Consider the following 71,834-nt stretch of genomic DNA (forward strand, 5'->3'; position numbering starts at 1 on the left):
TTGTTTCTAAAAGTTTAAATTCCTCAATGACTCTGAGCATTTGAATAGCAGAAAAGCCTCAGTGCAAACGCTAACCCTCTAGATAAATCATTGACATGCATTTTACCTATAGATGTTATTTATTAGTATGGGATATATGTTGAACCATGAGGTTGGACCTGTTTGCTCATGTTAAGCTTGGCTTATTTCTTCCTTTTTATTGGATTTATGAAAAAACTAGAAGTCCTTGGTGGTGTGTAAGCATGGAAAGGTCTTTTGTTTAGTATGTCATTTGGGATTTAGCTTTGTTTATTAGCATATGGTATTGTCCTGTCAACCATTTTCTGTTTGAATGACAAACTGTATATTGTTTAGATGGCCGTTCAAGATATGCCAGAAGTGCCTACCAAAGCAGGATCTGAAGAAGAAAAGTTGGATCTTCCTGATGTGCCAACCAAGAAACCAGTTGCTTCCGATGCAGCTACAGATGATGCTGAAATTTCCACAAAAAGAAGAGGTCTCTCTCTCTCTCTCTAGATATACACATACATACAATACATACCGACACAAGCGCTCGCACACACAGAGTCAAAATGCCCATGCTTGCTCACACATGACACATGCATGCATTCTCTGCATGATTGAGAAGTTCTAACTACTGACAATTTAAAAAAAAAAAACAGTTATGGAGGAACCCCTACCTGCATGATTGAGAAAAAGACGTGCTGATTCATGATAAGGAGCTTGCCATTATTAATGACCATTTCTGGGCTGCTTTGTCATATATTTAATCTGATCTGTTTATTTCCAGTTCCATGAAGATAGTTTGAGTTTGGTGGTCAAATATTTCCATGTCAGTGCGTACGGATCTGTATAAATACCCATAATTTACATAATGGTGATTATTGATATTTGCTTATTTTCTGCCCTTGTACATTAGCTTGTTGGATCATCTATCTGGGTAAGGTTTTAACTTTTAATTCATATATATGCATATATGTGTGTGTATATAACTGAACTGAAATGAATGCTTTTATTTCTCCTTAAACATTATGCATTAATGATTTTCTAAGTTGTGGAAGTTAATTGGGAGATTGTTTAATGGTTTGGATCATTTTGGGTTTTTACTCAAAATAATTCTAAATGGAGATTATTTTCTGGACAAATTCAATGAAAAATCTGATTGAATTTCTTGGTGAAAAGAAAAAAGAAGTAATCCCAGATCAGATTGGAGCAGTAGCTAAGGATTAATTGAGGGCTAATGATAATCAAGTGTTTTGATTGAATTTGAGTTTATTATTATTGTTACCAATATTTCTAACTATTTGTATTTAAGCAGAAAAAGAAAAGACAAGAAAATCAATGTCATTTTCAATTAAACCAAAAGCTGAATGCGTGGGAGCAATTGCATCCACCAACCTGCCTTGACCTAATCTTACCAATTCAACTCTGTTTTTCTTCCAAGTCAATATATATACATATTCAAACAATACTCTGGTTTTCTTCTTCTTTCCACACATACAGCCAAGCTATAGGCTGCTCTACTTTTAATCATAAGCACTAATTTTTACAATATAATAATCTTCAGAAATAAGATTTTCTAACCATTTCTTCTAATAGATATAATAGTATGAACGCATAGACCATTCAATTCTGAAAACAATTTCTTTTTATTTTTAAAAGATGAACAAATATGATGACATCCAAAGAATGTCATTTTTTTTCAAGCATCTGGGATAATTTCCGTATAAAAATTAATATAAATTCCACACGACAATAAGAGAGCAGGTAGAGTTCTGATCTTTCTAAAAATGATGAAATTTTAATAAATTTCATTTAAGTCATGTAATTATTGTAAATTAATACTTAACCCTTGAAAACAAATTAATTTAATTCTTAAATTATTTATGGATATACTTTGTAAGTTATAACTTAAAATTGGACGTCATAATCCACATAAAACATGTTTTTGCTACCTACTATGTCCACATACATGATTAGATGATGAATAGAAAAATTAAATAAATTAATTTTCTCTTTCTCATATAGAAAACCATATACTTACTATGAATAGCAGGGCGAAAAACATGGTCCACTCAATCGACTCAATGCTTATATTCCAAAGTCGACAATTATTGGACTCCCAAACAGTGCGAGAATATTAATGGGGTTGTTTCTAATTTTTCAATTTTGGTAGGCTGATGCTGGGCCAACGTCAATACCAATGTTTGAAGCACACACTCCCATTTTTTCCCCTCATTCAATTTCATTGCATAACTGATAAAAAAACCACTAGTGCAAAAAAAGCTGCTTTAGAGCTTTTCTTTTTATTTTATTTTCTGTGCCGACGACTTGAGAATTTACCCTTCTCTTACGTTATGTCCTAAGTCTATACATACTGTGGCCAACCAAGCTTTGTTTTTTGGTCTTTTGATATGTTTCTTGAGTTGTAGATGCAAAGCAAAATTCATGTTTTTATAAGGAAAAGGGTTCAGTTTTTGGGGGAAGTTGATGAAACCCCCACTTTGATTTTCATCTCCACCTTTGGAATCCATGTTTCTGGGTGGAAAATTGTAGAATAAAGGGGGAATCACAAACCCATTTGTATTCAAGGTTTGATTTGGGTAACATGATCTCTCTGAATTCTGTTTGTCTATTTATTTATTTATAGATTCAGAATTGTTTCTTCTTTTTCTTCTTGAATATTGATTTGTAGCTTAATTTGTTTGGGGGTGTGGTGGGGAATCTTAATAACCCCGAAGAACAAATAACTGACACTGCCATGTTACCTGAAACTTGTGGTTCTAGCTTGTTTCTTGCGTTACCTGATGATGTGTTTGCTATTATATCACGGTCCCTTTCACTAAAGGATATATGTAATCTTAGTAGATGTTGCAAAAGTCTATCTGCACTTGTAGCCTCTGAAAAGATTTGGCTCAGTCAATGTGATGTAGTTGGAATTGTGCCTACAAGGGACCTAGTGGAGTGGAGGGAAGGTGTAGTATCTTATAAGGCGCTTTGTCGCTTCCTTGTTAGAGTAAAGCCATTAATTGGGATTTGGGTTCACCAGAATCCTGAGCTTGGCAATGTAGTCTATGTAATGCCTGGTTTTGTTTCTGTTGTTGGATGTCGAATAATTCCGCAAGAGCTTGGTCCGTTAGGAATCGAGGATGGCCCCATTCTGTGGGCACCAGTGTTTGAAATTATTGGTGATTTTGATGGTTCTACCACGTTTCTTCTTCACGGTCGGGAGAAAGGATGTGACTTTTTATATCCTGGTTTGGTGGAATCCGTGGAGCAGAACTGCAATGTTCTATTGCTTGAGGTTGAGCCTAGAGAAAAAAGGAATGGATGTAAATTGTTGCCTAGTAAGAGCTTTACTCATCATTCTACTGAGGAGATTTCAAGAAAGGTTTGTAGATCAAATAGTGGTTTATCGAGATCACAACAGGTCGCAGGACGGAACGAGGCCGTGGTTCCTTTTAGTCGGTTAGCTTTTGGTGATAGAAGAACGTTGCTTGAGACTGTCACCGGCCAAGTTCGTCTAATGGTTACTGATTCTATACGTGAGCCTCTATTTCCTCGATTGAGGGAGGACGCAGAGAATTTCCAAAAAGATTTGATACTTCTGTTGCAGCGAAGATCGTTGCTTCTTCAGATGTATAAATTTGGTAGTGATGACAGTTGCACAGATTTGAATGAGAGTACTGCGATTTCTGCTGGTCCTATTCAGTTGGAACTTAGTGACATTAGAAAGAGCCTTGACCGTTCTAGTTCTAGTTCTACTTCTCTGAATGGAGATGATGGTCAGACACATGGCAACAATAGGAAAAGTATAGGTGGGTACTTCAGAGCCAGCATTAAGCAAATTCTTCGGAAATCTAGTTCTCTCAATGGTGGTCGAGCAATGTCAAGACTTAATTCTTCTAGCGGTGAGAATAGGCATGCTTTACTTCATGATTTTCTAAATTCAGGGGATACTATAGGGCTGACATTGCATGCAACGAAAATGAAGTTATCAGCTTATCGAGCTTGGCCTAATATGCATGATACACAGTTTGCTCTTTACAAGCTGCCCATGCGGGTTCCTAAGGAGGACCAAGAGTATGCTGGTTTATGGGGAGGAACATTTGGTTGGCCTCCAGGAAGGCCAACTGAAGACAAGCCTGGGAAAGCTCTGTTCTTTCTTTTGCTCTCTTACGAAGAGACAGATGGAAAACGGTCTCTCATTGCAACTAAAATATTGGAAGGCACCCACTACGTTCTGCACCCAAATGGTTCTGCAATGTTCATAGTGAATATTGATGAACCTTCACTTGACCCATTTCCTTGGGATAGTGATGCAGATTCGCATCCTGTCAGTGTGAAGCATGCTTTCATGGGAGAAGGTATTGCAAATGGATATGGTTTTAGATATCCTGGCTCAAAGCCTGGCTCACTTTTTGTTATTGAAAATGGTCTGCTTGCCTTCATATGGAAGGAATCCAGGGTTGTCTTGACCCTGCAAAGACTCAACTTGCAAGATCTTTTGAAGAAAGGTGAACAGGTGCCTGCTTTACCTCCAGTTGCCAACTTTTCATATTTGACCAAATCCTACTCAAATGTGTTTGCGGGGTTCTCAAACACCTCAACGTGTTCATCTTCCTTAAGGTTTGTGTTATATCTTATAGAAGAATGTTTTAATTGATCTTTTTTCCCCAAACTACCCCTTAGCTAATGAATATTGTCCTTCATTTGCTCTATTTATTGCACTCGTGCTGTACTTAATTCATGAACAAGGAAATTCTTTTTTGGTTATTTGGCATTAGAATAACAATGATATTGAGTTCTGTTTTTTTAGTAGCATGAGGGGTAGGGGAAGTGACAGCTAAACAAACAACTCAATTACTGTTGCGCTTTATATACTGCTATGAGTTCCCAGTTGCTATTTATTTTTCAATTGCATCCTGACAAGGCTACAAGCCTACAACTGCTATGAGTCTTGTTTATTGGAGAACTTCTGTCAATTGTTTGACGGCAGAGATTCTAAGGAACTGCTCAGTTCATGGTATCGTGAATTTGATCTTGCATTTTATTGGCTAAACAACTTTCTCTTGATTTATCATGTTCTCGCTTAGTTTCTTTCTATAGGTCAAGTGAATTAAGTATGGCTTGGTAGGTGGTTTATAAATTTAACCTGGCTTTTACTTTGGTAACTTTTGTACATAATTTTCAATTAACTGTTAAATTTCTGTTCACTCTTAGCATATGCACCATGTTAGGTTCAGCTTTGCAGTCTTTTTGTATTCGTTTCTCACTTCACTTGAAATGTATATAGGTAGTAGTTTTATATTTTCTGATTTTGTAGGTGCAGAATAAAATTATGCATTTTACATTCAACATTCTGTCATTGTTCATATAATTTTATGTTAACGTATCGTGTTGAAGGGGAAAAAAAACAAAGAAAATGACCTCTATATGTTCAGGCCAGATAAAGAATATTTTACTTATGGCAAGTTTTGTGAGCCTTTGAAATGAATGAATGTAACATCTTTGTTTTATGAAAGTTTGTTCACTTTTCTTTGAAGCTTGGGATGCATCTAGGATTAGTTCTTACAAACACTAGTTCTAATTCAATAACTGTTGCTTTCTTGTATAATGTTCTGCAAATAATCATCTGTGGCTGCCCCATGTTTCTTTGGCAGGCAAAGGCATATCTAGGTCACTGATGGGACTGGAATAGTTGCAAATACTCAACTATTGTTTCCATGCCAATACGTCATGTAGAGCCGGGGCTAGTTTGCTGCTACTTGTGACTCGAGAGTGTCAGGTTTCAGGTTGTTTCCGAGACGATAAATCCGTTTCTCCGACACAACGAGGGTTATCTCCTTATGTTCGTTACAAGAGATTATTAGGTCATTCCTGTACTTCAGGTAAAGATATATATATGTAGTCTACAAGGGAGAGACATCGTATTTCGAAGATATGGTACAAGTTTTTTCCCCATTAACTTTTGAGCAGTACTTTTTTTCTTTTTATTGCTTTGGGTCTTACATTGACATACTTTTACCAATGAAGAGTTGTAATAAGCATATCTTGTTTGGAACCCACCTTCCCTCTCTTCTATTCCTCTACTTTCTCCGAGAAAGGAAAGCCGGTTGAAGCTGTTGATATCCCATAAAATGAATGTTTTCATGTGTAAACTGGAGTGGGAGGGAACTAAATGATATTAGCAGTTTCCAATTATCCAAGGGTATACCAGGATCTTGGTTGAATATTTTTGCAGCGCAAGTGGTGTTGATATTGTACCGATGTGAAGTAGAGATAGAAGGCAAGGGGAAGAGAAAAGAGATGCTATGTTTGTGATTATTATACATGTATTATTAATAGTAGAACCCTTCAATTTATTAATTAAGTTACTTATCAGAACTATTGTTTTGCTTTACTATTCTACTTGTATGCTTATCATTCTATATGCCTATAAAACCATGATTACATGGCTTATTATGTTGATTCATGCAGGCTTCTTATTTGCCAAGTTTGAAAATCAACAATGAATAGAAATGGAGGGACATTAACATTTTATTTTCATGGTTAAATGCAAAATCCAGTTTTTTTAATGTAATGTATGTAGAGACCAAAGTTGTTTAAGGGGGCTGCATTTACATGCGTTACAACTGAGGGTCATATGAACCAACAATCACTTCTTCTCAATTAGACAATGGAGAATGACAACCCAAAATTCATTAACGAGTGGACTAGAAGTAGAGGATGACACCACAAATGGATAGATAAAAACTAATCTCCAAGTTGGCACAGAGTGGGACAATGTAGTTCTGGAATGCAAGGGACTGCTGTATTGAAGATCCAAAGGAGGATTGATTTGATCAACAAAACTTTTCTCATAATGTTTGATAATGCGCTTCAATGCACTTGAACTCCTGTCTTGTATTTACAATAATGCTCATACCAATCGAGTTATGACTCAATCGGCCGGATTGTGTTTTTCAAAAACAAAACAATAAAATTATAATTAAATCTTAAAAACTGTGAAATTGTAAATTAATACAATACTAAAATTTAATTTTTGCAACTTAAAATTTATAATACTAAAATTATATTTTAAGGTTAAAAATTTCTTTTGACTTCACCGTTGAAGAAGACCATATATTGCACAGTTATTACGTACCTGTTGGCTGTTAATTGCCTAGTTGGGCCTCAGCAAATGGGTAAACAACCCGACAATGAACCCAAACATTAGTAGAATACAAATAAGAAGACACACCAATGATTGTTAAGAAACATCTGCCTAAGGATGATAGCTATAGCCATAAAATGAAATTTCTTTGTGAGTCCCTCATGTTATCACATGTTGTATGTTCAAACCATTCTTTTATAGGTCAAAAGAAGAGATTTCGTAGAACTAATTTTAATATGATTGTGACACTTCTCAGTCGTCGAGTTCGAGTAAAGACCCTTCATTCATTGCCAAAATAACTTGAATTAATTTCCATTTCAATTGTCGTTAAGCATTTCAAACATTAACACATCATAACAACACTTTCACAATGGCTAAAAATAATTTCAAGTCATTTAAAATGATTTAGAAACATTTTAAAACAAGTTCTAGGTGTTTGGAGGTGATCAAGATGAAGTTCAAGTCTTTGAGAGTCAAAACAACTCAAAATAGGAGAGGGACCTCTGTCTGACTCAGTTGTATCAGTATAAGTCGGTACTTGTATCAATAAATCTAGTTGGTACCATTCATTTTTGGCTACTGACTTACTTGTTCGATGCATCTAACCACTTGTACTGAAACACGTTTGTTAGGACCCAAAATGACCCCTAAAGTCGCCTAGTTTGGCTAAAAAAATTACCATTTTATTTCTAAACATCATGAGACATTAAAAACATGTTCTAAACATCATTCAAGCATATTCAAACACATAGTTATTAACATGATCATAACATTTCCAATTTCCAACATCAACATCACTAACTTGGCATGCGAGCAACACTTGAATCATGTCATACACAATACATTAAGGTCATGCATTCCATCATATCTATATAATTACATATTTACACACCTTTATACGTATATAATCATGATTAGGTTACCAATTCATAACATTGTAAATACCAAAACAACAAAAGGGACTCTAAAACTAAGTTTTGACGCTAGGTACATGCCAACTTAAACAAAGCATACAAAAGGTTATACGAACTTGGATAAGGTGAGAAGTGAGTCCTAGATGTTGTTGAACTTCTCGAATCCTCGAGACTTAAATGTTATCTGTGCACAAAAACAAACAAATACGTATGTTGAGCAAAAGAATTAGTGGTGCTAACATGATTTGAAAGCAATGCATATACAAATCAAGTACATAATTTAGTTAACCAAATAATTTATAAGCAAAAGAGCTCAATGGTTCTAACATGATTTGAAAGCAATGCATATACAAATCAAGTGTCAAAATTAGTTATCCAAATGATTTATAAACATGCTCTTATTATTGTCTCATGGTCCATTTCATTACAACTTCATATAATTCATCATTCAATTTAAGTTCTAAATGTCAACTTATCATTATGCCTTCGAGACTTTACATTTTGATATTTAGTATCTATACATGGAAACAAATCATAATATCAATGCTATCTCAATAATTTTTATAAACATATGACATTCTCATATTACTATCTCTATCTCATTTTCATCGATTGAGTAGTTCAACTCATTTTCATAGTATCATCGACCTTTAGGGCTCGTATTAATTTTCATATAATCTTTCACATATTATATTTCAATGCTTTAACATTTGTATACAATTACCCAAATCAACATGAACTATTCAATATCTAGTATCAATTAACATAGCCAATTACATATTACACAATTTATAATCTCTATTAACCGAACGCGGACTCAAGACGAATACACAAATTTAAACCCTAAACACTCCACGTTAAGCACCAAAGTGTTAGTCAGGCAAAGATGCACTAATCCCTTTAACACTCCATAATAATAATCGCATCAAAGTGCTAGTATCAATCGCACCAAAGTGCCAATAACAATCGCACCGAGTGTCAATAAGCTCCCACCAACAATGTATATGGATCCTATGGCATACCAACTATATTCAACTCTATCTGAGATTGATTAATAGGGTATTCACCATTTCAATGTATACAAGTTTACATATCAATTAACAATCACATGAAATTTTTATATCATTTGCATTTCATTATTATGCTTTCATATATCAATCATCTAGTGTATCACATATCCATTTAACATGCTTGCTTTTAACTAATTCTTATATCAATTTCATTCAAACATATTTAGCATTTAATCACATACATTTCATCACTTTTCACTAATTCAACATGTTACAATATACTTACCATTCATGAGACAAAGTATCTTTTTATTACCTTAATTAAATTAATACTTATTAGGCTAAGTGTTGAAATCAAAATCATGAAAGCACAAGCTGAAATGGAGTTTCAAGATTACAACCTTTGTTTTTCCTTTCTCCCTTAATGCTCTAGCATCACCTTTAGCTACATATGATAAATTTGATTATGGAAAGAATATTATTTTCACACATAACACATGGGAACACATCAATAATTCATGAAATGCCATTTATTCATTTTAGTCCCTCTAAGCCTAATGTTTGAAATGTTGTATATTTCGATATTCTTTACCGAATAAAAATCTTACTTTATATTCATTCATTAGGGGCCTCATAATTTCAATCCATAGCATAATTTCCCAACAGCTTTCATTGTATTCAATTTGGTTCCTAATAACATAAAGCTAACTATAAAGCTTAACTTAATTGCAAGCCTAGTCCATTACTTTCCACTATGTTCTAACATGGTTATAACTTAATCTAAACATATCATTCAAGAGTTCATCACTTCCAAGCTTTAATTGTAACACCCTTAACCCGTATCCGACATTGGAACAGGGTTATGGAGCATTACCTGACTTACAACTTAAACAATCATACATTTCATAATCAATTATCAATCAAATCAAAAACCATTCAAATACATCATACAGTGTAATAGCCCGATTTTAAAAAATGTTGAAAACAGTGGTATGAGATCATCAAATTCGGAAAATAAGCTTGTAAATTTTACTATTAATAATTACGAGCCAAATATGATTTTTAAGAGATTTTTGAATTAGTCATTTGTGTTTTATAAAAAATTTATTAAGTCAAGAAATTGAGGAAAAGAGGTATCGAGACCTCGATGTTATAAACCGAGTCGTAAATATTTTTATAAATATTTACGAAGTGTCAATATGGTAGTGTTAAAGTTTCGTCAGAAAATTTTAATGTTTCGGCAGTTAATTAATTAAAAAGGACTGAATTGAAAAGATGCAAAACTTGCTAAAGTGATTAAATAGTTTAACAATTAAATAAGGAAGGGCTAAAAGAGAAAATGGACCAATTTAAGTGGCTGAGATGGCATACCGTTAAAAAATCTAAGATTTTTATGTATTTAAGGACAAAATTGGAATTACAAAAAAATTATGTGGCCAAATTTTATTTTAAGGATTTCAAGACCATTTCTTCTTGAAATTTCGGTGGGAAACAGCCATAGAAGAGGGTTTGGAGTTGGTATTCCATATTTTGGCTTCAAGTAAGTTTAATTCTTGCTTTTTCCTTGAAATTTTTATATTTTTATACTTTTACAATTAGGTCCAACTTAGTATTCTACTAGTTTCTCATTTTGTTGAAAGTTTTGGAAGATACCAATGATAAGTTCATATCATTTTTGTTATTTTATGATGAAACTGAGATGTTAATGGATGTTTAAAGGTGTTTTATTAAAGAATTTTGGATGAAAACATGTTTTAGGGATTCAATTGAAAAGTATTGAAATTATGGATAACTTATGAAATTTCATGGAATCCATGGGCTGTTATTGATATGTATGAGAATTATTAGTCTTGAATCAAGGATTATATTGCAAGAATTTCATTTTCCGAGCCTAGGGATGAAATTGTCATGTATTAAAAGTTTAGGGTCAATTTGGTAATCAATATGTTACACTAAAACAGTTTTGGGCAGCAGTGGTCTAATTTTGAAAAATCACCAAAAATTATGGGAATTGAATTAAAAGATGAATAAAATATGAAATTAAAGCTTATTGGGTCTAGTTTTTCATAGAAGAAATGGTGTAAGCAATGGAATTGAAAATCATTAAATATAATTAATTTTGTGAGACAAGGTCAGAATGATTTCGAGTTCCCCTATTTTGACTTTGGAAAATCATTAAAAATTTTAAAAAAAATTATGGGATAAACTTTATATGTTTAGAATCTTGAATGAGTCTATTTTCAAAAGAAACAAACGAGAATATTATCCAAATTCTGTACAATGAGATAATTAATTTTTAGTGAAGAGGGGTCAGAACTGTCAAACAGTGAAATAGGGGAAACTTTAAAGAATAAACTGTACTTATTGGCTAAACCAAAAATTCTAAAAATTTTATGGTAAGAAGATATGTGAGTCTTGTTTCAGGTAAAATTAACAGATCTTAATTTGGAGCTCTGTAGCTCGAGATATAAATAAATTAGTGACTCTGACTCAGACGGACAACTTGAATTTACATACAAGAAAATAGTGATAGTATGTATAATGTTGTTTGAATGTGTTATACACATTAAGGATGTGGAATGGAGAGGAGGAGGAGGAAAAATTGGGAAATATATGAATGATTTGTGTATAATTGGTCATATGTTTGATTATAAATGATAAACGATGAAATATGGATGATGCTTATATTTGTGCATTATTGGTCATGGTTTAAGCTCATGTGTGAAAATAAAGTTTCATAGTATGTGTGTATGGTATATTCGGTATATGATTTGGCATGAAATAATGTCATGAATGGTTTATCATGTGGTTAGTTCCAAAAAGAGTTATGTTTAAATACACTAGCTTGCAACTATGGTTGAATGATATGTTTATATCTTGTGTGATGTGCATAGGAACAAGTGTGGAAAGATAGTGAAATAGTAAGTTCATATGGCTGAAATTTAATGATTAAATGTTAATTTCATGAATTATATAATGTATGATGAAATATATATTTATTTTTGAAATGAGAATAAAATAAAAATGCGAAAACTGAATAAATGATCAAATTGAGCGGAACGCCGGATTTGAGTACTTTTGATCAAGTGACAAAGTGATAAGTGGTAGCTTTAGCTACAATTATCTGATCAAGTGACAAAGTGATAATTAGTAGCTTTAGCTACACTTATCTGATCAAGTGACAAAGTGATAAGTGGTAGCCTTAGCTACACTTATCTGATCAGGGACAAGTGATAAGTGATCATATGTAAGACCATAGTTATACTATGGCAAAGTGAAAGTGAAGTACTCAATTTTCCGTAACCGTTCCCTAATTTGATTAAGGATGGTAAGTGACAAATGGGCCCAAAAGAATTAAAGCAAATGGATAAGTGGTTGTGTATTTATACCGGGATGATGTTGTTATTTAAGCTAAAGTGATATTTTCATTGCAAAATTGAGAATTTCATAAATGTGTTAATGAATGGTATAATTGATAAACGTTGAATTAAATGGTAAATATGTATTAGTGTTAAACTTAGTGACATTGAATTGTACGTGAATTAAATGAAAATTGCTAGTGATATGTTTAAATTGTGAGCATGAGAAATTGCGAATTGAATGAAATGGAAATGAAGCATTGAATTGCATGAGTATGTATTGGGTCTCGTAGGCCCTATTTATTATGATTATAATATTTTGAGGATATATTGTGAAGAGTTATAAAAGTATGTTAATAATTTTAAAAGTTTTAATTTAGATGAAATTTTATAACTCAATTAAATACGTTTACAAGTGTATGTGTTCTAGTAATGCCTCGTACCTATTCTAGTGTCGGATACGGGTAAGGAGTGTTACATACAGTCCCTAATACGAGCCCTCAAGGCCCCAAATAGACATTAAAAGTGGTTCGGGACTAAACCGAGTACTCAAGAAATTTTTAGAAAAACATTAAAATTTTTCAAAGTGCAGGGGACACACACCCGTGTGGTTAGGCCATGTGTTTCACACGGCCAAGAGACACGCCCGTGTCTCAGGCCGTGTGGGCATTCAAAATGGGGACACACGGTCGTGTCCCAGCCCGTGTCTGACCCCGCGTAACTCACTGACTTGAGTCACATAGCCAACCACACGCCCATGTGCCAGGCCATGTACCCTTCGAAATGGCCTCACACACCCGTGTCCTAAGCCGTGTGCTAGGCCGTGTGAAAAATGGAGGGTATACTGACTTGTGCCACACGGCCAAGCCACACACCTGTGTGCTAGGCTGTGTGAAGCTACTGACTTGATTCCTATAGAAGTATCAGGGGACACACGGCTGTGTCACCTAGCCGTGTGTCACATGGCTAAGAGACACGCCCGTGTCTCTGCCTGTGTGGACAAAATAGGCCATTTTTCAAGCCATATTCCTCACCCACATTGGTACCAACCTATACATATCAATTTTCATATAACCATGGCATAAATAAGCATGATATCCATAAGCACATTCGTATGATCACTTTTAAACATACCAAATATACTTCCAAAGTCTACCTAAATGGTCAATCACATATATGAGACATTGTGCCTAAAACTTAGCATACATACATATCTAAAACACAACCATTTAGTGCCAACACATAATCTCACAAGCAAGACATTCATATAACAACTATACACCACATATCATAAGGTCATTTACACCTTTTTACATATAAACACATATACCATTTTCAAGCCAAATCAATTGGCTAAATACACAACAAAACATATAGGCCACATTAGCCAAAATACCTATACATGCCATTTAACCCAAAATATAAAGTCCAAAGTACCAAAATAAGAGTTTGATAGTGTGATGCGATCTCCGACAACTTCCAAATTGAGCGAGCTTTCGAATCACTATAAAACACGAAAATTAAAACGGAGTAAGCAATTAAGTTTAGTAAGTTTGTATGACTAATAAATACAACTTACCAAATCATCCATAATTTAGGTAAACAAAAATAAAAGCATAGATGCAACTTAATTTGGCCCAAAGCCTATCACACAATCACAATCATGTTAGCCATGTATTTATATTCAAATATAAATCACTTCTCATATTTCACAAATATAACTCATGTAACCTTAAATCATCACTGTAAACGTTGAACCATTTGAAATACTATCGGATACTAGGGTATCTCACACACTAAGTGCCAATACATTATCGAAACCACCTCTATCTCATATCTCATATAAATGCTCACTTTCGAGCCATCACTGGGTTTGCTCACACAAGCTGTCAATCAAGATGTAGCTACACGGTGCTACTCACACAAGCTGTAAAGTCACTGCAATACATGCCAAAAACTCAGCCACCGGTAGGATGTATGAGACCAGCACCCAAAACACGGTAACCCTTAATGACATGTCATTTGCATCCTATCTATTCCTAAGGTTCAATCGGGATCCAATCCATAAGTCGTCGAATCTTCATCAAGTATTTCTGTAGAGTCATATCATTATAATTATAATAATAAAGCATTTAAAACACGTATAATTTAATGCTTATTAACATACGAAATTACCTCGAATTAGTACGAAGAAAATCGACAAATCAATCCACTACTTTATCTTTGCCTCGATCTAATTCTGAATGTGGCTTTTCTTGATCTAAATAATTAAATTTAACTAATTTAATTCTCAATCCATTCAATTTAATCCAAAATTCATGTTATGGAAAAATTACCATTTTACCTCTATACTTTTAACTTTTTTACAATTTAGTCCCTAGGCTTGTAAAATGAATTTTATGCAATTTCGCCCCTAAACAAGCCTAGCAAAATTTCATATACATCCATATCAGCCCATAAATTTCACAATTTCACACATTTAACACAAAATTTTCACCTTTCTCAATTTAACCCATAATTGGCAATTTCATTAAAAATCCCTTAACAAAAGTTGTTTAATTAACAACAAGGACTCATATTCTTCCATTAAACTTCAAAAACAACTAGAATTATATCATGGAAAACCCTATACTTTCAACCATTTTACATATTAATCCCCTAATTAGCTAGGTTAAGCAACAACGATTCTAAAAACATAAAAATCAACAAAAATGAACACCAAAATCACTTACATGCAATGAATTTTCTTAAGAAAAACTTTCAAGCTTCCATGGCTCCTCTATGCTGAAATTTTCGGTTGGTATATGTGTGAGGAAGATGAGTATTTTGTTTTATTTTATTTTTATTTTTAATAGCCTAATTACCTAATTACCCTTACCTAACTTTAAAATTTTCAAAAATACCATGAAATGCACATCCACTATCTCAATTAGTGGTCTAATTACCAAATAAGGACCTCCACTTTAAAATTCTATAGCTATTTAACACATTTTGCTAGTAGAACCCAACTTTAGCACTTTACGCGATTTAGTCCTTTTTCACAAATTGAGCATACAAACGGTAAAATTTCTTAACAAAATTTTTATACCATAATTCTAACATGCTGTAGATATTAAAATAATATTAAAATAAAATTTACAACCTCGGATTTGTGGTCCCGAAACCACTGTTTCAATTTCACTGAAAACTGCCCGTTACATTAATTGCATCATATCTCAACAATGACAACTATAACTAAACTCAAACAACTTGAAATTTTAATGCATGGATACGACATGCTAAGCTTAGATGATAAAAAAGCTATAAAAATTATCAAATAATCCTTCTTAGGTTGGTAAAATTTTGGGATGGTTTGACTAAGAAACTAAAGAAAATTTTCTTCCTTTTTCACTTAGGTTGGAGAGCACAATGATGATACATTCTCTCTCCCACTCACATTATATATATAAATTATTAACAACCTAATTAACCTTAATTAGCTAGTTAATATATGACTATGATTAAAAATTAATTCTCTAATTGGAAATAGATGGATGAGATCATTTAATATATTTTATACATTTTTTTAATATATACAATTTATTATCTCCCTCAACTGTATATATTAATAATATTATTTATTGAGTTGGTGTCACAAATCAAACTAACACCAACTCATAATTGATGACAAAATGGTAATAAATAACAGTAGTGCATTTAGTATTATTTATTTAATATATTTATGTATTTAACATTCGTTTTACTCATAATTTAATCTAATTTTTATATTAATACCGTACATACTCCATATATTATTATAATTAATTAATTTTAAATTATACGTTTTATTATTTATTGTATATTATTTTTAATCGGATATCCGTAAAATTTAAAAGGAAACTAAAAGGATAAGCTTGAGAACACTTATCTTTCTTAAATGTTTGGATCAAATGGTTCCACCACTTCCTTTAATAGGTGGAGACTTGGTTGGATTTATTATTAATTATTATTATGTTTGACTTCTTTTATTCTTAAAAAGACTATATTTTATTTGTTTTTTTAAAATGTTTTATTTTGAAAATAAAAATATAAGTTTTAATAAAAGAATAAACATAATTAAAAATAACTATTTATTATAAAAGAAATAAAATATGGATAAACATTAATCATTTACAAGTATGATGAATTATAACAAACCTTTCGAGTGGAATTGAGTTTGAACGAGTATATAAAATATATTAATACCATATATGTATATATGCTGAGCACAAATTTGACTCAACCTTACAAAGTTTCATGTACTTCCACAAGTGTTTTCAGAATAGAGTTGATCGGCCGGTAAGTTGATTGGAGCAAGAAAATATTTTTATGAATATTTTAATAATTTATTTGATTTCAACTAAACAAATCGATATATCGGTTTCGATTCCAAAAATATTGGCTTACACCATTATCTTCCCTTTCCTTGGTAGTATCACAGTTTAATTTCTAGATTTGGATGCTTCTATAACTCATTGTTCTATTCCTTCTTTTACTATGTATACACTTTCTTCCTTCCATTTATTGTAGCTCCACACCTCTCCATCTAATGCCTAGTTATGGTCCTTATTTTGCCTCTGGCCAGATAAACCAAAGTACTTGACGACAAAGGGCATGCTATTAAGTTTCAGATACTAATAAATATGGGTTAAACCAAATACTACATACTTCTTTTTCATGGTCTTATTAAGTATAGCAGCAAACTAGAATGTCTGTATTTAGAGAGGGACATAACATAACCAAGTTTGAAGTTTGAACCTTGTTATAAAAAAATTGTACAAGTCACAGACAAGTTGGAAATATAACCCAGAGAAATTATGCATTTCACAAACCCCAAAAAGAAGCCTCATTTTATACCAAAAAAAAAGAAGAAAGAGAGGACAGCCCTTGGCATATCTAATTAATTTACAAGAAGCAGATAATCAAAGTGTAAGTTTATCAGTATGTGTTTGTTTTGATGATGAAATATTTCAACAAGAGTGGAAGGGTAAAGTAAGAGGAAGATGATGGTGATGGTGATGGTGGTGGTGATAGTTGGACTCTTTCTCTATTTGCCACTTGAGATTAAGAAAATCATCGACGGAACATGGCAGCTTCAAAGGTCCCTTGGTGTGGTAGCCGTAGACCTCATAAGCCTTGTCCAACAGCTGCTTGAAAAGTGGATGGTAAAGGTAAGATATAGGAATCACAAATCGCTGAAAACCTTGTTCTTCATCCTCCTCTTCTAATCCAACCTCCACTGCAAGCCACCCTTTCTTCACCTTCCCCTTTGCCTTCTCCATTTTCTCTGCTGTTTTTTTTTTCTAAACGACTCTGGACTTCGCTTATTTCTCCCGCAAAGCAAGAGGCTTGCAACTTGCAAGTGCGTGCTTATATGTATTTATACCACACAGACACAGCTAAATGGAACATTATGGTTGGGGTTTTACACATACCCTCTTTGAGTTGTAATAAAAAATTAAGAAATACGAGTTAGTACCACTTTATACGGAACAATCATGAATCTGGGTACTTTTTGGTTTCCTTTTTTCTTTCTCCAGAATCCTGCAAGTTGGTTGGAGGTGGGATTTTTGTTGTAAAAAGAAAAAAAGAAAAGCATATTGGTTGGAGAGGAGTATTTGACCCACCATACAAGTGGAAATGACGTCGACATAATAATCTTACTCCTTCCATATCTGTGTAAGTGGCTTCTTGTAGGTAATATTCATTATATTATAGAGTATCTGTTTTGGTATTTGGAAAACACAAAGCACCTTCTACCTCTGTTGCTTTATTGTGTTGTATATGGTGAGATGATGAGAAAGTAAAGTAGTGTAAAGCAAAGCATTAGGGCTTGACTTGTACGATAATGATAAATAAAGTAAAGAAGCAGGTCAAAGTTGAATTCTTAGTCATCTATCAGTACGGAGGTCCTTCTCAGAATGCAATTTGCTTTTTAGTATATCATTATAAATTCCAAGTGCTCCTATCCTGCCAAGCTAATCTTCTAATATATTACACACCAATGATAAAAGTTTGGGTAAACTATCAAAATTGTCACTTATGTTTGAAATGTTATGTTTTAGTCACTTACGTTATCACATCGTAACATTTTAGTTACTGCGTTGTTAACGGTATAACGATAAGCTAACGTGGCAAGTTAAATTATCATTTCAAACAAAAAATTTAGGTTAATTTATATAATCGGTCCCCATATTTCTTTTCATTTTCAGCAATTTAACTTTTTATTTATTTTCCATTCTCTCCTGCTTGTCCATCTGTTTTCCTCACTTCTCCATTTCTTTTAACATAGTTTGTTTAAAATATTTTCCATTTGTTAAAACTAGTCTCTATACTTTTATTTTTTTGAACAATTTACTTTTTTTCGAGTAAGGCGAACTTGTGGATTAGTTTTAACAAACGGAAAACATAAAAATAAAACATTGTTAAAGGAAATGAAGAATGGAGAAAGATAAGAAAAGTTAAAAAGAACATAAAAGAAAAAGAATTAAATTGTTCAAAACGAAAAAATATGGGGACTGATTGAATAAATTAACCTAAATTTTTTGTTTGAAATAATGATTTAACATGTCACCGTTACATCGTTAACAACAATTAACGGCTCAGTAACTAAAATATTACAACACGATAACATAAGTGACTAAAATGTAACCTGAGGCAAATAAAAGTGACTATTTTAATAGTTTACCCTAAAAAAAATTATTTAAAAAATTGAAATTAAAAATGATCACGTATGGATTAAAAAAGAATATCATGTATTTTATTTATTTAATTTTTAAATATTAATTAAAGACCTTATGAAAGGAATTGTAAAGAAAAGATAAATCTTCATGTCTAATACATAAAATTAAATACTAGAATTAGACGATTTGCAGTAAGTGAGGCTGACGTCCGTACAAATGGTACCCGTTCATGTAAAATTAGTTTTTCTAAAGATGTTTTTTTTTTAACCCAAAAGCATGATAATAACCTGTTATAAAATATAACACGACCCGGATCGATTCGATCTGACCTGTTCCCATTCGGAGCTTGACTTAGATAAGGAAATATGACAATAGCTCGTCACCTTTCAAAATAGCTCATGATCGGTATATCAAATACTAAATTTTTGTTTTAAAAATAGTTTTATGAAATTGAGAAAAGTAAAAAAAGACACGTGGCTAGTTTGCATTGGAAGTTGTAGTACTACTTATAAGTAGTTGCCAAGTCAGAGAAAACAAGCAGTTGTTTGGTCGTTATCAAAAAGGGATAAAAGGAATAAGCAATGATATGGTCGGCAGTGGGAAATATGGCGAGGCACCATTTAATGCATTATACTCTTTAGCTTTTCTATGCTATTTGACTGATAACAACCAGGATGGGATTTGGGCGGTGGTGCCGCACTCATTTCTACCATGCTTTTTTATCTTCTTCCCAAACTCTTTGCCCAAAAATAAATTGCGGCCCTGCTGTGCAACAGTGGGGCAGCTTTGCAAGCCGGTGGTTAAAGGGATCGATCGATTAAAGTCTCGGCCGGTTAGATATGCATGATTGATATGATTTGATGGCTTTTAAACTCTATTGGATTGCATGTTTTACTGGCCAACTCAAATGCATCATGACCTCTCCTTTTTATATTTTCCTTTATAGTTATTTCCACTTTTATCTCTCAATTCCTAATTTTCTAGCCATCATTTTCCTCTTTTTTTTTTATGAAAAATATATGTTTTAATTTTGAATTTCTAAGCTGTAATCAAGCTTCCTTTAATCTTCATTAAACCCCTGCATCATCAATAGTATTGTGTTTTAATTGTTAGACTTACATGTCTAAGTAGATTAACATTGCAACTCACATCAAAGAAATAGAAATAGGTGATTTTCACCTCATAAAACCAAGCTGGGGATTCATCTTCTCATGTGGTAAAGCAAAACCCAGCACCAAAGAGAACATCGGTATAGACAAAGCATTTGACAAACAAAAAGCCACAGCGCATCACCAAAGCTAAATGCATAGAACATGACACCCCATAAACCAGCCCCAAAGACAACACATAACAAGCCAACAGATTAAAGCCATAAAACACAAACCAAGCATAGGAACATCGCCATAAGAATCAAGTGCTGCAGCAGTCATGGCTTTTGTACTTTATGTTCTAAGATGATTAGTGCTAGCTTTGTAGAATTGGGGGTGGGATTAGATTAAGCTATGGCTTAATCCTCCTATGGTAATGCTTTACATCTTATCATGCATCGTAAGGTTTTGAACTTACCCATTAATCTGCATAGGATAATGCTCATTACATTTTGTAACGAACGCATTATAACTTGTTCATAAATTACCATGTAATCCGCGTAGCTTGATGCTACTGTTTGATCCAAATTGGGTAATGCTCATTGACAAGTCACAACTCTCAAATACCATCACAAGAACAAATGGAAAGTGATTGTTGCTGTTGAAAAAAAAAAGTGATGTTGCACTTTAAAAAAAAATTGCAGCAATAAACTTTGATCTCCACATAGTAAATTTCAATTCTCATCTCATTAGTCCAAAGACAAGAAAACACGAGAAATTATAATGACCAAAAAGTAAAAAAGAGACAAATCTACTAGATTTTACTGGCTAAAAACCCATTTAAAAGAAAAAATAGATACCCTATAATGAAATTGATCCTAGTCCTTCATAGTACTGGTGCCATTTGATTAAAAAAAGAAGAAGAGGGCATTAGACATTTCTTCTACTTCAATAGTTGAGAAGTCTATACTCCGTAAGACATTGTAGTAAATGTAGCTGACGGTAACAATTGCAACCACAGCTATGCACCCTGCTCTGTTATTTGCTATTTCAACTTAGGTACCCTAAGCTGCTTTTTTTTACTCATTAACCCTACCTTGACACGCCTTCTATTGGGTAATTTTACTCCACCTTGACGCTGAAACATCTGCCACCAATGTAATTGCTTCACCTTCCTGTTTTCTTTATGTTGGTTCTTTCCTAGCCATCCCATCCCACCTTTGGAAGCTTTTGATTTCTTTGAGTGCCGAAGGTGCTGCATGAGTCCGTCAACTAGTGCATGAAAATGCCCTACCTGATGCTTGACCGGCGCATTACTCGCCTTTGCTTTTCTTAATTTACCTTCATCAACTTCATTTCTGTTTGTGGGATGAATAATCTTGTGCAAAGGTGTCCACAAAGATTTGGTGTGCGCACCATGGGAGTGATCACCACTATCATGGTGATTGTAACGGTGATGGTGATGGTGATGATGGTGATGAAAAATTAGCCCTAACTTGTTTGTAATCTTCCTCAGCCGTCCGACCCTTTGACCCTCAGCTTTCTCAGGCTCAGAGTCTGTTAGATGGATTAATTTGTTTGTTCTGGGAGGATGCAATCTATCTGATTCACTAGCATCCCTGTAATCACTGCTAATTGATGAACTGCTTTCTTCACGTGCTCCGTGATCAAACCCACTGGATATTGAAGCTGAACTGTCCTCACTCAGTAAAGAATAATCCTCACTGTCACTGCTGCCACTACTGCCACTGCCAGAAGTAGAAGACTCCTCAGGTTCTTGCTGATGCAGTAGAATCTTATTCCGCAAAATCCCCATACCGCCTTTTTCCTGTTCGGGTAGAATCTCATGTGCTAGGCTTTTCTTATGACAAAGAGCCTTAGATTCTGTTGACTGATATGGTAGTGAAGATCTTAATTTTGATATGGTTGGTGATGATTCTTTCCCTCTATCTATTGAGATCGGAAAGGGAATTTTTACAGGCATGGGAGACCTCTTGGTGATATCATCCTGCTTAGTTGGAATCCTTAATCCATGAACATAGCAACCAGTATTTTCATTTTGTTTATAGCCATCTGCTTCTAGCATGTCACTGACATTCCAGTTACCTGTCTTTTTATTCACCCTACTATCACTACTTACAATATGCTTGCAAGTCTGGCCCATCTCCTTGTGTTGAATCCTCCTCCTTTTGCTTGTTATCTCGTCCAACAAGTCATTTGTACTTTGACCTAACACATGACAAATCCCATTTGAGTCCTTTTTCTTTCCATTTCTTTGACTGACCAGTCTAATTAGCTGCAAATCATCCCTATCTGAAAAAGGATCAATATCATGACTTGGTTCATTCTTTTTAACCAAATGTTCTTTTGCTTGTACCATAGGATACACTGATGTAGGCATAGGGGCTTTGGTAGCATCCGCCAACTTTGATAACAAACGCAAAGCTGGAATGTGGGATTCAATGTGCTTGACTACATTATCGATGTCTTTGGAGAAATTATTTACTGCCTCCCCTCCCTTTTCATACAGATCAGCAAGATTATCTCCAGAAGCTACAGAATTTGAGGAGCTAGCAACTGATTCGATACCTCGCAATCCACAAATACTACTCTGCCTCATTATTTCATTGCTTTTCAACAGCTTCATATTTGTTTCATTTCTCTCTGACAAATTTTTGTCATCCCCAATGGCTTGATAAAAATGTCCTAGAGGATCACATTGCCAACCTTGTTGCATAGCTTCTTTGCTTAAAATCTTGGCTGTACTGTGCTGCTTCATACTGCTTTTCTTGTTGAACTCACAAATTTTCTTTCTATTTTCAGATTTGTCTAAGGTGAATCTAGATTGCTGCGAGATAACTTCATGAGTTGTTAGCTGGTTAGGATAATCTTCATCTTTCGATGAACTGAATGCAGGGTGCTTTGATTCTTTTACCAAATCGCGAATTACATCTGGTGTAGCATTTAAAATATTTGATGAAACACAAGGCTGAGACTCTACTAACCATTTTCCAGATTCAGAAGAGAAGGTATTGCCACAAATACCATGTTCTGCTTCTGCTATTATCTGTCACACAAATCCATTAACAGCAAAGATTACAATCATCGAGAATGAAATGAATCTAAAATCAAACAGAACTACAGATTGCTAGCAAATTGTTGAACAGCATATCACATTTGGAATAACAATAAGGGAATCATCAATGTTCAACAAATTTGCCATTAAACTTTGAAGAACTCCGAATAGCAAATAATCCGACACAAGTCTACACATTGACATGGTCCAGATACCTTTATATGTGTCTCCAAAACTCTCTTTGTAGCTCCATCTAGAAGATCCTTGAGTAAGAGCTTTGATCTTTCACCTAACTGTTTACCATCAAAGGAAAAAATACGTACACATGATCAATTAAATGGGAATGCATATCTTCCAAGTTGCTACACTTTTAAGCAATTGCCTCAAAATAATGTAAAGACAGTTACAAAGGAAATGGACAATCCACAAATCTTTCAAGAGAAAATGTTGTAGTACAAATCTTCGAAATTCAACAACTAATTGAGAAATTAAGATTCTTGAAAACATATTAAGTGGAAATAGTAGCCCTAACAAATTGAGAACTTACAATCACATTGCTTGTATCATCACCACAACGTATAAGTCCATATAATTCTCTTAAAGCTTCAAGATCAGATTGCAAATCCTTCAGTTCCATCTTGCTTATCGAAACTATGGGAAGAAAGAAAAAAACCCCCAAATAAAAAACAAATTTAAAGATCCGTATCCTAATTTCTTAGAATGGGTAACACTACAACATCCAAGTCTATATAAAAGTAAAAATGGCTATAAAAAAAAAAGCAATGAACAAGTAATGTATGCAACAAATTGAATAAAGAAATCAGTAGAAAGTATAGTTAATCAAAATAAGAAAATCGGAATTTACAACCTTTAACGATTCCAGTAAACTTTTCTTCTTCTTCTTCTTTTTTATATCTCTGGTTTTAAATGTTAATTACCATGCAATCAAACATTGAATTCTCTAAAAAAGAATTTTTTTTTTAAAAATCAAATAAAATGGATGCTTACAGTTGTATTCAAAGCACAAGAAGGATTACATGTGGGTGATGATTAATCTGCAAATTCAAAACTTCAGAAAACGGTTGCTAACATTCATAGAACGGTTCACTCATATACTATGCACTGTGTCTCAAAATAAAAATAAAAATTATACAAATTTGCCACCTAAACTTTTTTTTAGGTTCAAATTGGTACTCAAATTTATTAAATGTTATACATATTAGGTAAAATATTAACTGTTGTTAAAATTCTTTTTGTTATGCTATAAAAATATTGTCAGAATTAAAGGAATTTATGTTAAAAATAAATAAATATTAAGCTATGCTTAACTAATTAATATTAAATAAGAAAAAAAAAGAGTTTTAAAAACCCAAATTAAAAAGAATTTCATTATTTTCAATTAATAAAATAATTAAATAAATAAATAAAATTAAAAGTAATTGAACATATAAAATAAAATAAAAATATCACATCTTCTGTCACATGTTGGTCATACATTGATTATTTTTGTTACCTCATAAAAAAATAACAGTGCTAAAATGTTTGACAAGTTGAAGTACCAAATAGAACAAAAAAAAAGATTAATTATCAAATTAGAAAAAAAAAGTCAAGTTTAAATATCAAATTGGATCCCAAGAAAGATTAAGTATCAACTTAAGAAAAAGTGCTAACTTTAGGTACCAAATTAGGAAAAAGTATTAAGTTCAAGTACCAAATTTATATTAAACCTTCTGTTTTTTATTCGGTGTAATTGCTGTTTAGTTCAAGAACCAAAGATTGATATTGTACTATTATATATTTAAATTTATGTATATAAATTACATAATATATAAAAATAGAATAAAAACATATTAAAAAGTAAATAAAAATGGACTGATCTCGGACCTTAAATGTTAAAGCCCAAGCTCGGCTCATAGTCTATTTTTTTTGCCAAGCTCATTTTGCAAGACTCGTTCTTTTGTCCAAACCCTCTCATTTTTCAAGATTTGGATACACTCCCAACCCATAAACACCTCTAATTATTACTCACATTAATAAATTATTAGTATTATTTTCTACACTTAAACTTATAATAGTATTTTGAAACAACTTTCAGGGACAAGAATGGAGATATAGACATATTTTTCTAGATTGATGAACTATAAAAAGACAAATATCCTTGAAATAACATTTGTTGCTTTGAAAAAGAAATGTACATGTAGTAATTTCGTAACTGAGTTAATGCTTATTGATAAGTGTCATCAACTTAACCAAACTCTTAATAATAACTATATTATGCTACATCCATGAAATGAGTAAAAGAAGACATTTCTACCCGGTTCAGGATTCAAACGGGTTTTTAGTACACTCCGGACTTGTGTATTGGTCAGTTCTCGATCCAACCAGTCCAACTGGTTGATCTGGTTTGGTTTCAACATCCTTGACCTAAAACAATACTCTCTTTTATAAGTTGGTACATAAATTTTCTTTTGGTCACAAATGGTATCTAAATTATTCTTATGTTATCCATTTTACACAAAAATGTTATCCGTTAAAAAATTCTAGCCAATAAGATTACATGTCATATAAAGTTTTAAATTTTTTTATTTTCTTTTGCATTACTTCTCTCTTTAATTTTATGTCTTTCTTCTTCCTTTTCGGTCTCTAGCAATGCCAGCAACGCTCGAAATTGGTCCTCCCGAGGTTGAGATGCAGGCGATTAATTTCATTTTCAAACTTCACCACCTACTTGTTCAACTTGACGGGATCGAAAAAGTTCATTCATCAATCAAAACTAGTGTTTTTAGAGTTGGACAGGACCAACCAGTTGGACTGGGAATTGGTCTGAAGAGTTGAATAGTTGACTCGGAAACCAATACAAATCAATTGAATCGAGCTTAAAAAATCGGTTGAATCAGTTTTCCCTATTTTTTAAAATATTTTTATTTTTAATGGATTTTTTAATATTTAAAGAGAATATATATTTTTGTCTTTTTGCTTCATTAAAATTTTAATTATTTATCTAAAAAAATAGAGTTAACAATTTGAATAATGGTTAAACTAATAAAAATATCAATTGTGTTTGTATATTACTATTTCTCTAATTGAATTGGTACTCGATTAACTCATGTTACCAACTTAGTCAAAGATTTTATACTAAGTATATAGATAGGTAATATAAATATAAATATAAATATAAATATAAATATAATTTTATTACACTAAATTGTGGAACACGATGTGAGTTGAAAAAGAATTTTTGTAAAAATATAAAAAAAATTATATAAAAATTAAAATAAAATTTTGATTAAAATGATAAATTTAAGATTTTATATAATGCTATTCAACTAGTCAATTAAAACAAAAAAAAAGTAATTATGAAGAAAATATTTAAAAAATGTAAAACGAAATGAGTTATCACTGTCACTTGCTATGTGAAGATAGTTAGCGAGTAACTTATTCTAGGATTAAAGAAAGTGCTGATATAAACTTTTCAACACGGGGGTTCTATGGTGTAGTGGTTAGCACTCTGGACTTTGAATCCAGCGACCTGGGTTCGACTCCCGGTAGGACCTTTATTTCATCTTTAATCTTTTTAAAAGGGAAAAGGAATTCCATGGTCAGGATCCCGCTTCATTGTGTTGTGATTTCTGTTAACCAACACGGAATGTAATTAATCCTCCTACAAAAATGTACAGAAACTGATAAACAGCAAAATTGTATACAAAAATTCCAGCTCTAGCAGAGCAATTTTCATTGAAATATTTCTGAACCAACTTTACTTTCTATCACTAATAAGTGGACATGTAATCTATTGTCATAGTTTCTAATCATATCTATTCTTTTTGACAGCTTAAAACTATATAGCTTCTCTCTAACCCATAAATAAAAAGATAATACACTTCAGTGCACTCAAACCCATGTTCTCTTGCATTGACAACAATGTTCATGCCAATCGAACTAAAACTCAATTAACAAGAATTTTTTTTTCTTTTTTAAAAAATAGTATTGTCACAATGAGTCTTATACTTTGAATGTAAACACAAAACTCTTGAAAATTTGGAAACTTACCTTTGTTGTCATTGTACATGCAAAGCCTAAACGAACGGAAATCACTATCCCCTCTCAAAGCCTAAACTCTGAATTTGGTGCAATGATTCCTGACTGTTTGTGGATAAAAGCTCAATTCCAGCATATTGCTTTTTGTTGGGTTCGATGGACTACAAATAGAGTAGCTCACTTCATTGCTCAAGCACTTTTATTGTCTGCATCTGCTATTTATTGGGTAGTCCTCCTTTGACTATAGATTTTGATTTCTCTAATGATTTTATTGAATATATAAGGTAAGCCTTCACCCTCCCATTGTTAAGGTTCTATGGTGTAGTGGTTAGCACTCTGGACTTTGAATCCAGCGACCTGGGTTCGACTCCCTGTAGGACCTTTTTCATCTTTAATTTTTTTACAAGTTAGAAATATTAGAGGGACTTGGTCACTTGGACATAACCATTGCTATACAAGAATAAAGTTGAAATTTTTAAAATGTTTGGATTTACAAGTTAAAATATATATAAAAGCATTGAAATTGTTGATGATTTAAATCGAATCTTGTTCAGGTTAAAAATGGTAATTGTTGACACCATTTTTTTGAATGAAAACGGGGTCGACTTGGATTTAAAAAATGAAAACGGGAGTCGCCACCAATCTTTTTTGATGAGGTGTGATCGGGTCACCTCGTAAAACGGTTGTTTTTAATAAACGATTTAGATTTTATTAAAACAACGATTTTTGTCTACGAAATTTAGAAAAATGGGTTCGGGAGTCGGTTACGCACGAGGAAGGATTAGCACCCTCGATGCGCCCAAAATTGGTACCTAGTTGATTAATTAGTGTCTTAGTGTCGAAAATTGAAAATTTGAAGAGTTTTAAAAAATACGATCCTTAAAAGAAAATCTGATATCGTGAATTGAAACATAAGATTCTCTTGTTCCGAAGGAATATCACATCCAGCACGTTAGGACACGATACTCTAAACCATCGAAACCAAGATCACCTTATAGTTTAATGAAACCATACCTTGAAGCTTTAAGAGGATATTTGGCTATTTAGTCAAACGAGAAATCGAAACCCAGCACGTTAGGGCACGTTTTCTCGAGTTTTCAAACGCGAAATATTGCCTTAATTTAAAACTTTACACTTTTTGAATGATTGCAAGTACAATACTCGAACGAGATGCATTTGTTTTATTTAGGACAAACTACAATGATTTATTATTGGAGTGTGCAAAATCGAGCGTAGCTTTGAAGTGATGAAATGAAATTGAATGATAACGGAACATGACATAACAATTTATGAATGAAATGATACATCAATGCATGACAAATATACACGGATACAAATAAGCAAATTATAGTACGCACAACGACAATGAACACACAATATATCTAATTTAAATACCAACATTACTAATCAAAGGAAAATACAACAAAATATAATATATATATATAAATATAAATATATATACAACAATCTAAAGTAAATAGTAATCCAAGATGAGTGATTTATAAGAACGATATATAATAAAAGGTTCGAATAAACAATATACAAGAAAACTTAAAATAAATGAATATAAAAAAATTTAAAATAAATAATATTATATATATAAGAAAAAAAGTATAAACAACTTTAAAGAAAATATACATGCATACGAAAATTTAAAAGAAAAGAAAAGAAAAATATATAATAGTTTACAATAAATAATAAATAAAAACTTAAACAAACAAAGATAAAAGAGTTTTTGTTTTTTTTTTAAATAATAATAATAAACAAATAAATTGAATGGACCCAGGACCAAATTGAAATTAAAACGAAATTAAATGACATAATTTAAAAATAAAAAAAAGGACAGTCGGGGCCCGATCTAAACGCGCGCAGAGATACAGGGTCAAAAGGGAAATATTCCCATCCCATCTGAAACGGCACCGTTTCAGGGTACATCTGCGCATGGTCTATGGACCAAATTGAAGCAGAAGCAATGTTTGCAGTCCAAATCAGAATATAGAAAAAGACCGTATTGAGGTAAACCGCCAAGGGCAAGGGACCTATTGCGCAAATTACCCATTAGGGCAAAGAGGCGCAGGTCGCCCCCTTAAACGGCGTCGTTTTCGTCTTGCCATTTAAACCCCAAAAAATCTGTCACACACAGCCCATTTTTTTTTAACCTAAAAACTAAACCCTCATTCTCTCAACTCCCTTCCCCATGTCCGGCTACTTGAGCCGCCGTCCGTGCAGTCATGGCCGACAGTCGGCGTCGCATGAGGTCGTCTCCGATCGGCGCGTTAAAGCGCGTTCAGAGACCATAACCATGGAAAGGGAAACAAGGAGAGAAGAAGAAGACTTTGGGCCCCTCCCTAAACCCGCAACCGACGACGGCGGAGGACCGATAAAGACGGTGGTTTTCAGGGCCGATCCAAGTGTATTTCTTTCCCCTTTTCTTTTTATTCGTTTTTTTTAAATAATAATAATAAATATAGATAAAAGAAACAGAGAGATCAAAATAAAAAGAAATAACCTTGAATTTTTTTTTGTTTTTATTTTCTCCTGTTCGTAAAATCGGGAAGAAGACCTTTACAAGGAAGAGATTTTCGGCCTTTATAGCCGATCTACACCACTTTTAATTTCTATTTCTTTGTCTTTTTGCTATTTGTTTCTTCTGTTGTTGCGTGCCTTTTGTTGGCTTTGCAGGGTATGGCCGGTATGGGCATCATGGTGGCAGATGCTTGGGCGGTGGCAGCCGGTGTCAGACGCGTGGGGGTAAGGGGCCGCTATAGTGGAGCAGGGTATGGGCAACGGCGCTAGAAACCTTAGGGTTTCTGGCTTTCCAAAAAATTTGGAGACTTGGGCTTATCGGGCTTCACTATTTCGGGCTGGTGTTGGTTTTGGGTATTGGGCTAGGCCCAAAATTGGCCTGTACAGCTGCCCCTCTTTGCTCATTGTCGTGTAACGGGAATGGAGCAAAGACATAATGAAAGGCCAATTTTGCCTGGTCTTGCTAGGTCTTGACTTCATTGGTGTTCTTCTGGTTCAGATAATCTTCTTCCAATCCACTGCATCTTGTAGCTTTAGATTCAATCTACTACATTTTCTGACATATGCCTTGTAGCTTCGATCTATTCCAATGTAACTTCATAAAGATAAGATCTAAGCTTCAATCTACTCTGTTACGACTCTATGGGGATGAGATTTGTGTTTTTAGTCTGCTCCACTACTGCTTAGGGAGATAAGACTTGATGCGATCTGCTCCACTATTGCTTAGGGAGATAAGATTTGTGCTCTTCACTCTATTCCACTGTTGAATGCAGGGAGATAGAGTTATCGGCTTCGATGTACTCTACTGTAGTCAGGGAGGTAAAATCTGCCATCGTCGATCGGCTTTCTTCGATCTACTTCACCACCAGTATGGGAAGACAAGATCTGCATCGTCGATCCACTTCCTACCAATATAGGAAGATAGGACCTGCTATCTTCGATCTACTTCACGCCAATACATGAAGACAAGATCTGCTTTCTGCGATCTACTTCGCCACCAATATGGGAAGACAAGATCTGCGTCGTCGATCCACTTCCAATCATTATAGGAAGATAGGACCTGTTATCTTTGATCTACTTCACGCCAATACATGAAGACAAGATCTGCTTTCTGCGATCTACTTCGCCACCAATATGGGAAGACAAGATCTGCGTCGTCGATCCACTTCCAATCATTATAGGAAGATAGGACCTGTTATCTTTGATCTACTTCACGCCAATACATGAAGACAAGATCTGCTTTCTGCGATCTACTTCGCCACCAATATGGGAAGACAAGATCTGCGTCGTCGATCCACTTCCAATCATTATAGGAAGATAGGACCTGTTATCTTTAATCTACTTCACGCCAATACATGAAGACAAGATCTGCTTTCTGCGATCTACTTCGCCACCAATATGGGAAGACAAGATCTGCGTCGTCGATCCACTTCCTATCAATATAGGAAGATAAGACCTGCTATCTTCGATCTACTTCACGCCAATACATGAAGACAAGATCTGCTTTCTTCGATCTACTTCGCCACCAATATGGGAAGACAAGATCTGTGTCTTGGATCCACTTCCTATCAATATAGGAAGATAAGACCTGCTATCTTCGATCTACTTCACGCCAATACATGAAGACAAGATCTGCTTTCTTCGATCTACTTCGCCACCAATATGGGAAGATAAGATCTGTATCTTGGATCCACTTCCTATCAATATAGGAAGATAGGACCTGCTATCCTCGATCTACTTCACGCCAATACATGAAGACAAGATCTGCTTTCTGCGATCTACTTCGCCACCAATATGGGAAGACAAGATCTGCGTCGTCGATCCACTTCCTATCAATATAGGAAGATAGGATCAGCTATCTTCGATCTACTTCTTGCCCCGGGAGATAGAACTATCAGCTTCAATGTACTCCACTGTAATCAGGGAGGTAAAATCTGCCATCTTCGATCTGCTTTGCTGCCAAATACAGGAAGGCAAGATCTGCAATCTTCAATCTATTCCACTGCCAAATACAGGGAGATAGAGTTATCAGCTTCAATGTACTCCACTTTAGTCAGGGAGGTAAAATCTGCCATCTTTGATCTTCAATCTATTCCACTGCCAAATACAGGGAGATAGAGTTATCGGCTTCAATGTACTCCACTGTGGTCAGGGAGGTAAAATCTGCCATCTTTGATCTTCTTTGCTGCCAAATACAGGAAGGCAAGATCTGCAATCTTCAATCTATTCCACTGCCAAATACAGGGAGATAGAGTTATCGGCTTCAATGTACTCCACTGTAGTCAGGGAGGTAAAATCTGCCATCTTTGATCTTCAATCTATTCCACTGCCAAATACAGGGAGATAGAGTTATCGGCTTCAATGTACTCCACTGTGGTCAGGGAGGTAAAATCTGCCATATTTGATCTTCAATCTATTCCACTGCCAAATACAGGGAGATAGAGTTATCGGCTTCAATGTACTCCACTGTGGTCAGGGAGGTAAAATCTGCCATCTTCGATCTGCTTCGCTGCCAAATACAGGAAGGCAAGATCTGCAATCTTCAATCTATTCCACTGCCAAATACAGGGAGATAGAGTTATCGGCTTCAATGTACTCCACTGTGGTCAGGGAGGTAAAATCTGCCATCTTTGATCTGCTTCGCTGCCAAATACAGGAAGGCAAGATCTGCAATCTTCAATCTATTCCACTGCCCAATACAGGGAGATAGAGTTATGGCTTCAATGTACTCCACTGTGGTCAGGGAGGTAAAATCTGCCATCTTTGATCTGCTTCGCTGCCAAATACAGGAAGGCAAGATCTGCAATCTTCAATCTATTCCACTGCCAAATACAGGGAGATAGAGTTATCGGCTTCAATGTACTCCACTGTAGTCAGGGAGGTAAAATCTGCCATCTTTGATCTTCAATCTATTCCACTGCCAAATACAGGGAGATAGAGTTATCGGCTTCAATGTACTCCACTGTGGTCAGGGAGGTAAAATCTGCCATCTTTGATCTTCAATCTATTCCACTGCCAAATACAGGGAGATAGAGTTATCGGCTTCAATGTACTCCACTGTGGTCAGGGAGGTAAAATCTGCCATCTTCGATCTGCTTCGCTGCCAAATACAGGAAGGCAAGATCTGCAATCTTCAATCTATTCCACTGCCAAATACAGGGAGATAGAGTTATCGGCTTCAATGTACTCCACTGTGGTCAGGGAGGTAAAATCTGCCATCTTTGATCTGCTTCGCTGCCAAATACAGGAAGGCAAGATCTGCAATCTTCAATCTATTCCACTGCCCAATACAGGGAGATAGAGTTATCGGCTTCAATGTACTCCACTGTGGTCAGGGAGGTAAAATCTGCCATCTTTGATCTGCTTCGCTGCCAAATACAGGAAGGCAAGATCTGATAACTTCAACCAGCTCTGCTACGACCGAGAGAGGCAAGGTTTATCTTCAATTTTTACTGATCTGTTCTCTAGGGAACATGACCTGTATAATGAACCTAATTATGCCTAATGATTAGGATGGCATGATCAAAATGAATCAAATGCTCCTAACTAGACATGTGTGAATGGTATTTGAATGAATGCAGAATGTCATGAAAATAATTCCTTAATGCTTAGGTTATCATCGCTCAAAAGCTTATTGAGGCTTTATCACTAACGTGTCGCAATGCCTTCTTGACCAGCCGGCATTTCCAAAGAAACACGTAATCTGATTGCCCCCACTGTGAACATCGTAGTTCAATCCATTGTGACATAAAATTTGTACCATCAATCTCCTACTGTAACCCAAGGGTAGAAAGATATGGCTTTTTTCAATCTTCTCCTATCGTAATTCAAGGGTATAAGATTTAAATCCTTCTGGTCCCTTACATCGTTCCCAAGGTGTCGTACCAAAGACTCATGCGCAAACAAGGGCTCTCCTTCCCGAGGTAACCTCTTCCTATTGCCTGAAGATCATCACTTTCTTGTTTATTCAAGCTTTGTCACCAACATGGCATCTTGTCAATCAACGCATTTGACAACAAAAATCCAAAGAGAAAGTCTAAATTTAGACTATTCCTTCCCAAATTTCCAACCTTTAAATTTGGAGTGTTCTAAACAATTGTCCTGCTTCAGGCTCCTATATTATTTAGAAACTTTTTAGAGTAATATGCAAAACTTCCTTCGTGAAAATTTTATTAGTCCATTAATCATTATTCCAATGCAACATGCTTGCAAAAGATCATAACGATAGATAAAATAGAATTGATTTGAGAGCATAGCTCAAAATGGATAAACTATCAAGGATAGCAAGAATAAAAGGGGAATTAATTGGGAACACGTATCTTGAAAAAGAATGAAGTATTCCAAGAAAAAAAAAGTATGAGGACAAGATGCCCCAGATATCGTAGCTTGAACTTCTCTGTACCAACTCTTTGAAAGACTATTCTGTGTTTGACATGTGTTTAGGAGATCTACAAGACTTTGTCGATGCCCCAAGATGCTACCTACCCTTTCTTGTTGAATCAGGTATAGCAAGATTATTACATGCCCCGATTTGATCAAAATTTGAGATGCTCTGATCGCCTCATGCCCCAATTTGATCCAAAATTTGAGTCGCCCTTTTTTGGGTTTTCAACTCAAGCCCCTCTGGTCTCAAGGCGCCCTTTGTGGGTTTTCACCTTGGCCTCTCCTTTTTTCACTCATTTTCTTTTCTTCTTTTTCATTAATTCTCTCTTTTTTTTAAGTGAAGTATTTGTTCCTTGAATCAAAATTCTCAAGATTAGGCAAGTTCTTGCCATCTATCTTGGTCAATACCTACACTCTCCCAGATAAAGCCTTCCACATAAGGTCCTTCTGGCTTGACATCCACTTTCTTCTGAAGTCCCCTTTGTATGGGAAGGATCTTCTTTGATATCGGGTCCCCCTTGTGGAATTCTCTGGAGCAAACCTTGTTTTGGTGAACTCATACCATTTGCTTTTGGTACATTTGACCATGATAGATATTTTGAACATTCCTCTCCAACCAGGATTGGATCCAAAAACTCAAAGAGAAGGAAATCTCGACCTCAATAGGTGAAACTGAAATAAGCCCAAAAAGAGGGCGTTGCCCTGAGAGAGTTTTTTTTTTGGCGATATGGTGTTAATCTTGAACAGACTGCAAACTTCTTATATTTTGCTCTTGTTCAAATTTAGTGCATTGTCAAATATGATTCTTTTCGACTTTTCAAGCTGACGTGATTTTTCAAAAAAAATTGCTGTCGACTTCGTGACATTGGCATATGAAACAGCTTCTTCCCGTGAAGATAAACTGATGACTGCCAGACCTTTTTTTGGCGAGATCGACCTAACAACCTTCATGCCCCATATGGACTCCATTGATTTTTCGTAAGGTGGAATCTGTTTTCACCTTGTTCTACCCTCCTCAATAAGTACGGAGATAGGCCACAATCTATGTCATCTTCGAAGTCATGAGATTCCTCTAAACACATGTCTCACTCAAAAGGAGATTCTGAGTCTGTAGCAGTGTCATTCATGTCGTTAATATTCAGGGACCTGTTGTTGGTGCAAAAGAATATACAAAGAATGTATGAATTTAAGAATAATTATTTGTACAGTATAATTATGAATGAATGAATGATTTTAAAAATAATTATTCACAAAGAATGAAAGAATATTAGCTCAAAAATGATCGCAAAGATGCATTTCATTAAAATAACGACGTTCAGACATGAGCCTATTTCACAAAAAAAATTCATATTGCTTCAGGCTAAAAGCAACAAGTTTGTTCTGAATATTACTCTAAGTAGGCTCTAAATACTACAGAGACTTCTTTTACAGTCTGATTTATTTAGAACACTTCCAAGTTTATGAGGGCAGACATCTAACAAAGTTCCCTCTTCAGTTGTGTCTTCATGCATGTCATTGATGTGAACACTTCCCAATATCTCTTCATACATCGTATTCACCTTATTGTCAATCATGGTTGGGTAGCAGATTTTCTGCAGTAGATGAGTCACCCAACTTGACAATACCCATGTTGATGAGTTTTTCAACTAGTTTCTTGAAGGTGATGCAATTCTCTATTGAGTGCCCCGTAATTCCTGCGTGGTAGTCACAGTGTGTGTTCGCATTATACCACTTTGGATATGGAGGTTGTGGGGGTTTTGAGTAGGAAGGGGAAACAACATGCGCATCGAATAAATTTTGATACAACTCTTCATATGACATTGGAATTGTTGTGAACTGGAGGTTCTCAGTACCTGGTTTCACTCCAGGTTCTTGTCTCAATGAGCCTTGTTGGTTAGCGACCATTTTTCTTGGCTGATTCACCGTAATTGGTTTTGAATAACCCTTGCTATATGTACTCGTGTTGTTCACCTCATTGTCTTTGTGCTTTGGGGTTGATCTCTTGATGCCTTCTTCCGCATCTATCTTCCCACTTCTTATTGCATTTTCAATCATTTCACCAGACATCACTACATCTGAGAAGCTCATGGTAGCACTTCCTAACATGTGGTTAATGAACGGTGCTTTCAGAGTGTTGATGAAAAGCATCGTGGTTTCTTTCTCTAAAAGAGGTGGCTGGACCTGTGTCGCGACCTCTCTCCATCTTTGGGCATATTGCCTAAAGCTCTCACTATGCTTCTTTTCCATGTTCTGCAATGTGATTCTATCGGGTGTCATATCTGTCACATGGTTGTACTGCTTTATGAAAGCCTGTGCTAAGTCCTTCCATGAATGGATGTTGACGCGACTTAACTGGTTGTACCACTTAGCTGCAGACCCGATCAGACTGTCCTGGAAGCAGTGGATCAACAGTTGATCATTGTTGATGTATCCTGTCATTCTTCGATAGAACATAGTTATATGAGCTTCAGGACAACTAGTCCCGTTGTACTTTTCAAACTCCGGCATTTTGAATTTGGGAGGGAGTACTAGATCAGGTACCAAACTCAAGTCCTTGGCGTCGACTCCACAATGGTAGTCGGTGTTCTCCATGGCTCTAAATTTCTCCTCTAGCCATCTACATCGGTCCTCAAGTTGTTTTGACAAGTCCGTTTTCCCTTTCTCCATCTCTGCCATGTTATCGAGATTAGGAAACACGGGGTTGGTAGGATTATCACCGGGATTAGAACCCGAGCCTATTGGAAAGTTCATCGATGCCGGGGCACCGACCTGGTATTGGGATCTAATGGTAACAGGTGCCCTCTGCGGGTACACCTCTGGTTGCGCTTGGATGTTAGTTGGGGTGAAACCTGGAGGATAGGCAGGGTCATCGTGATCATCCCCAGCATAAACTAAAGGGCCTTTTTCCTTTATCATTCCTTCCAGCCAATAACTGCTTTAATTGGTTCATCACAGTGTTCTGGGATTCTAACATGTCTTGCTGGATTTTTTCCAGTCGTTCGTGCATCTGATCTTGCATCTCTCGTTGCAACTGTTCCAATCTTTCCAACCTTTGATCCATTGCTTTCGTTTGGCGACGAGTACCGTAGTGATATTTGATTAGATTTTTGTTGGTTTCCAGGGTAACTGAAATAATTTTACCTAGTTAGGGTCACTTCGTGAAAGTCTAATGCATATGATGCAATGTAATGCAAATGCATGAAATGAATGCCAAAAGAAACGTTGATTCTTGGTTCAATTCTATTAGAACAACTGGAATAGAAAACAAATCCATTTACATAAAGCAGATATATATACGGCTTTGCCGTCATAGGCGGGGACATTCGATCCTCTTCTTCATTCGAGCGTTAAGATAAATCTCCCGAACTCTTCAAAAGGGACATCCCTTCTATCTCTTTTTTCTTCATCTGGGCCGCGACTCGTTACTCACTCATCCTTGTGATGCTCGTTGGCTTCTCTTTAAAAAGTTTAGCGGTTCTCGAATAATCTTTGTCATCTTGAGTCTTCAGGCAACGAGGCAAAGTCGTATAGTCCTCTACTGAACTATCATCCTTCTTTTGTTATATCTTCTCGGACCGTATTAGGACAACCGTATCGTCATCCACTTTATCAAGAAACCCATTTTCTTATGACAAGCTCTCTATTTAGCAATTGAACGTGAATCAACACCTCTTTTTATGATGAAAATGCAATGCAATCATGACAAAAAGAAAACATGTTAGTACAAAGCAAAAGCAAGCAAGAATAAATAGAACACCTATTTGGGTGAATACTAGGGGTTCGAAGTGGTTCTACCTAGGGTGAGCTCCTAAGGTTCACTACATGAGGTTTGGTTCTAAAGTAAGGGTACCTGAACCAGCAGATTCCTCGATCCTCACCCATTGTAGGCTCATGCGGACCGAGTTCGGTTCAGGGGGATACATTTCTCTATGGCCATGCGGAGATGAAAATCTCACGAAGACATAGGTACGGATGTATCCCGGAAGCGATTCACTATCCCATGCGGAGGTGAAAACCTCACGAAGGCGTAGTTTCTCACTCCCACTTAAAAGGGTATGACCAGCGGTCATGCAATGCAATGTGCCGAGGTATAAAATAAAATACAGAACACGATAAAAAAAATATAATTCAAAACAAAAGAGATGCAATGAGAGGATCGTAAATTTAAATCGAATTTTCCACTTTCAACAAAAAGACAAGAAATAATCAACACGTGGCTTGACTCTCTTATTGTCCCCAGTGGAGTCGCCAAGCTGTTGACACCATTTTTTTGAATGAAAACGGGGTCGACTTGGATTTAAAAAATGAAAACGGGAGTCGCCACCAATCTTTTTTGATGAGGTGTGATCGGGTCACCTCGTAAAACGGTTGTTTTTAATAAACGATTTAGATTTTATTAAAACAACGATTTTTGTCTACGAAATTCAGAAAAATGGGTTCGGGAGTCGGTTACGCACGAGGAAGGATTAGCACCCTCGATGCGCCCAAAATTGGTACCTAGTTGATTAATTAGTGTCTTAGTGTCGAAAATTGAAAATTTGAAGAGTTTTAAAAATACGATCCTTAAAAGAAAATCTGATATCGTGAATTGAAACATAAGATTCTCTTGTTCCGAAGGAATATCACATCCAGCACGTTAGGACACGATACTCTAAACCATCGAAACCAAGATCTCCTTATAGTTTAATGAAACCATACCTTGAAGCTTTAAGAGGATATTTGGCTATTTAGTCAAACGAGAAATCGAAACCCAGCACGTTAGGGCACGTTTTCTCGAGTTTTCAAACGCGAAATATTGCCTTAATTTAAAACTTTACACTTTTTGAATGATTGCAAGTACAATACTCGAACGAGATGCATTTGTTTTATTTAGGACAAACTACAATGATTTATTATTGGAGTGTACAAAATCGAGCGTAGCTTTGAAGTGATGAAATGAAATTGAATGATAACGGAACATGACATAACAATTTATGAATGAAATGATACATCAATGCATGACAAATATACACGGATACAAATAAGCAAATTATAGTACGCACAACGACAATGAACACACAATATATCTAATTTAAATACCAACATTACTAATCAAAGGAAAATACAACAAAATATAATATATATATATAAATATAAATATATATACAACAATCTAAAGTAAATAGTAATCCAAGATGAGTGATTTATAAGAACGATATATAATAAAAGGTTCGAATAAACAATATACAAGAAAACTTAAAATAAATGAATATAAAAAAATTTAAAATAAATAATATTATATATATAAGAAAAAAAGTATAAACAACTTTAAAGAAAATATACATGCATACGAAAATTTAAAAGAAAAGAAAAGAAAAATATATAATAGTTTACAATAAATAATAAATAAAAACTTAAACAAACAAAGATAAAAGAGTTTTTGTTTTTTTTTTAAATAATAATAATAAACAAATAAATTGAATGGACCCAGGACCAAATTGAAATTAAAACGAAATTAAATGACATAATTTAAAAATAAAAAAAAGGACAGTCGGGGCCCGATCTAAACGCGCGCAGAGATACAGGGTCAAAAGGGAAATATTCCCATCCCATCTAAAACGGCACCGTTTCAGGGTACATCTGTGCATGGTCTATGGACCAAATTGAAGCAGAAGCAATGTTTGCAGTCCAAATCAGAATATAGCAAAAGACCGTATTGAGGTAAACCGCCAAGGGCAAGGGACCTATTGCGCAAATTACCCATTAGGGCAAAGAGGCGCAGGTCGCCCCCTTAAACGGCGTCGTTTTCGTCTTGCCATTTAAACCCCAAAAAATCTGTCACACACAGCCCATTTTTTTAACCTAAAAACTAAACCCTCATTCTCTCAACTCCCTTCCCCATGTCCGGCTACTTGAGCCGCCGTCCGTGCAGTCATGGCCGACAGTCGGCGTCGCATGAGGTCGTCTCCGATCGGCGCGTTAAAGCGCGTTCAGAGACCATAACCATGGAAAGGGAAACAAGGAGAGAAGAAGAAGACTTTGGGCCCCTCCCTAAACCCGCAACCGACGACGACGGAGGACCGATAAAGACGGTGGTTTTCAGGGCCGATCCAAGTGTATTTCTTTCCCCTTTTCTTTTTATTCGTTTTTTTTAAATAATAATAATAAATATAGATAAAAGAAATAGAGAGATCAAAATAAAAAAGAAATAACCTTGAATTTTTTTTGTTTTTATTTTCTCCTGTTCGTAAAATCGGGAAGAAGACCTTTACAAGGAAGAGATTTTCGGCCTTTATAGCCGATCTACACCACTTTTAATTTCTATTTCTTTGTCTTTTTGCTATTTGTTTCTTCTGTTGTTGCGTGCCTTTTGTTGGCTTTGCAGGGTATGGCCGGTATGGGCATCATGGTGGCAGATGCTTGGGCGGTGGCAGCCGGTGTCAGACGCGTGGGGGTAAGGGGCCGCTATAGTGGAGCAGGGTATGGGCAACGGCGCCAGAAACCTTAGGGTTTCTGGCTTTCCAAAAAATTTGGAGACTTGGGCTTATCGGGCTTCACTATTTCGGGCTGGTGTTGGTTTTGGGTATTGGGCTAGGCCCAAAATTGGCCTGTACAGTAATCAAGTAAACCCTTCAATAGTGATGATTTAAAGATTCAAACTCAGTCTAAATAACGGGGAAGAAGTCGGTTACCTCTTTTTCTAACTACTTGATAACCCTGTCCTAAACTCTAACAAATGCTTAAACTCTCATCATCCAACAAGTGCCACCAAATTTCAAGTTGAAAACAAACACTACCTTGTTTTGTAGATCAACAAACTTATTAATTGAATTAATGTCTAAGGCCTCAATTACATAATTAGAATGCTTTCCAGTCATTACACCGTATAAAATTACTTAATGATGCATCAGCAAGTAGCACATGAACCCTGACTACTATTCTGTATCAGCTACTTTTAACAGAAGAATAACTCCAATTATAGCCATAAAACAAGCAATTTAATACATATCTCATCTACATATATAAGAATCTATATGTATGAATGACATGGTACACACTTTCAGCTTCTAATGATTTTTGACACGTCCATCTCACAAGTAGCAACTCACTAAATAATTAAGCAATACTACATATTGCCATATACCATGATAAGAGAAGAAGAAAAGGAAGCTATGCAATCATGGTGACTGATTACCCTTCCGGCCTCCTCCTGGTGGCTTCTGGCCTGCCCCACTCAATTCTTATGAAGTAGATTACAGAAAACTTTAGGCTTCCTATAGTGTGAGATGCACAAGGCCTGAAACCAAAAATGTGTTCTACATATCAGCAAGCAAAGGGTATAATCAATTCAATAATGCCTTGTGTATGAAGAAAACTCAAATTATTCCAATTTATGAAAAATACCCAAAACAGGAACCAGAAATCCAATTATATACCATTTATCATTTTCTTATTTTGAAAAAGAAAGCAACTACATTCAGAGAAGCATGTAGCTTACCTGCATTGCAAATGCTATGTGCATTAATGTGGGTTCTGACCATGGCTTCCCTATAAATTGAAGACCAATTGGCAAACCTTCTTTATCATAGCCAACCTATTAAGGAGACATAGAGAACTGATATTAGTATAAATGTTGTCCCACTATATAAAACCTTAACCAAAGAGAACGGAGTAGTAATAAGTTAGTACAGGAACGGTCACAGCAGGTAGTCCTAAAAAGTTTCCTGATATCTGATATCGAACAAGGGCAGCTGAAAAGACGATGAAATGGTTAACTTCCATTTAAACCTAAAATGCATAATGGCAAAATCTGTCGAAACTCGTACCTCCATTTATGTAATCGAGCTCACCGGTTTTTAGAGCATCATCAAATATTGAGTATGCAGTCACACTGTTTTGAGAATAATAAATAGTCAAAAATAAAACTCTCTTAGACATTGTAAGATGTTGCAGTTTACAAAGAATCTACCCTGTTGTTGGAGCAACTATGACATCTGCCTTGGCAAATATGTTCTTATGAATCTGCATCTGGCGGTTCCTGCATATAAAGCCCATATTTATAAGTGCCAGCTATAAGAAATTAAATAACAAGTGAATTTTGGAAAAAAACTTGCCTCATTTTCTGAGCTTTTATGTACTCTTTGCTGTTGAAAGCACCGTATACCCTAAGTGCTACTCTTGCATCCCATCCTAGTTCTGCAAAATCCCTATTTCAACAAGTTTTATACTGTCAACTTTTGAACTTCTAATATCCCAAACATGAACATAAGGGGATCAATTAGGGTTGAAGTTTGGAACATAACATACAGCTTTTCAAGAGCAGAACTCAGTGAAGTTGTGCATTCGGAGCCAATGGTCAGATAATGCGCCAGCCGCATCGACTCTATCTCTGGTATAGTAACCTCTACAGTCTTGTGAATAATAAACATTTGCAGATTAGTGATCAGTCATCTTTTTTTATTAGTTAAAGGAAACTTCCATTGCTAATACCTTCCATTTGTAATGCTCACAAAGCAAGTGCAAAGCATTGGAACAGCATATTCTGATTTCGTCACTGCAATCGTTGAACCACTAATTGAGGCAATTAGTGGTTCAAAAATAGAATGACAGGTATTAGAAACCTTAACTTTTAAGCTATAATCAATGATGAAACTGGACTTAAACTAATTTATCATATAATAACATCACTAACCTCTCCATATCTTGCAAACTTGATTTCTGATATTGGATTTGTTGAGTTCAGCAGGGGAAAAAGTAACTTGGGCTGGTAAAGGGAATACTTAGCAAGGCAATTAATAGGAATCAAGCTAACAAAGGCTAGTGATACTTTACTACAGCTTCAAGTACTTGGAAATTCTAGTAATATTTTAGAGATGGGCACTTACAGGTAAAATTGTTGGCTCATGTGATGGAAGTTGGCCACTAATGGCAGCATAGCTGAAAACAGAAAACTAATGTAAGTCATATCTAGAACTTATAAAGTAATATATAGAAGTGAAGGAAATGCATTGATACAAGAAAGGGAGAGATTAATTACACAATCAATGCATCCTCTAAGGTGCCTGCTAGTATTCCAACCATTCCTACCGTCCAGTTCAGAGGAAGAACACTGAAAACAACATGAATTTTCTGATATATAGTCTAAAGCTTACATGGAACACATAGAATTATTTTCCTAAAATAAATTCTCACCCTGTATGAGGTATGCGCCCAAAAGTCGGTTTGAATCCTATAACACCACAAAGGGATGCAGGCATCCGCACAGATCCTACAAGGAAACCACAGAATATGAAGCACAATGGTCCTCTAAACTTATTCACATGATATAATGCTGTACTTAATTATTATGATAAGATTTTGTGGGTTTTTTTCAGTAAAAGATGAGGAGGTTACCTCCTCCATCCACACCAAGAGCAGCAGGGCATAATCCTGCAGATACTACTGCAGCAGATCCACTGGAAGAACCACCAGCGATTTTGTTGGGATGATACGGATTTCTGGTAGTCCTGCAGCCTCAAAAAATGAAAACATATCACTATATTTTAAACATGAAATTTTTTGTATTAGAAAAGGAGAACACACAAGAAAGTTCTCACCCATAGTGAGGATTTATCCCACTTGTTCCTGCTCCAAGCTCATGCATGTTAGTCTTTCCAACAATAATAGCACCACAGGATCTGAGCCGCATAACACAGCATGCGTCACCCGTGCAAGGTCTAACCTTGTGCAGCCACTTTGTACCTCCTAAAAGAACCAAGACTCAAATAGGAAGAAACTAAGAATACCATTATGAAAAAAAAGCCTATGCAAGTAAAGAACATGACAAGTGGAGAAATTATGAGACCTGTTGTTGGATATGGAGAACAATCTATTTCATCCTTGATAGCTATTGGGACTCCGTCTAGAGCTGATATCGGATCCCCTGAAGAAAAGGACAATGAGATCCATATGAACTTCTAGATGGTATAGACTAAACATTATACATGAAAATGAATGTTCACTATTGCCAAGTTTTGGAACCAAACAGTTAACTTGTTTTATGTCCTTATGTTTCAGGAGAATAGAAGAAATAATGTCAAAACAGAAAAGCACATTAGGATATGTAATAGTGATTTAGTTACACTAAACAGTTACCTCTTTCGTACCGAAGAGTTGATTCTGTAGCTTGTTTTAGGATATCTTCAGCATCATAGTTAATGAAGAAGGACATTGGCAAAGCAGCACGGGAAGATTCATGCACAGCATTTATAAATTGCTCCGCAACCTGTACAATCAAAAATCGATTTTCATGAACATGATAAACTAAAAGTTAACTGTACCAAATATCTAGAAAGCCTCAAATTCTTTCAGGTGGAAATGTAATCATTCATGTAAATGGGAAATCAACTATATGTCATAAACTAAATAGCCAAGAATGATACCTTCCGGGGAGTTATTTCTCCAGAACTATAGGCCCTTGAATAATCCGCTATTGTCCAGCGTCGGAAGCTGCTGGAATTTGAATCATCTACTGACTTCTCTAAGGTCAAAGGAAGACAATTCATTGCCCGTTGAACTCGTTCTGCTGGCGATGCATCAGAGCCAATTTGTTCAACTTCTTGTTCATTAAGGTCTGTATTGATCAATGCTTAATGAGTTCTAAAATGCCTCCAATATACAGTAATCTACGCATATGAATCAAAGGTAAAAGAGTATGTAGCACATACATACCAACAAATGGATGCAAAGGAACAAACATAGGTGCCTCCTCCAGCGTTGCATTCGAAACAAGCTGCTCGACGAAAAATTGTTATAACAAAAGTTATATGAAAATCTGTAATCTTATATCTAATATAGTATATAGGTGAAAAGAAGTTCCCTGCAGAAAGTTTTTTATAAAGTTACCTCCCTTTGCCTCATAAACTTAGCCAAATTTGTGGCTAACAGGAGTAAAGAGAGGACAAAGCAGTAAAATGGTAACGAACAATGTACCAAGTCTCAATTAACTATCGGCCAATTATTCTTTGTGCTTTCTTCCCTATGGAATGAATGAATGAATTATAAGAAAAAGTTGCCAAAAGGCCATCACATGGGTGTTAGTAAAAGCTTTGAGACCACAATGTCAGACTGACTGTCACTTGTCGGAAGTACGAGGGAAAAAAATGTTGGGATTTCTTTTTTAACCAAAAATAATGGTAAAAATGAAGGTAATAATTAGTGTGTACCTTGTGAATTAGGTTGTTCCTCTTCAATATATACAACAATAACGTTCCAATGATCCTTGACTCCAGGAACCAAGCAAATATTTTGACAAGAAATCCAGCCATGCGAGGAGCTATACATCATGTACACAAAACATACACATATTGTAAGATTATGCAACTGAAAGATGCTTTTTGCAGTGTACCCATTGAAACCTCAAAGTCAACAAACAGCAGTTTCAAGTAACAAAGGTAGATATAGAAAAGTCTGCCATTTTTTTCTGGAATTGTCAGATACAGTTTCTGTTAGTAGTACTAAAACAAAGAAAAAAACAAAAACATTCTTAAACAATGAGATGAAGATGAGACAGGACTTGTAATAAGCAAACTGTTGTTAGTTTCTGAATCTGATGTAAAATTAGAAAGAAAACAAAAAGTCAACAGCAAGCTGCTGCTGCTGCTGCTGCTGCTGATGATGATGATGATGGTGGTGAAACCTTTAACATTGGCTTTGAGATAAAACTCATTGCTGTCAGGACCAAGATCAATCTCCTCGACCGGCTTGTAAACAACGCCAGCAGCCTTGAATAGTCCCATTTTACCGGAAAAAAACTTGCGAGAGTGGTGGGTGGTGATGGTTAGAGCAAGAATGCAACAAGGCAGAGGGTTAAACAAGAAAACAACAGTGTTCAACCAATAAATATATTTTATGATCAACTTGTGTAAGTAACATTGGTTATATAAAATGAAAACTGTCATGAACCTATAAAGTGGCGGAGATGGCAACGGTTTCAGCTATTTAAAAGCGTTTATACCCATAATACCATTATTACACTTATTAAATTGCATGCTTAAATAGGCCTCATTATCAACATTAAACCATGGAAGGTCAATGGATGAAGGACCTCTCTCTTTCCTGTTAACCTATAACATACCTCCCAACTTTCTTTCATTATATTCGCTTTACAAGGACGTGTATTGAATACAACAAATATATATATACATATGTTTGAAATGGATATCAGTATTAGTAAACATGAATATTTCTGAGTTCTTAATCGTGTTTATGAAATTAAAAAAACTCTATTGAAAGGTGAATAAACAAGAACTAAAGAAAGGTAGTTTGATTAATTAATTGAGGGTAATTTAATATATATGTATATATATATGGATGATATAATGGATATTATAGCAATTAAAAGTGAATAAAAAAAAAGAAATCAAAGATAGTAGGGACTTCAAAGATTAAAAGGTTGACCCATAATATGAAATTTTATTATTGAGGGGCCGCATTGAATTTTTGGAAGGGCGGCCATACTAAGTCTATATCTATATGTATTCTACTACAGTATGCCATTTTCATTAAGTTTGGACAGCTTGGAAAGGAGGGAAGAGGCCCTTCAACTTGCATGCCTCACTACCCTTCGCTTTCTTTTTATTTCACTTGTAAAATTTTAATAATTATAAGGTCAAACTAAACCTTCACTCACTAAATTATGGGTAAGCTTTTGTTTTGATCAAAAGTTATAATTTGATTAATAAAATTATTCAAAAATTTTCATTTAAGTCACTAAACTATTCAAAAATATTTATTTAAGTCACAAGGCTGTAAAGTTTTTTTCAAAAAGAAAAGTTCCACCAGCGAAATTCTAGCGACAATTTGACGACCAGTACGATTGATTAATACCCATCGACAAGTAGAAAAAATTTGTTTAAATTTTAGTTCATAGATTTTTGACGTCTAAAGTTATTTCATGAAAAAAAATAAACTGCAGAAAAGAATGAGAAAGAAAGTTTTTAATTGGTGTAGATGATGTGAACAAAGAAAGTCATATAACATCGATTTTAACAGTTCAATGACTTAAATAAAAACTTTTGAATAGCTCAATGATCAAATTGTAACTTTTTTTCCTTAGGTGATAAAAATGGAAAACTTACCTGTAATTTAATGACAAGTTGTGTAAGTTACCCTAATTTTAGAGAAATTGTTTTATGAACCTTCCTATCACATCATCCATGGTCCTTCCCAATTATTTAATCACATTATAGCAATTTTTTTCTATGCCATTGAAACATAATTTTGGTAAATTTTTTTTATCTCGAACCCAAAAACCTAAATCCCAAACACTAACCATAAACCTTGAACCCCAAACTCGAACCCTAAACCTCAAACCTCAAATCTCAAATCCCAAACATTGAATCTCGAATCATAAATCTTAAATCCTAAACCTTGAATATTGAACCCATTTAAGGTTCAAGATTTAGGGGTTTAGATAAAAAATTATCAAAATTATGTGTCAATAGTATGGAAAAAATTGTTGAAATGTTATTAAATAATTGAAAAAGGACCATAGATGATATGGTGGGAACTGAGAAAGATCCATAAAATAATTTCTCAAACGCTGAACCCCAAACCTCAAAATACAAAAATTACATGTCAACCATATAAAAGAAAACTACAGAAATATAATTAAATAATTAGAAAAGGGAGGGAAAAAATTTCACCTGATTATAAAATTATATATCTGCACCAAAAAAACTTAATCAGGCTTTAATTACTTAAAAGCATAAATGCTATAATTATTAGTCACATGCTCTCACCTTTTTTTTATTATTTTTTTCCATACTTGCGGGAGAGATAGTTGTAATTAAAAGTCCAGTATAAAAAATGTGTATAGTGAGATGTTGATCTCACTATTTTTTGTAAAGACCAGATAGATTCTCATGTTAATTATTTATAATATAATTTCTAAATTATACAAAAATATAATTTAAAAAATTATTAAAATATTAAATTAAATGACTGATAATTATACTATTAATCCTATGTGGTAGTCTGATGGTTAAAGGAATTTGGAAATAGAGGGAAAGAAAGATAGATTAGTATGGAATATGTTATATATATTAGGTAACGACTTATTGTTAATGGTTGGATTATTTGATTTGAGATAATGTTACTTTGAGCTTCTTTTGGTTTGTTGATTTTTTGTTGGGATCCACTGTTTTGGTGTGGGTACCTTTTCTTTGTTGTGGCTTGACGGTAGAGGTGTTCATGGGCTGAGCGGCTTGGCTCGAGGGCCCGCCCGAAAGATGGGAGGGTTCGGGTAAAAATATAAGCCCAAAATATAGCTTTGGCAAAAAACAAGGCCCATTTAGAAAACGGGTCGGGCCTTGGGCACCACTTTTTGGTCCGGGCCCGGCCCGGCCCGGCCTGGCCTGAATATATAATAAATATATTTTTTATTTTTATTTTTAAAATATTTTTAAAATAATTTTTTATTTTTAAAATAAATTTTTGGTGTTTATTAAAAAATGGGTCGGGTGGGCAGAATTCGGGCTTAGAAATTTTTTCCCGAGTCGGGCCAGGACAAAATTTTAGACCCATATTTTGGGCCGGGTCCTGGCCTAGGACACGGGCTAAAATTTTTTGAACCCGACCCAAACTCGGCCCGGCCCATGAGCACCTCTACTTGACGGTCTTAGTAGTTTATTTTAACAAATTGTTTTGTTGTTCTCTTTCGGAAAATTGCATAGAAAAAACACATGAAAAATCATTAAAAAACTTGTAAAAATTAGTTACCCAAAAAATAATTGATCTTCCAAAAAATGAAAAAAAATATTTAAAATATAATTCTCAACCAATTAATGCATCAAAGAAAAAAAAACAATAAATACATAAAGAAAATTGAACTCATTGGTTTTTTTTATTTAAACTATTTAACATCAAAAAAAAAAATTCTCCCTTCCCCCTGGTTACATGTGTGTATGTGCTTATGTATATATATAATTATTTGCAACTTTTATGAAATTAAAAGTTAAAAAAAGTATTTTCTAAATAATAAAAAAAATTAAATTAAAATGTAATAATAATATTAATTGGATTGATTGGTTTAAGAAATAGTAATTCATAGTTATGGTGGTTCAATCAATCTACTATAACCAAAAAAAAGTTCAGTTGGTAAAAAATTTCGGTCGAACTAGTAAAATCAACTAAAAGAATTAGTTAAAAATATTTAAATTGGTTTTTAAAATGGTTGATTACGAACTTTGAATATAGATCGTAAAATGGAAAAAAAAAATATTAAATTAATAAGGAGGGGAGGGTATGAATTATGAAACAAGAGAGAGAGAGAGAGGAAGAAAAGAAGTTGCATTGTTTGGAAAATATTCCATGGCATTAAAGTCAAACAAACCAGTTGAGACTATTTCAACTAAAACAGAGGTTTGGTCAATTCACAACTGCAACTTAACAAAGTAGACAAGAAAAACAACATTAATTTACCCTTCTTCCTCGGTGGATATACCTAGCCACTCTAGACCTTTCCCTTGAGATGTAGGTTAATCTATTTTGACAGTAAATATTTTTTTTATAAAATATTATATTATTTAAATATTATTGTATCTCTAATTAATTTAAATTTATATAATATAAATAATAAATAATAAAATTTAATTCTTATAAATTACTCAATCGATAAAATTATATTATAAAAGAACTTTTTTTATAAAATACTTATAAGTATCTATCATCCCTTAAATAGGAGGATAAATGTGTTTTAGCGCACTTGAACACGTGTCCTTTTGCATTGGCAACAATTTCGACACTAACCGAACTAATATTAAACTATTTTACTTGACTAACTGGAAATATAAAAAAAGGATAACCTCCAAGCCATTCAACATAAGTTTAGAAGTTCACAAGTTCTCCAAAAAGAAGATTTTTAAGATTAAATTTTTTTCTCCAAGATTCAAAGAATTCTTTGAAGAAATCGAACAACTCGAACAAATTATGAAGGAAGCTACCTTCTGATCTCGTTCAGTCGAGAAAAAAGAGGCTAAACCTGCTTTTAAAGGTCAAGTTTAGAAAGTCCTTGAAGCGGAATCATCTATCCTAAATCAAGTCTCAAACACCCTTGGATGGAAGCTCTTTTCATTTTGATTGTATAAAAAAAGAAGAAGATAAAACTCAGTCTTTCAAGATTTAGTCTTAACAACTCTTAAAGCAAACTTCATTGTTCAAGATAAAGTCTTGAATACCCTTGAATCCAAATCAAATCAAGTACTTAAGCAAACATCTCTCCGAACATGTTTTGAAAATTAAGTCTCGACGGCCCTTGAAACATATAACTTTGACCCAAGATAAGTTTAGGCAACCCTTGGATCAATCTCGAATAATTTCAAGAAAAAAACTTTCCAAATCAACTTTAAAGATCAAGTCCCAATGATCGTTGAAACAAACCGCATCCATCCAAAATTAAGTCTACATAACCTTTAGTTTGAATTTCCATTGAAGAGAAAAATCAAAGAACTTATCCAAATATTGTAACTCAAAATATTATAAATAAAATTCTTTTATTTGTTCCAATTTTTCAAGTTATTATTTTTTGCTCGAACTCGACACACAAATTTTTAGCATGTTTGATGGGACCAACTCTGTTTTTCATTTCATTTCTTCAAAGATCAAGTTCACTAAATTTGTGATGGCTCTTATGAAGAACCCTGTTAACAAGTCAAATTTCAAGTCTTCTCTAGCTTAAAAGTTAGAGGAAGAATATCTACAACAACACTTCGCCCAAGCTCATCATTAAAGTTGGATGTGGTGGTTGTGATGACAATTAGTATTGCTTCCTTAAAGGAATAAGTGGCTTCTCTTGCAAAAGTTATGAAAGCAAATACGACAAGCATTAATGGAATGGATTATCAACTTGCTTTCATGATGGCACAAATTAAAAGCTTAAGTGGAAACAACCAAATTCTTGCCATCAAAACTCAACTCAAGCTCTTCAAGAAGTTGGTGAAATTTCTACCAATGTTGTTAAAGAATGGCCTCAAAATATTTCTTTAGATCAACTCAACAAGCCTATCAAGGAAGCTATCAAAAAGCAAGTTGAAAGTATTGTTCCACATTCGTACACATATGTAAAACCATACACTCAAAGGATTGATTATTTGAAGATGTTGAAAAATTATCAACCTCCAAAACTTCAATAACTTGATGACAAAAGAAGTCCATTTCAACTTGTTGCACATTTATTAGAAACCTTCAATAGCGCTAGCACTGATGGAGGTCATTTGGTAAAGCAGTTCGTTCCATCTTTAAAACAAAATACCTTCAATTGGTACATTGATCTTGAGCTTAAGATGATTGAGAAAATTAAGAATACCTTGAACATGAATTTCTCAATCAATTTTATAGCACTCGTCTCATTACCAGCATGATTAAACTCACAAGCTCATGACAATGGAAAGGATGAGCCAATCATTGATTGCATCCACCATTAGAGGAATGTAAGCTTGAACTACAAAGTAAAATTATCATATTCCTCTGCCATCGACATATTCATACAAGACATGAATTAGGGCTTGTGTTATATTTTCCAAGGCATCAAACCAGAATCCCTTGAAAAATTAACTACTTGAGCTTATGGCATGGAGTTAAGTATGAAAACTATTGAGAATCAAGAATCTCCTAAATAAGAAATTCAAAAAAGGGGGGAAAATATTGGCTAATAATGATGATATTGTTAAGTCTAGGGTTGTTAATGAAAAGCCTGTTTCTACTCAATTCAAAAACAAAACAAAAAATCACATAAATGAAAGGTAATAAAAGAAATATTTTTTTGTTGATACATGTCCCAAACATGCTTGAAGAGAAATTAAGTTGTTTCAATTTCTAAAAGTAAAGTAAATTAAAGAAACTAGTCGAATAGATGATGTCAACTATTGCAAATATTACCACATTATTAGTGATCCTTTTAAGAAGTGTTTTGTTTTGAAAGACAAAATTATACAACTCAATGAAAAAAGGAAACTGAGTTTGAAGAAGAAGTGGCATCAACAAACTTAACATTAGTCACTATAGTTTCTCAATCCATTATGTTGCATAGAAAATTTTGGCTCTTTTGATCCTATTACATTGGCCCTAAGCACAAACAAGATAGTGGATCTCCAAGGAAGTGAGGCAAATTGTCTGCTTCCAAGATATTATAATTATCATGGTTGGACTCCATTCATATGTCAAAGAAATCAATAAAAAAACAATGATCCTAGGCATGAGCTTAAACATTTACATTGCTCCCAAACAGAAGCTTAAATTGTTCATCTCAAAGGAAAAAAATGATTATGCTCCTATGTAAGAGCTTAAACTGCTCTTCCCAAATAATGCTCCTAAACACGAGCTCAAATTGTTCATTTTATATGATGCTCCACGAGCTTAAATTTGTCATCTTAAATAAATCAAAATGATGATACTACTAAGTACGAGCTTAAATTGTTCATCCAATAAATAAAACTCCTAAGTATGAGCTTAAACCATTGTATCACTCCTAAGTAAGAGTTAAACTACACATCCAATAATTGAACTATGTCATGACTTAATCCTTCAAAAACAAAAGTACATATGCAACATGGTTTTATTACCAAGTTAAATCCAAATATTAAAAAAAAAAACTTGATGGTTCCTTTGAATCTTGCAAATCTTGTCAATAGAGTTGAAAGATGAAAACAATATCATTTGACATTGAAAGTAAAATAAGTTTCAAAATTTGTCCACTTTCTACCTTCAACAAAAATCGTGTATATGACCAAATATTGAAGGGGCATTTGTAGCATGAGAAGGTTTTGGACAATCAAAATTCATCACATGTCATTATTATTTATCTCTATTTAAATCAAATAATAAGAGATAATCCAATAAAATGAATCCATTCAGAACTCTTTCATAAAAAGATATTACATTTTAAATATTATTTTATCTCTAATTAATTTAAATTAATAAAATAAATAATAAATAAAAGAGTTTAATTTTTGCAAACTACTCAAATGAAAAAGTTATACTCTACCGCAACTCTCTTTTACTTAACGATCTGGCATTATAAAAGGGATCACTTCCAAGCCTTTGAAAACCATTTCAGAAGCTCAAAGGTCCACAAGTTGTCTAAAGGTAAGTTTATAAATTGTCTCCAATATCTTAAGAAACCTTTGAAGAACTCGAAAATTTTTTGACAAACGATGCATTTGTTTTGAAGAAATTTGCTTTCCACTCCTGTTCAACCAATAAAAAAAAAGGCTAAACTTGTTATCAAGATCAAGCTTAGAAGACTCTTGAAGCGGAGTTATCCATCCAAGTTCAATTTTTAAAGACCATTGGATGAAAGCTTTTCTCAATCCGATTGCACCAACACAAAGAAGATCAAGTATTGACGACCTTTAGATCAATCTCAAATAATTTGAACAAAACAACTCTCCAAACCAAATTTTGAGATTAAGTTTCAATAACCATTAAAATGAACTACATCTATAAAATGTCAAAGTTTAGACAACTCATGGATCAAAGATACATTGAAGAGAAGAATAAAAGAATTTATCCAAAGATTGTAACTCAAGTTTATAAATAAAATTCTTTTAGTGATATTTTTTAAGTTAAACTGTTAAAAAATATGAAATTGATAATTGAGTGTCCACTTTTTGATTATTGGACTTATTTAATATAATTTTCATATTTAAGGTGTTGACAATTTATTGAACGGTAGTTATGTATTTAGTTGATTATGTGGATGTATATAATCCGTTATTGAAGATCAAATCACTTTGGGAAACATATTTTAGAGATTCAATTGAATTAGATCACCCTATTTAATCCCTTGAATCGTAAATATTTGATTGAATTGAAACACTGATTACTTAGCTACCAAGAGCCCATGTTTACCTTGTACTTTATTATTATATTATATTCAGCTTATTCTATTGTTGTTTAATAGGGATTCGTATAAATATTCTTACGTTAACAAGTTTCGAAATATTTTATATAATTAAGAAACTTGTATGCATTATTGTATTAAGAGAATTAAGCAGATAACCTTTTCTTTTGAGGAACTTTATTATATGAGTGCATTCAATGTGTGAATGTAGTCGTAAGAGTATCATTCTTCAATGCGAAGAAAATTTTAGTGGGTGTGTGTTAGGATCATTTGTTGCAAGTGTCGAAGATAGTAAATATTTGTCACTGAATTAGGCTCTGCAAACATAGGAAAATTGAACTGCGTAAACAACTCTTGTATTTCCTATTTGTTTACTGTTTTATTTCGGTGGTAAAGGAGTGTCCATTCCCTTGTCGCTTCTTCCTAAACGTAACTTTTTTCTCTATAATTGTTTGAACTAACACAAACTTTTTAAACTTTAACCTCGATTATTTTAATTAAACAGAATTCACAAAAGTATATATTTAAAAACTAATTTGTTGAAATTTTTTATAATATTTATTTATCCATAGAATAAGGAGTAAATTCTCCTACTTAGAATTTCAGGCATTAGTAATTACTGGGTCATGTTGGGTGAAATTATGGTACTGATCATCATCAACTTAAAGCTAGGGTAATTTATATGCAGTTACCATTTTAGGCGAGACCTCTCCAGAGACGTGGATTATAATTATATAACTTTTACGGCGCTTAAATGAGGTTAAATCTAAACCCTATATTAAATATTGCTTCCTACTTTTGACTGAGATCATTGGTGTTGCATGTGAATTGCAGTCCACTTTGAGTTTGAATATAATAAAGCGAATCGGTTTTCGTTAATGTTAAACTAAATGCAATTTAAACAATATTGGATTTGATTTATCATATGGTTGCTTGGGTTAAATTGATAAAAAAAATTAATTCTTTTGAAAGAAATTTTGAAGTATTATTCGTTCGAAGTCGATGAGTCCTTCAACATGTTTAATATTTTTATTTTTGGTTGAGTTTTGTTTTCCAACTTTATTGAGAGCTTGAATATCTAAAGTTGTCTAAAGAGGCAATGTGGCGCATAGGGCATGCCATTTACCAAAGAAATGTTAGCATTTGTGTTTAATTATAGCACTTTGAGAATTTTTGAATTATAATAACAAGGTAAAGCCCGAACAACAAACACAATTAGCGCGACTCGAACTCATGCCACACCTAAGGCAGTTAACACCCTTGATCATCAGACCATCACATGAGGTTCATTGTAGGTAAATTTCTTACATCTACGTGATAAACATGGCTCATCTATTCAATTTAGGTTATTTGTCAACGTGACATAATGTTTTATTGATGTCGAGGTTGAAGTGTTTGTTGTATTAATAGAGTTTGTCTTTCACCGCCTACTATAAGTGTTTATTATTTTTTTTCTCGAATTATATAATCTCATCCACATAATCAACTAAATACATAACTACCGTTCAATAAATTGTCAACACCTTAAATATGAAAATTATATTAAATAAGTCCAATAATCAGAAAGTGGACACTCAATTATCAATTTCATATTTTTTAACAGTTTAACTTAAAAAATATCACTAAAAGAATTTTATTTATAAACTTGAGTTACAATCTTTGGATAAATTCTTTTATTCTTCTCTTCAATGTATCTTTGATCCATGAGTTGTCTAAACTTTGACATTTTATAGATGTAGTTCATTTTAATGGTTATTGAAACTTAATCTCAAAATTTGGTTTGGAGAGTTGTTTTGTTCAAATTATTTGAGATTGATCTAAAGGTCGTCAATACTTGATCTTCTTTGTGTTGGTGCAATCGGATTGAGAAAAGCTTTCATCCAATGGTCTTTAAAAATTGAACTTGGATGGATAACTCCGCTTCAAGAGTCTTCTAAGCTTGATCTTGATAACAAGTTTAGCCTTTTTTTATTGGTTGAACAGTCTTTAAAAAGATTATGCCATTAAAACAAGATATGACCAAATGAATTAAGGAAAAGTACGTGGATCATATGTCAAGGGGCTTTTTAAGACAGAACCAAGGCTTGTCAAAGGTTTTAAGTGCCAATGAAAAGAGGCAGCAGTTGAGGGACTTTGCTATATAATTACAAACTGCTGCGTTTAATCTTGTAGGGTCTAAATGTTTGTGGTACCCAAAGTTTAAAGTCATCTAAAGTGATAGAATTTAAGATTTAGTCCCTACATTTTAAAAAGTTAAGAATTTAATATTGTACTGTTTCAATTTTAAAATTTTAATCTAATCATTATTGTTGTTATTAGTTTCTGTCAAAATTTGATAATTTAACATATTTATTTTCTATCAATCATTTGCCATATTATATGGAGACAGCCTAATCAAAATTCAAAGTGACAAATTTTAATAGAAAATATTTACCATTTTAATGATTGAATTGAGATTTTTGAATGAAAAAAGCGGGAGTACTTAATTTTTTAACTTTTTAAGTACAAGGACTAAATTTTAAATTTTGTGAAAGTATAGGGACTAACAACATATTTTAACCAAAATCTCACTTTCTTCTCAGGAGTATATTTGGTTTAACTCGATTCGATTTTTTGACAAAAACTGAAACCAACCATTCCATTCGATTTTTAACTTTTGAAACCAAAATTGTATTAAATAAAAACCGAAATATCTAAAACTGATAATTGTAATTCAGTTTAACTTAATAGTTTTTTAACAAATTTGGGCTTTGTAAAATAAATTGGGCTAAAAAAATTTAATATTGCAGATTTTGATTTTTTTTCATAACAGTCATACTACATACTCATTTACAGAGTGAATTAAATAATTAAATTAGTAGCATAATCATCTATAAGACCATTAAAAAAATCATTTTAAGTTAAGCTATTAAGTTAAATCATTCAAAGTTGTTAAAAAGAAAGTTAATACATAAATAATTCATGTACAGAACGTTTTGACCTGTAATTTCTTTTAATTAATTTAATTAGTTATACCTAAATCATAACGAAGATATATTTCTAGATTCTCAGTGAATAATGATCAAGTGAGACACAACTTATTTAGTTCGAATTTTTTTGATAAAAAAAGATAGGATTTACTGTTATTCAAAATTGAATTGTATCATAGGTATTGGGCATTGTGATTTCACATATTCTTCTATTCTCCATGAGAATGTTAATTTATTGACAAAGAAACGAAGAAATAGATTTATTATTCCATTTCAATTTATTCAAGACCACGAGAAAGAACTAATGTTGCATTCCCATTTCGGTATCTCGATGGAAATACCCATAAATGTTATTTTCCTTAGAAAAAGTATTCTTGCTTTTATTGACGATCCTTGATACAGAAGAAAGAGTTCAGGAATTACTAAATATGGGACTGTAGGGGCGCATTCAAACGTCAAAAAGGAGGATGTGATTGAGTATCAAGGAGTCAAAAAGGTTAAGCCAAAATACCAAATGAAAGTAGATTGGTTTTTTTTTCATTCCCACAGAAATGCATATTTTATCTAAATCTTCTTCCATAATGGTACGGAAAAATAGTATCATTGGAGTAGATACCCAAATCACTTTAAATACAAGAAGCTAAGTGGGCAAATTGGTTCGAATGGAGAGAAAAAAAAAAGGATTGAACTGAATTTTTATTTCAAGTAATATCTATTTTCCCGGAGAAAGAGATAAGATATCTCGACATGGTGGCATCTTGATACCACCAAGAATGGGCAAAACAAACTTTAAGGAATAAAAAAATTTGAAAAATTGGATCTATGTTCAACAGACCACACCTTCCAATAAAAAATATAATATGTCATATAATTGATTAAATTCATAACTAATCAAATATTTATAATAGATCACTTATAAATAAATGTTTCTTTTAAAAATAAAATATTAAAAATTTTCATAAAATATTTTTCTAAAATTAAAATTATGCTTATAATTATAATTATTTTATTTAATAAATAATCTACTTACTCTATATAAAACTACACTTTCATAAATTTTTTATGAAATATTTCCATAAGTATCTAGTTTTAATAATAATAATAATTAAATGATTTAGTCTATATAGACATTGAAATGGTCAATCTATTATTCTATTAGGACAATTCCTTTAAACATAAATTTATTTTTCCATTTGATTTGATTCGAATAAAACGATTTTTATGTTAAAAAACCGAACTTGAATCAAATTGTATGATTCAAGTAATACCATCAACCCAACAAAAAAGCGAATTGTACAAAACCCAAATTAAATCAAATACATCTATTCGAATTAGTTTTTCGGTTTTCTCAATTTTTATATATTTTAAGATATTTGTATAGATTTTATATTGAGAGTTAATAGCATTTATCTATTCATTGAGGACTTTATTACTTGAGAGTGTAAACAAGTTTATTACTTGGTTTACGACTTAAATTTTCAGGGTGAAATATTAAAGGTAAGTGATTTAAATCTACTTAAATCACTTGTTGTATTGAATTTAAAAATAATAAATTATCTTATTAAGCTAAACTCCGCAAATATAAAGAAATCGAACTTCCAGTTTAACAAAACTTGTAGGGGTTCAACAAATATTTTATTAGTTTATTTAAAATTTTTAATATAATAATACTAATAATAATTGAAATCACAGTCAATACATATTCAATGTACAATATAATTTTACTTCATATAATTAATGTAAAGCAGCATTATTCAAAATAATAAGTAATTAACATATTATAATATATCAATTATTTTGATAATTTAAATATAATGCTAATAAAAAATTCTAATCATTACTAAAGCATTTGTAAAAAAACATTCAATAAATTGATGATAAAAATTTGTAGATAATATATAATATTATATTATACAATATATTATTTATAAAATTTTATATAAAAAATATAAAATTATTTATTATATAAATAGTTAAAATTTACTATTTGAAATAAAAAGCAATATATTTTTTTATTTTTTGGTTAATGGAAAAAATAATTTTAATATAAAATAATTATATATAAAGTTCTAATTTTATTATATAAATTCATTTAATAATTTTTTAATAGAATTGCAATTCTTATTTATAAATATGATAGCTTTTTTTATGAAATAATTTTTTTATCAAATTATTTTACCAAAATTAAAACTCTTATTTATAAATAATAAAGTACCTAAAATTATATTTATAAATATTTAAACATAAATGTCTCATAATATAAAACTGTTAATATTTTAATTTTTATCGATATTGTTTTTTTTAAACAATCTCATTATAAGTTTTAATAATATCTACTCTTTTTGATATAATGTCTATACCTATCCATAGTCTTTCCTAATCTATAAATAGAAAGATAATGTGTTGTAGCGCACTCAAATCCACTCAGAGCTTGTTTAGTAGTGCTTAAAAAAAGCACTTTTAGCTGAATTTTTGGCTTTTTAGAAGCACTTTCCTTTTTCTTTTTTCTTAGTGCTTAATTACAAATGTATTAAGATCATTAAGTAAAAATAAAAAATATATTTATAAAAATAATATAAATATGTTAATATCTAATTACAAATATTTAATGATTATATTTAAATATTTAAAATATAGTTTATATATTCTAATTAAATTTGATAAATAATTAATAATTATTACTTAAAAATATTTAAAATTTATATTTTATATATTAAAATATTAACAACAATATTCTTACTATATTTGTTACTCAAAAATACTTTTTGACAGCAATGTTAAACCTTCAAATCTTAAACTAAGCTTTTCAAAAATTGTTTTCCACAGTACTTTCTCTTAATCGAGTCATCCACGATGTTTTTAAACCTAAAAGAATCAAAATTATCAAAAATAAGAAAAAGAAATAAAAAGACATATCCTAAAAATGTTGAGATATTTTGGGAGAATATTTGTATAGAAGTAAAATCATGTGAAATTGATGGAGGTAAAATTTATGGTAAAATAAATTCCAAACAAAAGTAAACAGCGCAGAAGGCACTCGAAAAATCCTCTTCAAGGACAAGGAGATCGGAAAGGAAAGTATAAGCGACACGGTCCAAAACCAAAACCGAAAAGGAAGAGCGAGCCAATGTGAAGCCCACAATAAAGTAGTAGTAAGACAAAAACGAGCTGAGCAGCCCCCACATTCCCTTCCCTCAGATCTACTCTACTCTCTCCACGCCTCACTCCTCCCAATTTCCCCTCTTCCATCCCAATTTCCATAGGTTCGTTCTTATTTTATTTTATTTTTAAATTTTGGCGTGCTTTCCATTTTTCCATGATCTAAGATTTCTGGGTTTTCTTTGGTTTCCCTGTTTTTTTTTTAATATTAATTATCAGTTTTCTATACGGACTTTGAGTTGCGTGTTAAGTTTATGATTCAGTTGCTTTGCTTTAGATTCTCTTTTTTCCCCATCTTCATGCCTGCATATTAGTTTAATTGAATTGCCGCTCTGGGTTTGACTGTGTTTGGACTTCCTATTTTTTTTAATTATTAGTATTCCTTTCCTACGCCTCTACTTATTCCTATGTATTTCCTTGTATCTTTATACCTACATCGAATGCACTGGGTTTTCTTTTCTTTTTTCTTTTTCTTTTTTTTAAAATTGAGATTTGACCATTTGAATGATTAGAAAAATTTTGGAAATTTGGTGTTTTAAGATGATTCTATTTGAACATTTATGTTTTCTTATTGATTGTTCTTAAATCCTTTCAACTGGTGAAGAAGAGAAGACAATCATTTAACACTTGCTAGTGTTTGTTATAATTTTTCTGATGCATTCCGCAGAATTGGTTAGTGCTAAATTTTAGGATTTTTGTTTGTGTGTGCGCGCGTTTACATTTTTTTTATATGTGTTAAACGATGTATGATGTACTATTTTTGAACCAGAATCTTGATTTTATCCACTTCCCTTCTTGCAGCAACTGTTCTTTGTTTCTATCTTGCATTAAAGCCCTGGATTGTGCAGAAACAAGAAAACAATTTTCTATGAAAGGCAAGTGGTTGTGAACTGTCTCTTTGTGTGGAGATACTGTTGCTTCTTTTCAATGGTTTAGCAACTTGCAATGGGGAGATTGGCTTTTTGGAAGACTAAGGTTATGCATCGAAGAAATAAGATATTGCTTTGATTGAAGTGATCTTATTTAATTCTATTTGATTCATGATGGGTAAGGAAAACTTGCCTCAACCAGTTAATGGAGGTGTCAGCAATGATAGTTGCTCAAATGCTGACATTGATGATTCTGGAACTTATTCGCGGTATAGTCTAGACAAAGAGGCAGGTTTGCCTACTTGTCGTGTGTGCCAGTGTTCAGAATCTGACAAAAGGGGGATGCTGCTTTAGGATTTTTGGGCATCACTCCTCCCTTAGCGGAAGCAGTTAAAAGCAAAGGAGAAGCTAAGCCTGATACCGAAGGAGTTCAACAAGATGTTGAAAGTGATGAGTCTCATTCTAAGAGTCTTCGGAGAGAATCTGGGTTTGTTGAGTTCATAAGCCCTGAAGGAGAGGTTTTCATCTGTAGTACTGATTTAGAAATGGGCTCCTGTCAACATCAGGATGCATTAATTGAACTTGGTTGTTCTTGCAAAAGTGATCTTGCTCTAGTGCATTATGCTTGTGCTCTCAAATGGTTTGTTAGTCATGGATCTACTGTTTGTGAGATCTGTGGAAATCCTGCAAAAACTATCAGGACTTCTGATTTTAAGAAAGTTGTAGTTTCTTTGAAAGACTATGAAGCATTGAGAGAAAGGACTGCCAGTGGTGATCCTAATCCTGCCCAAATTCATTCAAGTTCAGGTGTAGACCCTGATGCTGTTGCTGCTATTTGGAGGCAACGACTAAGTGAGATTTCATTGTGGTTCAGTCCACATGGTAATAACAACAACAATCATAGTTCTTCTGCAGTTTCACAGGTTGTTTCTGAACAACCCACAAATACTGTCACTGAAGAAGTTACTCCCAGTGAAAGTCCTGCAACCAAATGGGCTGTGGAAGGTACTGGAATTCTGCTTGCTACAGGTCTACTTACTGTTACGCTTGCATGGCTCATTGCTCCTCGTGTTGGAAAGGTATTTTGTGATAAATGCTCATCTAACAAGCTAAGGACTTAGTGCATTTTGTTTTTCCTGTGGATAAAGAAATTCTGTATATGAAAAATCAGCTCGCCTTAATTAGAAAACCTTTAACAGTAAGCTTGTGCATGAAAATTTACAGAAGCTCCAATTATTTTCCCCATTCTAAACCAACGTGAGAAGTGATTATTATACTAATTAATTAACAGGAAATGCCTTATTAGAAAGAAAATGTTTTTTTTTTCTGTAAGAGAGGAAATATCTCTATCTAATACTTAATCAATCTCTTCCCATACTGAGTTCTTTATGAACACTCTCTATACATCCCAATTGAATCTTACGGTCACACTGTATACTGCCATCTATTGCTTTTGTTATGATTTCTGTATTATCCCTCTGTTCTAGTTAGAGGAATATCTATAAAATTGAGAGTGGTGGATTTGATACTGATCTCCTTTAAAAGTAATTCAAAATATTCTGCATCTTATAATATTCTTCTATGTAAAAGGCTGGATTAAATCTACTTGTATGCCTTCATAATATATGGTTTTGGACATTTTGGTGTGGTTTAGACTTGTGTGACATTTCTTTTGGACTAGTTACTTGGTTGAAGGCCTTGATTAATATAATGATGAAGTATTAACCAGTTTCCTAAGATTTTTAAGCATGAGTTTCTTAACAAAGACTGAATCATTGATATTGGTTCAAGTTCAGGATACAGGGTAGGTGTTTCACGGATATGAGGGCATATGCATTGATTATTGGACAGAGACATGTAAAGCATATTCTTTCCTTTTACATGTCTATTAAGAAATCTTTGTGTGTAAAGAGAGAGAGAGAGAGAGAGAGAGAGAGAGAGAGAGAGAGAGAGAGAGAGAGAGAGAGAGAGAGAGAGAGAGCAAGTACCCATGATGCAAAGAGAAAATGGTGAATTAGGAGCTGATCAGATTTCTTGCAAAAATCTATTTCTTTCTTAGTTAAGTTTAAGATTATCTTATAATTACGCTGAATGCGGTTCACTTGTAGAATTTAGACCAAGAGAATGTGAATATCAATCCAATCCCACGCAAGTACATACAAGTGGCAGTTGATTGGTGATACCTAAATTTGTTCAGATGTCTCACTTGTAACCCATATCGGCATCCTTTGTTAGTAATTGCTGCGGTCTAAAACATAAATTATGTTATTAGTTGGTTCTTTATCCCCTTTTCTTTAAGTGAAACTATATGCCACTATTTGTTTATCTTATAATTATCCAGTGCTTTATTTTAGTATTATAATTATTGCATGCTTTATTTTTATGTGCCACTCATTGTTTTGCAGAAAACGGCTAAGAGTGGTCTTCACATTCTTTTGGGAGGCATTTGTGCTTTAACAGTTGTTGTCTTCTTTCGCTTTGTAAGTGACTTGGATGTCATATCTGTAGTTGTTTGTGCTCTAAACTGTGTGCATTTTTTATTTTAGTAAATGTTGAATATATTTGGAAGTTGATACACGATGTGTTCTTTATGTTTCTGTTCCTTGACAAACAATTATCTTGATAAACTTAGTTATACTTTTACTATATCTTCAGAATTGGCATGTCATTATTTTGATGCTTTGTAGTTCCGTACCAACGGTTGAGTAACCTGTTTTTGTCCTTTGAGGTTATTGTAAGCCGATCAAGGTTTTCTGCATACTGAAGCAATTATATTGAAAGAATTGAATTAAACTTTTGCTTAACCTTTACAATAGGCATGATATTGATAGAATGATGCAGTCTCATCATCATTACCTTAAATTTGGAATTATATCTGATGCTGAAAACATTGCCCTTTTATATATATAAGGAAATATGCTGCTGTCAGGTTCATGTGTTGTGTGCCAGGTTGAGCATTTTCAGTTGAATTCTGAATTTGATTTAGTCATATGGTTCATGTGCTTGTGATTATGGGATGCATAGTCTGTATCTTTATTTTTATTTGTAATAGATTTCAGTTGAGATAACGTTTTGTATAAACTGTGTGGTAATTGCAGATTGTGCTGACAAGGATTAAGTATGGACCAGCTCGCTATTGGGCGATATTGTTCGTCTTCTGGTTTCTTGTGTTTGGTATATGGGCGTCAAGAACGCATGGTGCTCATACAACGTGATTTGTTGATATATGATAGATGATGATGCATATAAGTTCACTGTATTCTTTCTTTACTGCTGGTCCTACGTAATAGTGGAAGTGGGAAAATATATGGGATTTTATTCAAGACATCATAAATGGCTGCCATTTGAGCAATGAGCTGTGGATAAGGTAAAATTTATGTGTACAATTATGTTTAGCCTAATTGACCCTTGAAGGGAATGTGAATTTTTTTTTGTTTCTTGTGGGTCAGTTTTGACATTTTTCACTGACGATTGTGCCATTTAAGCTTTACACAAGTGAATTGAGAAGTGAAAAGTTGATGTTGCTTCCTAGTGGTTGGGTGAAAGAACAAGGGAAATGGAAAGTTGGATTAAGTTTGATTGCCATTAGCTAATATTCTTGTTGGATTTACCACATCAAGTTGGTCTTAAAATAGGTACAACTAACCTAGCTGTTGTTTATAACCAATGAAATCCTCCAAGTTCCTTATCTTTTGTTTTTGGTTCGGATAAAATGTTGATTCATTCAAGCCATTAAAGTAAGTGTAACAGAGAAGGGAGGTCATCATCACCTGGTCAACTCCGAACACATTTCATTGTATCAGAACGTAGATGAGTTGCGATGAGTTAGCGAATGGGCTAAATCATTTTAGAGGGAATGTATCTGGCATGTGTTTTTATTATAAGTATAGGATCAAATTAGTCATAGATCAATTTAGTTTATGTATTATTAAAAAGAACCAAATAAGCTTAATTTTTAATATAGTTAATATTTATTAAGCAAAAAAATATGCCATTTAGTATTTAATAATGTTATATTTTTAAAGCTTTTTATGATTCTACATATATATTTTGTTTGAAGTTGAATTGTAAATGAAAAAACAATTTTCTTGTCTCTTTTAAATAGAAAATATTAACTCTTTTTTCAATTTTACTTCGGATTCTTTTTAATAGTACAAGATTAAATTGATCTATTTAATAGTAGAAAGATTAAATTGATCCAATCTCTAATAGAACTTCGGAAGTATTACTGTCACATGGTTAGAACTTTTGTTTCGCATTTTATGCGACTTTAGTCGATTTTTAGGGTTCAAATTTGCATGAAAAAGCAACGAAATAACAAAAAATGCCACGAGAAAGCTATGCACACAAGGAGTTTGAGTAAATGCTCTCAAAGCATTTCGACTACTTTGAATAATTACAAATGAAGGGGAATGCTTTTATTTATAGATAAGCTCCCCAAAACCAATGGTACGGATTGAGTTATATCAACGGTCAGAATTAGAGCATATCTATAATTGAGATTCTTAAGGGATTGACTCAATCCTTTAAGATTATAAAATCAAATATTATCAAATTATATATTTTCTAAGATTAGTTTCCCCATTAACGATGCTAAGCGTAAATTTCCTTAAGTGCTTTACTTGGTCACCAAGGCTTTAAGTAGATGAAGCTTCTCCACATGTTTCACGAATTAGACTAATTCCAGTGGATCGAATGAGTCTCATTTCATCAATTGACCTCCAAGGGATGCTCTTTGTACATTCGTCACAAGCTTTAATCTGAGACCATGACACTTTCACCACCATTTTAAGTATCCTAATACAAGTAGGATCAAGTTGTATAATTTATATATATCTTTAATAATGTGTAAATAATGTGGATTCTCTCCAAACTTATTAAAACATAAATTTCACCATGTGTAGATTATGTTGAGATTTATTTGGGTTTAATATGAAGATATTTTAGTTATCAATCCATTAAGCTTTCTAATTTTAATTATAATTATTTGAACCGTATTGTATTTGTAATTGTGAAAACAAGGGAGAAGGATAAGCATCCACGGAGTAAACACTCTAGTCCACGGAAATTTAATTGATTTTTGAGTGAACTGCTTTAAGCTGGGTTTTATAATTTTTATAAATTCTTAATTACTTATTTAATTGAAATCCGACTAAGAATTATATCAGTCAACTGAGAACGGGTGACCTGATCAATTCAATCACCAATCCAGCTCCAAAAACAAGGCTTTGTTGGTAAGCTGACCAGAATTTTCCAAGCAAGTCCAAACATATAACCCAATTCTTTTCACCTCCTTCAACACAATAAGCAGGCCACGAGGAGAATTGAGAAACAATGGACTCCCATTAGAGTCTAGCTTTTGGATCATAAACAAAAACAAACTTATTAAATGGAGAATGAACACTATATCAGAATCCCATGCATGTATGACGATCAAAGCAACTTTGCTTGTTTAGTCTCCTTTAACTACTTCTAAAAATGCTATGATTACAACTCAGTCAAATCCTTTGATCATATTCTGCAGTCTCCAAGAAATTAAAAATGTCAAAGTAGACATTATAGATGTCATACTTTTTGGGTCCAATATCTGAAAATCATGATGCCTCAAAGGGTTTATATAAATACACATTAACAAGAGTACAGAAATGGATCCTTGATTCTGTAGTTCAATTTCATAAAAGGAATGGTGTTAGTACACTCCACCCTCCTAAAAAGTTCAGCCCCATCATTTCTCTATTTCAACTTTTTTTCTTGAAAATTTTAGCATGTGTGAGATGTCTACCTTCGTACATGAAAAATCGAGGATTATGAATTACAGATAAAGTGCAGTGGAAATGCCACCTAAAATGACAAATTTCACCATAAACTTTCCTATTAAGAGGCAGATCCATATGTGTGCAAAATCTAATACATGCATGCTTGTATCCAATTATTGTAACTTACATTCCCATTACAAGATATATAACATTCTAAGATTTCATCTTCCTCTAAAGCTTGAGGTTGCATAGAAAAGAGGATCCCAAAGGAAAGAAATATATCAAATATTTACTCCAAATTGGTAAAAGTATTATGAACGACCCTATACTAGGAGTCAGATTGTATTTTGCCTTCTCTACTTAAAAAATGAACAAATTAATTTCTGTACGTTAGATCAAAAAGTAAATTAATCACTTCTATTAAAAATTTGATCCATTCATAATGTTAAAAACTAACGTGACTGATGAAATATCCATACAATGACATATGGCGTGTCACATGTACCTCATGCTAAGGTATAGTGACCGGCTTTTAATAGTAGAAATGAATAAAATTTTTAATAAAAGGACCAGTTTGCTCTTTGATTTAATGGATAGAGATTGCTCATTTTTTGAGTAAAGATAGCAAAATGCAATTTGACTCCTAATACAGGCCCATGTCCATGGTACTTTCACCCCTCCAAATTCCCCTTTTAAGTCAAGGAGGCAATGATCCTCTTTATTCAAGATGATTGCATATTCTACATTGAGAGAACAAAGAAACTAATATAGCATTTTCCAACAAGATACACGAACTCCACCTGCAGGTAGTGTATATTTCATGGTAGACATTTAGGCATGCATAGAAGCAATTTCTAGCCTTACTACAACAAGGGTGTAATTAAGTGTTTTCATTTTTTCCATTTAATAGCAACTTCAAGAAATTTTCCCTACTTGATTAACTCTTATTTCCCTCCATCAATATAAGCAGCTATTCCTTTTCATGCTAATCATTCCACTTGCTACTCTAGTTCAACAAACCCCTCAATTTTATCATGCAAGGTTTTAAATGACAGTAAAAGACAGCTTCACCTCTGAGCAGACCCACCAATTATGTTAAAAGGACTTAGAAAAGCACAACTCTGTAAATCATACCTAACTAGTTTCCAAGCCATACGCAAACAAGCTGGTCTCAAAACAAAGCAAAAGCCAGCATATGAAACTCAGAGCAAAGGGATTAACCACAAGAATCATTTATGAACAAGACCTTAACCAGTGATTAGAGGCAGATGTCATGGGAAAATTCTACAAACTGTTTTTAACATTGGAGTGAGTTAACAGTGTCTGGATGAGTAAAATTAACATTTACATAAACTAGCAAAAAAAAAATGAAAGAGATAAACAGAAAAAGAAGAAATATAAAGGCATACCCATTTTGATTTTTCTTTTTTACCCAAGATAAAAAACATCATCAGTCATCAAAACAATATACTGCAAAATCTTCAAAGGAGCATTCCTGAAATCCAACGAAGGCAATCTCAGCTCTCTTATCCTGTGCTCCCCATTGCCTCTTCCTCCACGAACACGACCAGAATCCACTTTTCTGAACAAGTGAACCGATTTGGTAGCGGTATTAAGGGAATCCAGAGATGGGTTTTTCCTTGTACTGTAAAGGGTCCATCCCATTCCAGTTAAAGCCCTTGAAAATGACTGCATGGACTCGATCCTATCGCCTGTCCGCCTTGAAAACAGAGAGATGGAGCAGCAATCCCAGTTGCGGGCATCATCGGATTTGGGGTCATAATCCGAGTCGGTAGTGATAAAGACCAGCTTGAAAAGACCTTCAGAAAGGGAAACAAAGGATCGAAGATGGGAAAGGGATGAGGAAGAGAGTGAAGGGAAGGAAATCAAAACAGCGCCAGTGGGTAAAGGCATGGAGAAAGAAGAAGATAGAGACAAAGCAGAAGAAGAAGCAGATGAAGAAGAAGCAGAAGAAATAGAGGAAGAAGAGGAAGGAGAAGGAGAGGAAGAAGAGAAAGAGAAAATGATGTGAGAAAGGGAAGGAGTAGGGTACAAATCCATACCCATTTCTCTAGCTATGTTGGCCAACCTGTATGTATCACCGATGAGTTCTCTAGTAGGAAGAAAAAAAAGAAATGGGGTTTTGGATTTGGGTTTCGTTGGTTTTGAGGAATGATGATAAAAATTGTAAGAGCTGGGTTTGGAATTGCAAGCATCATTTTCACTATCATCATCTTCTTCTTCATCAAGATCACGGTGGTGGTGATCGTGACGGCGACTGCGGCGGCGACGGTGGTGAGTATTTTGGGAGAGAAGGAGAGGGTGATGTGTAATGGCTTGTCGTACCAACTTTAGTGGGAGAGGGAGCATCTTTTCTTTGCTTTTTTGTTCTGTTTTCTTTTCTTTAGAGATTTGCATCTATCTATCTATGTTTATGTCTGTAATAAATAGGGTTCATTCTTTATTTTGAAATCTTGACTTAGACAGTAACAACAACAAGAAGAACAAGATCCAGTTTGATACTTACTTTGACTAACTACTGTTGAAATGGGTCCCCATTGGTGTTTGACGTTGTTGGTCGGCTTTGTCGTGAATCTACTTACCACGCTCCATCGCCATTACTGTACCTATTCAATAACCTTCAGCTTGAAGCCTTGGTGTGTTAGCAATGCTGGGCTTTTCAGATTTTGTTAGCTCTTCAATGAATCATTGCCTGCTCTAAACCAAGATTAGGTTAAGGCCCACATGCCTCCTATCTCTATTATATTTCTTTAAAAAAAAAAAGAAGAAGAAGAAGGGTCTCGTTGAATTTTGAATAAATTATTTTTTAAGTGAAAGTGGAAAAAAAAACATATATTGTTGTTATATCCCTTCCACAATTTGGAGTCGATTGGATTATCCGTAGGACCTTCATTTATTATGGACCAGGTTGAGTCCTTTATCAGGCCCTCGCATTGTTATAAATACCTTAAGATATTACTTAGTAGACTTTTCTCCTCCTCTTTCAACATCGCAAGTCCTCTTTCTCCACTTCCGTTGATATTATGTATCAACAATGGTGTGGTGAACATAGACAAAACATATGACCTTCCTTGCCTCCATTGTTGATCCTCGTCCACGACATTTACAAGTTTGATCTAGCCAATAACCTTGATCTTTGAATTTGTTGAATCAATTCAAAGCATAGAAGAAGAAAATTAAACGAAATTGAATTTTATGTTGATGGAAATAGGCTCATGCAACCTTGAACATAAAGAGCTTTGTTGGGGACCCGCAATTTTGGTTTGAGGAATGACTTACAGAAATAACTCAAATTTTCGTAAAAAAAAAAAAGAAGAACACTTACTCATATTCGCATCAAAATTTCTCAACAAATTAAAGAAACATTGTTCATCTTCCATTAAAACCAACCAAACACAATGCAAATCAGGTTCCAATCCTCTCCATGTTGAAACCCAGCACCCAAAACTTGAAAGCATGACTACGACTATTATTTACACAGCCCTTAGCTTCTATAGAAGCACATTAAGACCATTCAAACCAGTTCCTTGGAGGCCAATATGGAGTTTAACAACTACAACACCATTTTCCAGTCATGAAATCAAGAAACCCAGATATGCTTTTACATGAAATCCGACCATTTTCAGGTAACCCAGACCTTTGGTGCTTATAATGGTGATTCAATGATCTCTGGTTATGCTCGCAATGGCAATTCAATGAAGGCAATCCAACTTTTCGAGCACCAAAAAACTAAAGGGGAATGCTAGTATTAATTGATAGGAATGCATCATCCGTCTAAGAGAGCAGGATCTATTGTAAGCCTTTTGCCTTGAGCGAAAGCAACACCACTATTTTTTTTGTAAGCCTTCCCCCATGTGTTTAGGAGCAAGGCCACTTAATTACTTTCCATAAGCCTCACATATGTTTGGGAGTAGGGTCATTTTGTTACTTACTAGGTTGCCATACTCGTTAGCAACCTAGTTGGGTCACTACCTCGTCTACACAAAGAAATTCATCATCATCCATCTTCATGACAAACTTCGCAGAAACAACTTTTGCCCCTTGAAAATTACTTTTGTCTTTAAGTTTCTACTTCTTATCCTTAAGTGTTCTAGCAGGAAGGTAGTTTGGTCACATTTGCAGCGAAAGTAAAGGCCTACGAGAGGATTATAACAAAACCCATGAGTGTTACATCCCACGATATTCTTATCTACATCTGCTTATATATGAATGTCTATATGAATCTAAGAAAAGGAGCCCACTAGGGGTTCCCACAGATGGTTATACTCCATTCCATACATTTATACCTATATAGTGTACATTGTTAAACAAAGGGAACTTGTGAGGGACTCCCATGGATAGTTAAATCCACCATCTACATTTATGTCATATATATAATTCTACATATCATACCTATGATTCTACATTCATCATGTAAATCCAAGACGAGTAGACTTGCCCGACGGTCGTGATTCAACGTGGTAAGACGATACTCTTCACATAATTTTGAGCTACAAGGGCCAATAGTAGTGTAATCGACCAACAACTTCTTACCGTAAGCCTCCCCCCATGCATTTCAGAGTAGGATCTATCATAAGCCTTCTGCCTCGAGCAGAAGCAACACCACTATTTTTTCTGTAAGCCGTCCCCCATGTGTTTAGGGGCAAGGCCACTTTATTACTTTCTATAAGCCCCCATGTGTCTGGGAGCAGGGTCACTTTATTACTTATTGGGTTGCCATACTCGGTAGCTGTAACACCCCTTACCCGTATTCGATGCCGGAATAGAGTACGAGTTATTACCAGAACACATACACTTTTAACCATATTAAACCAAGTTGTAAAATTTCATCTAAACTAAAACTTTCAAATTGTTATTCTTGATTCGCTAATTAGGGTTTATGTGGCCCAATATACTCACAGTCTTTCACTTCCTCGTTGTATGAATTTATAAATTTCCACTTACTTGTTGA

The 71,834-nt window shown here is 33.8% G+C and overlaps 7 protein-coding genes and 2 non-coding genes across 13 annotated transcripts in view; 5 read left to right on the forward strand and 4 right to left on the reverse strand.

Moving 5' to 3' along the window:
- Positions 1–898, forward strand: part of LOC107935807 (vacuolar protein sorting-associated protein 20 homolog 1) — a 5,784-nt gene extending 4,886 nt beyond the window's left edge. Inside the window, exons 5-6 of the mRNA XM_016868428.2 lie at positions 355–496; positions 663–898. Of these exons, the coding sequence (XP_016723917.1) occupies positions 355–496; positions 663–688 (168 nt within the window). The 3' untranslated portion in view covers positions 689–898. The remainder of the gene's footprint in view (positions 1–354; positions 497–662) is intronic.
- A 1,184-nt stretch (positions 899–2,082) lies between these two features.
- On the forward strand, positions 2,083–6,475 carry LOC107935800 (F-box protein At5g39450). Its single transcript, XM_016868421.2, has 2 exons — positions 2,083–4,629; positions 5,664–6,475. Exons 1-2 carry the CDS (start codon positions 2,762–2,764, stop codon positions 5,677–5,679), a joined length of 1,884 nt encoding a protein of 627 aa, XP_016723910.1. The 5' UTR covers positions 2,083–2,761; the 3' UTR covers positions 5,680–6,475.
- A 10,811-nt stretch (positions 6,476–17,286) lies between these two features.
- LOC107935792 (auxin-responsive protein SAUR32) lies at positions 17,287–18,277 on the reverse strand. Its single transcript, XM_016868413.2, has one exon. It carries the CDS (start codon positions 17,737–17,739, stop codon positions 17,428–17,430), a length of 312 nt encoding a protein of 103 aa, XP_016723902.1. The 5' UTR covers positions 17,740–18,277; the 3' UTR covers positions 17,287–17,427.
- Positions 18,278–20,937: 2,660 nt separating this feature from the next.
- On the reverse strand, positions 20,938–24,377 carry LOC107935788 (uncharacterized). The gene is made up of 4 exons (XM_016868410.2): positions 24,313–24,377; positions 23,852–23,955; positions 23,520–23,597; positions 20,938–23,295 (listed from the first exon to the last, which is right to left on the reverse strand). The coding sequence occupies exons 2-4, from the start codon at positions 23,939–23,941 to the stop codon at positions 21,274–21,276; spliced, it is 2,190 nt and encodes a 729-aa protein (XP_016723899.1). The 5' UTR covers positions 23,942–23,955; positions 24,313–24,377; the 3' UTR covers positions 20,938–21,273.
- Positions 24,378–26,786: 2,409 nt separating this feature from the next.
- On the forward strand, positions 26,787–26,858 carry TRNAQ-UUG (transfer RNA glutamine (anticodon UUG)). The gene has a single exon. It is a non-coding gene; the product is annotated as a tRNA-Gln (tRNA).
- Positions 26,859–27,652: 794 nt separating this feature from the next.
- Positions 27,653–27,724, forward strand: TRNAQ-UUG (transfer RNA glutamine (anticodon UUG)). The gene has a single exon. It is a non-coding gene; the product is annotated as a tRNA-Gln (tRNA).
- Positions 27,725–41,183: 13,459 nt separating this feature from the next.
- LOC107935779 (fatty acid amide hydrolase) lies at positions 41,184–46,187 on the reverse strand. 4 transcript variants are annotated; one of them, XM_016868400.2, is made up of 20 exons: positions 45,908–46,187; positions 45,435–45,544; positions 44,941–45,001; positions 44,652–44,842; positions 44,365–44,494; positions 44,075–44,152; positions 43,827–43,974; positions 43,624–43,736; positions 43,423–43,498; positions 43,268–43,339; positions 43,116–43,167; positions 42,923–42,994; positions 42,721–42,801; positions 42,538–42,641; positions 42,345–42,437; positions 42,200–42,268; positions 42,057–42,121; positions 41,920–41,981; positions 41,729–41,824; positions 41,184–41,527 (listed from the first exon to the last, which is right to left on the reverse strand). In XM_016868400.2, exons 1-20 carry the CDS (start codon positions 46,167–46,169, stop codon positions 41,465–41,467), a joined length of 1,998 nt encoding a protein of 665 aa, XP_016723889.2. In that variant the 5' UTR covers positions 46,170–46,187; the 3' UTR covers positions 41,184–41,464. The 4 variants fall into 4 exon arrangements, with proteins under 4 accessions (XP_016723889.2, XP_040947695.1, XP_040947694.1 ...); XM_041091761.1 differs by having other exon boundaries at positions 44,937–45,001; XM_041091760.1 differs by lacking the exons at positions 45,435–45,544; positions 45,908–46,187 and adding an exon at positions 45,115–45,344.
- Positions 46,188–60,091: 13,904 nt separating this feature from the next.
- LOC107935804 (uncharacterized) lies at positions 60,092–64,691 on the forward strand. The gene is given in 5 exon segments (XM_016868424.2): positions 60,092–60,341; positions 61,039–61,437; positions 61,440–62,185; positions 63,512–63,586; positions 64,205–64,691. Coding segments are annotated over 4 exon segments (1,098 nt in total). The 5' UTR covers positions 60,092–60,341; positions 61,039–61,277; the 3' UTR covers positions 64,322–64,691.
- A 3,442-nt stretch (positions 64,692–68,133) lies between these two features.
- Positions 68,134–69,593, reverse strand: LOC107935780 (uncharacterized). 2 transcript variants are annotated; one of them, XM_016868401.2, is made up of 2 exons: positions 69,390–69,593; positions 68,134–69,300 (listed from the first exon to the last, which is right to left on the reverse strand). In XM_016868401.2, exon 2 carries the CDS (start codon positions 69,278–69,280, stop codon positions 68,291–68,293), a length of 990 nt encoding a protein of 329 aa, XP_016723890.1. In that variant the 5' UTR covers positions 69,281–69,300; positions 69,390–69,593; the 3' UTR covers positions 68,134–68,290. The 2 variants fall into 2 exon arrangements, with proteins under 2 accessions (XP_016723890.1, XP_016723891.1); XM_016868402.2 differs by lacking the exon at positions 69,390–69,593 and having other exon boundaries at positions 68,134–68,682; positions 68,926–69,383.
- Positions 69,594–71,834: the final 2,241 nt, after the last annotated feature.

This window comes from Gossypium hirsutum, chromosome D04, assembly GCF_007990345.1.
Source record: "Gossypium hirsutum isolate 1008001.06 chromosome D04, Gossypium_hirsutum_v2.1, whole genome shotgun sequence".
NCBI classification, from domain to species: Eukaryota; Viridiplantae; Streptophyta; class Magnoliopsida; order Malvales; family Malvaceae; genus Gossypium; species Gossypium hirsutum.

Excerpts from the sequence above, each read along its gene's own strand:
- LOC107935800 (XM_016868421.2), top strand. The coding sequence starts at position 2,762 with ATGTTACCTGAAACTTGTGGTTCTAGCTTGTTTCTTGCGTTACCTGAT.
- LOC107935792 (XM_016868413.2), bottom strand. The coding sequence starts at position 17,739 with ATGGAGAAGGCAAAGGGGAAGGTGAAGAAAGGGTGGCTTGCAGTGGAG.
- LOC107935788 (XM_016868410.2), bottom strand. The coding sequence starts at position 23,941 with ATGGAACTGAAGGATTTGCAATCTGATCTTGAAGCTTTAAGAGAATTA. Across the intron at positions 23,598-23,851 it reads ATGATACAAGCAATGTGATT|TTAGGTGAAAGATCAAAGCT; the intron begins GTAAGTTCTCAA and ends GATGGTAAACAG. Across the intron at positions 23,296-23,519 it reads TTTTGGAGACACATATAAAG|ATAATAGCAGAAGCAGAACA; the intron begins GTATCTGGACCA and ends TTTGTGTGACAG.
- LOC107935779 (XM_016868400.2), bottom strand. The coding sequence starts at position 46,169 with ATGACAGTTTTCATTTTATATAACCAATGTTACTTACACAAGTTGATC. Across the intron at positions 42,995-43,115 it reads ATGAGCCAACAATTTTACCT|CCCAAGTTACTTTTTCCCCT; the intron begins GTAAGTGCCCAT and ends TCCCTTTACCAG. Across the intron at positions 41,528-41,728 it reads ACATAGCATTTGCAATGCAG|GCCTTGTGCATCTCACACTA; the intron begins GTAAGCTACATG and ends TTTTGGTTTCAG.
- LOC107935780 (XM_016868401.2), bottom strand. The coding sequence starts at position 69,280 with ATGCAAATCTCTAAAGAAAAGAAAACAGAACAAAAAAGCAAAGAAAAG.